This window comes from Eschrichtius robustus, chromosome 8 (assembly GCF_028021215.1).
Source record: "Eschrichtius robustus isolate mEscRob2 chromosome 8, mEscRob2.pri, whole genome shotgun sequence".
NCBI lineage: Eukaryota > Metazoa > Chordata > Mammalia > Artiodactyla > Eschrichtiidae > Eschrichtius > Eschrichtius robustus.
Genome location: NC_090831.1, coordinates 123,261,659 through 123,313,555, shown reverse-complemented (window position 1 = coordinate 123,313,555; position 51,897 = coordinate 123,261,659). Strand labels below are relative to the sequence as shown.

General features: G+C 42.4%; 2 protein-coding genes across 3 annotated transcripts; both read left to right on the top strand.

Moving 5' to 3' along the window:
- Positions 1 to 7,656: 7,656 nt before the first annotated feature.
- On the top strand, positions 7,657 to 22,122 carry ZNF425 (zinc finger protein 425). 2 transcript variants are annotated; one of them, XR_011074768.1, is made up of 5 exons: positions 7,657 to 7,741; positions 11,349 to 11,475; positions 14,648 to 14,758; positions 17,005 to 19,093; positions 22,055 to 22,122. XR_011074768.1 is itself a non-coding variant. In XM_068550152.1 (4 exons), exons 1-4 carry the CDS (start codon positions 7,724 to 7,726, stop codon positions 18,879 to 18,881), a joined length of 2,133 nt encoding a protein of 710 aa, XP_068406253.1. In that variant the 5' UTR covers positions 7,657 to 7,723; the 3' UTR covers positions 18,882 to 19,156. The 2 variants fall into 2 exon arrangements, 1 of the variants encoding a protein (XP_068406253.1); XM_068550152.1 differs by lacking the exon at positions 22,055 to 22,122 and having other exon boundaries at positions 17,005 to 19,156.
- Positions 22,123 to 27,377: 5,255 nt separating this feature from the next.
- On the top strand, positions 27,378 to 44,281 carry ZNF786 (zinc finger protein 786). The gene is made up of 4 exons (XM_068549624.1): positions 27,378 to 27,516; positions 36,142 to 36,268; positions 40,311 to 40,463; positions 41,809 to 44,281. Exons 1-4 carry the CDS (start codon positions 27,499 to 27,501, stop codon positions 43,629 to 43,631), a joined length of 2,121 nt encoding a protein of 706 aa, XP_068405725.1. The 5' UTR covers positions 27,378 to 27,498; the 3' UTR covers positions 43,632 to 44,281.
- The last annotated feature ends 7,616 nt before the right edge of the window (positions 44,282 to 51,897 follow it).

Here is a 51,897-nt window from a genome sequence, read left to right as displayed (position 1 = left end):
ACAACAGATATAAACATGAAATAAAAGCAGCTATAGTAAGTAGCATATAGGAAAGAAACTTTTTCTGTGTCCTGGGAGTTTCAGGGAAGGTTTCCTGGAGAAGTTGACATGATAGCTGAGTCTTGAAGGAAAATAGAAGTTGTCAGCTGTCCCGGGAATGGGAGATGGTCATTCCAATCAGAGTGAAGAGCCCTGCAAAGTCCCAGAGGTGTGCTCAGCATGGGATATTCAGAAAAGTACATGAGGGGCAGTGCTGTTGGATCTTAAAATGTGGTGACGTGGGGAGCAGAGCGCAGATGCAGAAAGTTAGAGAGGTTGGCAAGCTGAATGAAATCATAAAAGAAGCAAAAAATTTAAAACAGCAATTAGGTAAGGAAACTGAAAATGAACTAGTGATTATTATTTGTTTGCACAACCATCCAGTTTAATCCTTACATCAACCATATGACATACATGTTTTTTACTCCATAGTTTATGTGAATTTTTGGTGGGCAATTCTCCATGGTGTTTCTACATGTCTTGCAATAGTTTTTATCCTGGACTGGCATTTCAAGGGAAATGCAAACAACCTCGGAGGACAGAGACCATGTCTCCCCCTGGGGGAGAAGGCAGATTTTTTTCTTGACAAAGATAGTAAAGATATTGTCTTCCTCCAGGTCAGAGGTTGGACAAGTCGACTAACATCCCCCTTACAAGATTAACATAGGATTGCTAGATTAAATATAAGAGGCCCAGTTAAATTTGAATTTCAAATAAACCACACGTAATTTTTAGTGTCAATGTACCCTGTGCAACATTTATATTAAAAATTATTTGGGGGGACTTCCCTGGTGGCTCAGTGGTTAAGAATCTGCCTGCCAATGCAGGGGACACTGGTTCGAGCCCTGGTCCGGGAAGATCCCACATGCCACGGAGCAACTAAGCCCATGTGCCACCACTACAAAGCCTGAGCTCTAGAGCCCATGAGCCACAACTACTGAGCTCGTGTGCCTAGAGACTGTGCTCTGCAACAAGTGAAGCCACTGCAGTGAGAAGCCCGCACACCGCAACGAAGAGTAGCCCCCGCTCGCCGCAACTAGAGAAAGCCCGTGCACAGCAACGAAGACCCAACACAGCCAAAAATAAATTAAAAAAAAATTATTTGTTGTTTATTTGAAACTCAAATTTAACTGGACATCTGTGTTTTTACTTGCTAAATCTGGCAGCCCCAGCTGGGGGCTCCTAGGCTCGCTGTTCCTTGGCACAGGTCCATTGTGTGTGCCTTAGCCACCTGGGCCATATTGTGTCACCCCCAGGAGTGAATTGACCGGAACACGAAGCTCACGCTGCCCCCTGCTCTGTGAGTAACAAAGTCCTTTGTCTCTGACCCAGGAATCTCCTGTCTTGTCCAGCATCCGTGGAAACTATGGCAGGCTAACTTGGGAACTTGCAAATAGGGTAAAACCCTGTGTAGTTCCTTACTTGACACCAATCCCCTATTGAGGCACACAGATTATTTCTAGTCTAAATAGATAATATTGCTTTTCTAAGCAATATAGTAACAGATATCCTGGAACATAATTCTCTGTGCATAGGTACAAAACCATCTGTTGGAAAAATTCCTAGAAGTGGAATTGCTGGGTTAAAAGGTGTGTACATTTACAATGTTGAAGTAGGGACTTCCCTGGCGGTCCAGTGGTTAAGACTCTGCACTTCCAATGCAGGGGGCGCTGGTTCGATCCCTGGTTGGGGAACTAAGAGCCCAAGTGCTGCACGGTGCAGCCAAAAAAAATAAAAAAATAAAATAAAATGTTGAAGTCTATCAATAAATTGTCCTTCATAGAGGTCATGTTCACAAACTCTCACCAAGATGTATGAGAGAGCTTTTTTTCTTCCATATTTGCAGCCCAATGTATTATGAACTTTTTTGATCTTTGCCAACCTAAGTAAAAAGTGGAATCTCATTTAATTTAACTTTGTATTTCTCTTATTATGAGTAAAGTTGAACATCTTAAGCTTAAAAGCCTTGTGAATTTCCTTTTCTGTGAACTGTTCACATTTAAAATATCATTTTTCTGTTGAGTTGCTGATGTTTTCTTGTTGAGTTGCACAAACTCTTTATATAACACAGAAATTTTTTATATGTTATATATACTTTCCCTAGTTTGACATCTGCCATTTGGCGTCTTGCAAAACAGAAATTTTTTATTTTCATGTAATTGACATTTTCAGTCTTTTATGATTTTGGGGTTTGGTACCTTGCTTAGGAAGGCCCTCCCCCCTCTTGAGTTTTTTCTTTCTTTTTTTTTTTTTAATCCCTCACATTTTTGGAAGAAGTCTTCATGAAAGAAACAATAACTCAGGGACTTCCCTGGTGGTCCAGTGGGTAAGAGTCCACGCCTCCAATACAGGGGGCCAGTGTTCAATCCCTGGTCGGGGAACTAGATCCCACATGCATGCCACAACTAAGAGTCCAAATGCTGCAACTAAGACCTGGAGCAGCCTAAATAAATAAATAGATGTTAAAAAATAAATAAATAAATAATAACTCAAAACTTCAGCCTCACTATCTGTGCATTTTGCTATCATCTCTGGGGGACTTTTGGTTCATTGACACTTTCTTTTTTTTTTTTTTTACCTGGGTGGTATGACTTTATTTTCTTTATACTTTTGCATTTATTTACAGAGACCTTCTTTTTTATGATAAAAAATATTTTTGTTTGTGTGGGATATACAGAGTTTTCTGACACACAAAAAACTTTCCTTCTTATATTGTTCCCAAGCAAATTTGCAGACAATTGTAATGCTCTCGGATTAAAGCTTTTGGTAAAACTCATTATGGAAAGTGTCAGTGATGATCCAGATCCCAAGTCATTTAAAGAGAAGAGTTTTACTTATTCTTTCTAGTCTTGCTTAAAGTAGCAACATATTTTGATTTTAATATTCTTTCATACAACAAAGATGTGTGTACCTACTCTGTATCAGGTTTTGTACCCTGGCAATACAGCAGGGAACAAAACAAATTCCTGTCCCTATGGAGAAGGACATCTACATTGATCTCTCTCTCTTTTTTTTTAATTGGGGTATAGTTGTTTTACAATGTTGTGTTAGTTTCTACTGTATAGCGAAGTGAAGTAGCGTTCCCTGTGCTATACAGCAGGTTGACACTTTCACAGCACAGAGCACTTACTAACTTGGCACACTTGTGGGATTCCTCAGCATGGACACTGCAGAGACTACTTTGAGATGCATCAGAGGAAACTCTTGACATATGTCTGGGGTGCTGCAAGTCCCAGGGGAGCTCACTCTATCATTTCCAAAGTGAGACTATGACACTGGATTTCTCCAGGTTTCATTCCCGAAGAGATAGAAATGGTCACCATCACCAAAACACAGTATAACTGCAACCACAGAACATTTAATTTTGACAAGACAATGAGTAAGCAACAGGGTCCCAAGCTTCCCCATGGCTAGTTCCCCTGAATCCACATTTTATAAATTTATAGATGCCTCCTGGGGATTTATTTCAGGAACTCCCCATCTGTGTCATTGTGTGTCATTACACTTTCTCCAGCTGTTATGGGGGTAGAGAGCCTCGAACATATATTTTTTCCTCAGTTCACTACAGCTCGTAGAAACGTTTCCTCAATGTAAGACTAGGAGGGCCAGATCTTTAGAATGGAAAGGGTGGACTTCCCTGGTGGCACAGTGGTTAAGAATCCGCCTGCCAATGCAGGGCACATGGGTTCGAGCCCTGGTCTGGGAAGATCCCACATGCCATGGAGCAACTAAGCCCGTGTGCCACACCTACTGAGCCTGCGCTCTGGAGCCCGTGAACCACAACTACTGAGCTCACGTGCTACAACTACTGGAGCCTGCGCCCCTAGAGCCCACGCTCCGCAACAAGAGAAGCCACTGCAATGAGAAGCCTGTGCACTGCAAAGAACAGTAGCCCCTGCTCGCCGCAACCAGAAAAAAGCCCGCGTGCAGCAACAAAGACCCAATGCAGCCAAAAATAAAATAAATAAAATAAAATAAATAAATTTTTTAAAAAAAGAAGGGAAAGGGTAATCTGTTAGGTGATGTATTTTGCCCCATACGGCAGGTGGGAGTGGCTAATATGATTCCTAAACAAAATTCTATGCCAGGCATCTGTTAATATGCAGCTGGGGACCAGACTGCCACATTCTCCCGGAATTCCTAGATTCAATACAGCCTCCCCCATTCATTCTTGCTTGAAAAACAAGATTTTTTTCTCCTGCTTATTAAGGAGGAAACATCAGCGTTTGCTTGTAAATAGTGATTCAAATCAGAGTTCAAACTTGACAAATGCAACTTTACAATCTAAGCTGCAGGTTAGGATATGGTTTCTCTTTGGGGGTTGACAGGCACCTTCCTCCTCATTTCCAGCACCGTACCAGAAAAAGAACAGTGAACAGTGAATCCCGGTAATTTAAACAGATCCTGGCTTAGCCCCAGAAAAGAAAAAGTAAAAATAAAACAGAATATTATAGGTAATGTTCTTCCTGTGTGTGTGTGTGTGTGTGATTTTTCAGAATCTTGGTTTTCTCTAACCAGATATTTTAAAAGAACTGGTTCATATATTTTCATTTAAGTGTATATGATGTTTCTCAGTGAAATGAGAAAGGCAGTTTTCCATCTGGTTCTGGGATTTTTAGATATTTTATCTGCTCCTTTTAAAGAAGGTAATAAAAACAGCTGACTTATGCTGAGTGCTTACTATACACCAAGCGCTGCTGGAATAAGCACATTGTAGCTTTTAGTCCTCATAGCGCCCCCATGTGGCAGATACTTCACATCTTGTGTGCCTCCAGTATGTGCTTAGTGGAATGATGGCACTCAAGAAGTCTATTGACTGTGGAAAGGTTATAGAGGTTTAATATTAAAGAGGACTAGAGGAGTCCCAACAGTCATGCAGCAATGCTTTCCATTTCCCCACTCGTTCCTTCTCCATCTCCAGAGATTTGATGATTATCTCAGAGGCAGGATGGTTTGAATGTGCAGACATCTATAACTGGACTTTCCTTTCCTTCCTGCCTCTGGTCTAAGTCACTGGTTCTGAAACATTAGTGTGTATAAGAACTGCTGTACAGAGTTGTATAAAACCATGTGTACAACAATTAGGAGCAAATTGGAAGATGTTTGGGGTAATTTTGACTATATCTGATTTTTGCCTAATATGCTGGCTTTTATGCTGAATTGTTAGCAGGGAAATAACACAGGACTGGGAGATTCAGGCTAGGAGAGAAAAATAAGACTCGAGAGAAGAGAGCCAAGGAGACTTCCAGGTAGGGTGAAGGATGTGCCTCTCCGCATACCAGACAATCTGAGGCCGAGGGAAGTGGGAGAGGGGCGAGGCCAGGAGGAATGAATGCCAGGTACTGTGGTAAAACTGCTTTATTTATGTTCTCTCACTTAGTTTTTTTTTTTTCCATTTTTATTTTTTAATTTTTTGCTTACATATATTTTATTTATTTATTTTTTATTGAAGTATAGTTGATTTACAATGTTGTGTTAGTTTCAGGGGTACAGCAAAGAGATTCAGTTATACATATACATATATTCATTCTTTTTCAGATTCTTCTCCCATATAGGTTATTACAGAATATTGAGTAAAGTTCCCTGTGCTATACAGTACTTCCTTGTTGGTTACCTATTTTATATATAGTAATGTGTGTATGTTAATCCCAAACTCATAATTTATCCCTATCCAACCCCCCCCCCCAACATTGCCCCTTTGGTAACCATAAGTTTGTTTTTGAAATCTGTGAGTCTGTTTCTGTTTTGTAAATAAGTTCATTTATATCATTTTAAAAATTGGATTCCACATATGAGTGATATCATATGATATTTGTCTTTCTCTGACTTACTTTACTTAGTATGGTAATCTTGAGGTCCATCCATGTTGCTGCAAATGGCATTATTTTGTTCTTTTTTTTTTATGGCTGAGTAATATTCGATTTTATGTATGTACCACATTTTCTTTATTCATTCCTCTGTCAATGAACATTTAAGTTGCTTCCCACTTAATTATTACAGCAACCCTTCAGATATGGAAACTAAGGTTCCAAGTGTCAAGTGACTTCCTTGGTGTCACAAAGATGGCGGACGGTATAGCCTATATCCAAAGCCAGGTCTTTCTCACTTTAAACTCAAGCTCCTTCCACCATAGCTGGCTTCCTTGTGGAATAGGACTCCCTAAAGTCAGCCAGAAAGAACTCTGGGGAAAATGGAGATGTGCAAAGTTGGTTTGGGATGGCCTAAATCTTGGGGCAGGATTCTTGTGAGGCCATGTATGGAAATACCTTCCTCATTCATGGAGAACAGAAGGGCTGACCTGGTACCGATGGTTTAGGAAGCTAAGCAGAATTTTACAAAAATAGCTGTATTCATGCCTATTTGTGATTTCTTTCCTTCCGTGTAAGAGACATCCAGAGACTGGGCTGCCATTTACACACTAAGTGTGTAATAGATGGGGGTGTCCTTCAGGTGCTCACCTTTCTGGTCTCCTGGGAATATCATTTGAATGTCCCAGTAAAAGACATTGTAAGCCCAGAAACTTAATTAGGCTGAAAACTGGAATCACTTGAGGAAAATCCATACCCCCAACTTTGAGGCCCCAGCAGCAGCTTTAGGAGAAATAATCACTGGCTACCACCACAACAGTGATGTGCTCATTGGCAGCAGCAGAGGGACAACAGTGGAGACACTATAAGAGTCACTAAGGAAGTTTGTGAGCCCTCCAGACACACATAAAGAGGAAGGGGTTCCAGTGGCTTTGAAGTCTCAGGAACACTACTAGTTAAGGGCATAAAGCAAATTTCACTGTGATAGAGCAAAGGCTGTCCAAGTAGTACAGATGGATATTAGAATAATAAGAACTACTTTAGATCCATATCTAACACCATAAACTGGATAGTTTTACATAGTTAAAGGGTTTATCAAAATAAATTTGTATTTACTACTCACTGTATATACAGAGAAATTCTAAATACTGAAGTATCAGATTGCATCAAAGACAAAAATAAGTGAATTTGAAAATATACATTTGAAAAATCTGATAAGTCAAGCTACTGAATAAGAAATGTATGAGAAACATCACTGGATTATGTGATGTGACCGTGATGTGATATGGAATTTATATAAATATGTAAGATCATTTTCTAGGATCAAATAGGGAATGAAGAAAGCGTTACAAAGGAGGAAAAACAAATTAATGCATAGAAAAGCCTATAGCATCATGGAACTAACTACCCACACACACAAATTAATAGAAGTGAAACATGGGACCTCTCTGCATTATTTCTTATAACTGCATATACAACTACAATTATTTCAATAAATTTTTCAATTAAAAAAAGTCTATAGCGTCAATAGTAATTAAAGAAATGTAAATCAGAACAAAGTTAAAATAAGACTATTTGACGTGAAGAGATATTTCACCGAAGAGGGTCTGTGGGTGAAAATGAGGCACACGAAAATGTGCTCGAGGTCCACTGCTGCGGCCGGCACAGCGCGGGCGGCTCCCGCGGCCGGCGTTCGCTCCTCCCAGCCGCAGGGGGCGCTGTGGGGGCGGGGCGGCCGCCAGTCCCAGCGTGCACCGCGCCCGGGCCGGGCCGGCTGGTCTGGGCGGAGCGCGGGACTGCCGTAGGGGAGGTGCCGCGGCGTCGCCTGGATACCGGGGTGGCTGGGGGGCCGGGGTCGGGCGGGACCGCGAGCGGACATGGCCGAGCCGGCTCCGGTAAGAGGGGCCGTGGAAGATGCGGGCCCCTTTGCGATCTGGAGTGGGCTCCTGGTTCAGGGAGCGAGGCGGTGGGAGCCCCGGCCGGGGATTGTCTGTAAGCAGGACTGCGCTCCGACCCCGGGCCGGAGAAGGCTCGGTCTAGGTGCTCGAGTTGTTGTGAGGTTGATCTGGGAGAAAGGGGCCCCGTGGAGAAACCCAGGGTCTCGCTCGTGGTCCGTTCAGTTCCCCTGCTGTTCCCGTCCTGTGCGGGGGTCTCTGAAAGTCCTGGTTTCTCTTGGGCTCACATTCCGAGCTCTGCTGACAAATGGAGTTTCAGAGAAGCACATCTTCATCAGCAAATGAGGAAAAGTTGGAAGAAGACTGGAGACTGCTTCCTCTAGGAAAAGACGGAAAACTTAACCAGTTTGGGTGGTTATCCTAATTCGGATTTACCACGAATACTCTAGTGATTTAATAGAAAATTTGAACACTGGCTTAGAGTTTGAAAGACATATCCCAAGCCTAATCCAGGAAACTCTACATTCAATTAAGTATAACCTGCCTAAGTATGCAAGTTCTCCTTGTATCTCCACTGAGATTTCCTACCTAATAATCTCACTAATGTAATGCATTTTCTTTCCTTCTGCTTCTCACCCCTCTCCCCCAGCATTCCTTGGCAGGTACCAATTCTGTTCAGATTTCTTCAGGCCGCCTCTCTTCAACGTCCTGGAATATCTCTCTCTGTTCTATGAAACTTGGTGGTTTGTAATAGTTCTTCTTTGGCTATAAGTTTGAGTCCACAGAGAAAGCTCAAGTGATGTCAGCTTCTTGGCTGTTGTATTATTGGGGGTAGGCAGGGAGAAATCAGCATTTTCTGGTTGATTTTCCTTTTCACTGGAGCACTTCAGTGCTAATTGTGAGAATGCTCACAGAAAAGTCTTTTGTAAGTGGAAAGCACGTGGGTGAGTTGCAAGTAAACAGTAGAGGAATTTCTTTGAAAGTCCCACCTTAAATGCAACACCAAGTTTAAACTTGTTTGTTATACTAGCTGATACTTCAGCTTTGGGCGCCTGTAATAGTTTTGATGATGGAATTTTATCTCTGCAACTCTTCTCTTCAGAAAGTGTCAAGTGGCCCTGGTTGTGGAGTTTCCTAGATTCCTTTATTGGGAGAGGTTACTTTGTAGCATTTGGGACCAACATTTTTCATATGCTTGCGAAGAGCCCGAGCTGTCTTGTGAGTTGCCCGGCACTTGCCTTGGTAGGCTCTCATCTACACTTGTAGCACAGAATTTGAAAGGAGTGAAATGGAATCTTCACAAGCTAAATTATGTATCTTCTCTTCCTTCCCTGTCGTCACAGTGCATCTGTCCTTCGAACCTCCAGGAAGAGCGGTCCTGGTTAGTCAGTCCATACCAGAGGTTGTAGATTAAACGTCCATGAACAAATTGTGGCGCACAGCTGTGTGTTTTGGGTGTCTGTTTGTTTGTTTTTAACCATTCCTTGTTAAAATTGTGAATTTTAGTTGCCAAAATGTCAAAATCAGGGGAGTTCACATAAAACTGTCACATCCAGGGACTTCCCTGGTGGCAGTGGTTAAGACTCTACACTCCCAATGCAGGGGGCCCGGGTTTGATCCCTGGTCAGGGAACTAGATCCCACATGCATGCCGCAACTAAGAGTTTGCATGACACAACGAAGGAGCCCACGTGCCGCAACTAAGGAGCCCTCAAGCCACAACGAAGGAGACTTCGAGCCGCAACTAAAGGAGACTGTTTGCCGCAACTAAGACCCAGCGCAACCAAAATAAAAAAAAAAAAAAAAAAAAATATATATATATATATATATATATATGAACTGTCACACCCAAATGTAAAATGTTAAGCTCTAAGATGACATTGGAGAAAACCTTTGGGACCTAGGGCTTGGTGAAAAGTTCATAGATGTGGCACCAAAAGCACAATCTATAAAAGAAAAAAATGATGAGTTGGATGTCATCAAAATTAAAAACTTTTGCTCTGGGAAAAATTCTGTTAAGAGGGGGAAAAGACAAGCTATGGATGGAGGAGGGCATATTTGCAAACCACATATCTGACAAAGGACTTATATCTAGAATATATAAAGAACTCTCAAAATTCAACAACAACAACAACAACAAAAAAGTCCAATTAGAAAATGGGCGAAAGACAGGAAGAGACAGTTCACCAAAGAGGATATGTGGATGAGAAATAAGCACATGAAAAGATGCTCATCATCATTATTCATTAGAGAAGTGCAAACTCAAATCACGATGAGATCACTGCACAGCTATTAGAATAATGAAAATAAAAAATAGCAACATTGGGACTTCCCTGGCGGTCCAGTGGCTAAGACTCCACCCTTCCAAGGCAGAGGGTGCAGGTTCGATCCCTGGTCAGGGAACTAAGACCCCACATGCTGCACAGTGCGGCCAAAAAAAAAAAAAAGCAACATTACCAAATGCTGGTGAGGATGCTGAGAAATGATCTCTCGTGCATTGCTGGTAGGAATGTAAAAGGGTTCAGCCACTCTGGAAAACAGTTGCTTAGAAAACTAAACATATACTTTCCATATGACCCTGCAGTTGTAGACCTCGGCACTTATCCCAGAAAAATGGAATGTATCCCCACCAAAAACTTGTACATGATTATTTATAGCAGTTTTTTTGGTAATAGCCCAAAACTAGAAACAACTACATTGTCCCTCAATAGGTAAGTGGTTAACCAAACTGTGGTATACCCATACCATTGACTACTGCTCAGCAATAGAAGGAAATGAAATATTGATAAACAATAAACACAACTTGGATGGATCTCAAGAGCATTATGATGGCTGAAAAATGTCAATTTCAAAAAGTTGCATACTATGACTTTTTTTTTTTTTTTTTTTTTGGCCACGTTACATGGCATGCAGTATCCCAGTTCCCTGACCAGGAATTGAACCCGTGCCCCCTGCAGTGGATGCACGGAGTCCTAACCACTGGACTGCCAGTGAATTCCCTGACTTCATTTTTGTAACAGTCTTGAAATGACAAAGTTACAGAGATGGATAATAGATTAGTGGGTGTGATTATGAAGGGGTAGCCCAAAGGAGATCTCTGGTCATGGAATAGTTTTGTTCATGATTGCAGGGTGGTTATATGAATCAGCACATGTGATGAAATCACGTAGAGTTATACACACACTACCAATGTCAGTTTCATGGTTTTGACGGTGTACTATAATAATGTACCATGTGACCATTGGGGTAAACTGGAGGGTACAGGGAACCCTTCTGTACTACCTTTGAATCTATAATCGTTTCAAAATTAAAAAGTTACTTTAAAAATTGACATATCTGGCAACACTGGCCCAGTCTTACGTTGCAGTAATTGTTTGCTGCTATGTTAAGTATCCTCCTTTAGATGGTACATGTGCTCAAAGGCCTGCTATTCATTCATTCACTTTACTTAGTTCCAATAGACCTCTGTGACCCCTTTATTATGTTCATGGCACCATCCAGAGATAACTACTTTAATACTGTTCCTTCCTGTCTCTTAAAGACATGGATGTTGAAAAACACAGTAGCCTTGAAATGAAAATATATGTACGTACTGTTTATGATTTCAGTTACCCATGACATTTGATGATGTGGCCTTATACTTTTTGGAGCAAGAGTGGGAAATCCTGGAGAAGTGGCAGAAGGAAATGTATCAGCAAGAAATGAAGACCAATTATGAGACCCTTGATTCCCTGGGTAAGATGGGTTTCTAAGGAATCGCTTTTTGGGACCCAACCTAATACTAATAGGCTTTTTTCCCTTTATTGGCTGTTGGCTGGTTGAATATGATACTGTGCCCAATTCACATTCAGAATGTCTCTTTAACTTCCTGTAATGGCCTGGGAATTTTGTCCCTTTTTATCCAGTGATATCTGTGCCCCTCAGCCTTGTTAACACTCTGAATTCTCTATCTCCCACTCCAACCCTCCCCCATTTCTCCCACAGTTAGAATTACAAAATAATCTAATTGCCTCTCTCTTTTTTAAGTGTGTTGTTTTATTTCTTTAACTGATACTTTAGTGCCTGCTTATGTTGCCTGAATGAGATGCATCCTTATAAGAACTAAGGCTCTCATGAAGGGGACATAGTTATTATATTAGAATAAGCTGAGGACCCAACACATTGCAGAACGTGGATACAACAGGGAAGAAAGTTTCCCTGGTAAAGGGAGAGAGAAGAGAGCAGGGGGATGGGATACTTAGATATCTCCAGGGAAGTACTCAGGAAGTGGATTGGAAGAGAAATTTGGGGAGATTGGGCCTCACTGCTTACTCATCTTGCTCTAACTCAGTCTTGTATCATTAAGAATATTTCTCCTCTTATCAATTTAATAGGTGATCTCAGTATACCTGAAGAATTCTTTCTGTCTTTGGGGGTTTATAACTTATTCTGTCTGAGATATGAATGACAAGAGCGAGTCAACCATGTGAAATCAGGGGGAAGAAAATTCTAAGCAGAGAAAGAACTAGTGCAAAGGCCCAAAGGTTGGAGTGAATGAGCTCAGTACATTGTGGGAACCTCAGTGAGGCTGTTGTGGCATATGCACGGAGAGTTAGCACAAGAGTGATGGGAGAAGAGGACAGCAAGGGCAGCGATGCCGAATTGTGAAGGGCCCCTAGGCTGAGCTGCAGGGTTGGATTTTATTCTAAAGATAAAGGAAAGATGATAGGGGGATTTTTTTTTTTCTGCCGCACCACGCAGCTTGTGGGCTTTTAGTTCCCTCACCAGGGATTGAACCTGCGCCCTCGGCAGTGAAAGCACAGAGTCCTAACCACTGGGCCACCAGGGAATTCCCATAGGGGGATTTAAATAGAGAAGTAATATGATACCTTTTTTTTTTTTTAATGATTACTTGGGTTGCTATGTGGAAAATAAATTGTAGTGCGTAGAAATAAAGGAGAAAGACCAACCAGGAGCCTTGGCAGTACTGGTGAATCTTTGTGGCAGCTGAACCAGGTATGTAGTAATGAAGACAGAGAGCAGGAGGCAGTCTCCAGATATGTTTTGGAGGTAGCAGCCCAGATTTTGCCAGTCGCTTGCAGTGGAGTCGGGTGAAAGAAGAACCAACTTCTAGATTTTTGGCTTGAGTATCTTGATGGCAGTGTTTTATGTTTTGTTTTAAAGAGCAATGCCTTTTTTTTTAAATTTATTTAATTTAATTTATTTATTTTTGGCTGCATTGGGTCTTTGTTGCTGCACACAGGCTTTCTCTAGTTGCGGTGAGCGGGGGCTACTCTTTGTTGCGATGCGCAGGCTTCTTATTGCGGTGGCTTCTGTTGTTGCAGAGCATGGGCTCTAGGCACGTGGGCTTCAGTAGTTGTGGCACGCGGGCTCAGTAGTTGTGGCTCACGGGCTCTAGAGCACAGGCTCAGTTGCTCCACGGCATGTGGGATCTTCCTGGAACAGGGCTTGAACCCATGTCCCCGGCATTAGCAATGCTGATTCCCAACCACTGCACCACCAGGGAAGCCCCGATGGCAGTGGTTTTATTCACTGACATGAGGAAGGCTTGGGAGAGAGCAGGTTTTGGCCACATTAAGTGTGAGATGCTTATTAAACATTTATATGGAAATATAAAGTAGATAATTGTGTATGCGAGACTGGAATTCCAGTGAAGATCAGGACTGGATTCATACATTTGGGGTCATTGTATAAATGACATTTAAACCACAGGGCTAGTTGGGATCATCTAGGGAGAATATGTCAATAGGACAGGACACCCCAGCTGTCCCCAGGACACCCCAACAGTTAGGGTCAAGCTAAGGAGACTGAGGCCAGTAGGGTAGGAGAAAGTACAGCCCTGTGCTGATCCAGTGTTGAGTTTTGAGTTATCACAATCCTTGGGCTTGGAGAATCCAGTCTGATTTTCCCAAATTTTAAAAACCAAACAGTATTATTTGCAAATGATTTTCTTTACAGGATGTCCAGATCCTAACTCCAGAGATTAGGATTTAGCAGGTCCAGGCTCAGGCCCAGGAATCTACGTTTTTAGCAAGTACTTCAGGTGCTGCTAATGCTGGTGGTAACTAGGACACTTCGAGAAACACTGATCCAAGGGCTGAGCCATAGGTGACACCACTGCAGGGTATCTGATGCATCTTCTAAAATCCCTCCACTACTTTGTAACAACCCCTCTTCCCTTCAGGCTGATGTCATTAGACACATTACTCTCCACCTCTTCATAATCACTGTCATTTAACAGCCTCCTGGTTCCTTCATTACATTGATCAAGAAAGAATGTGGGCGGGACTTCCCTGGTGGCACAGTGGTAAAGAATCCTCCTTCCAGTGCAGGGGGCCCGGGTTCGATCCCTGGTCAGGGAACTAGATCCCACATGCATGCTGCAATTAAGAGTTCGAATGCCACAACTAAGGAACTGGTGAGCCACAACTAAGGAGCCCGCAAGCTGCGACTAAGGAATCCGCCTGCTGCAACTAAGATGTGTCACAACCAAATAAATAAAATATTAGAAGGAATGTGGGCACCTCAGTAATTAGTTCCTTAGATGTGCAGAGTCTAATCAGAAAAGTTTAGTCATCTGGGTTCCCTTCTTGACCCCCTCTGACTGCTTTTTATTCTACTCACATTGTTCTCATAATGATCCCTTTTGAATACTTTCTGCCTGGATCCTCATCATCCCCAACCTCTCTGTTTCCTTTAATTTTGTGAAATATTGTCGGGAACATTTAACAGTTATTCATGTAAGTTCAAGGGTTTCCATTTTTTTTTAACGTAACATTGATCTCATGTCTCCAGGAATCAAGGTCAGCCATGAAACTAAAATTAAAATTAAAAATTAAAAACTGAAATTGTTTTTAGTCAAGTACTCAGGAAACCCAGACTGAGTCTGTGTGGACTCTCTCTGCAGGCTGTATTTCTTCAAAGCCAGATTTGATCACCTGGATGGAACAAGGAAGAATGCTGTTAATCAGAGACCAAGGACACTTAGAGAAAACACAAATGACACTTAGCCTTTCTGGTGAGTAGATGGATTTGAGGGCCTGGCTCATTTATTCTCCTAGCCTTGTTTGCTAATCTTTCTGCAGAGTCAGCAGGACGTAGTGAATAAGAAATATTATTTTGATGGAGAATGTTATTTTTTTTCACTCAAGTTGGTAGCAAATTTAAGAATGTCTTACTTTTATAAAGAAGGAAGTTGTATATATTTCATTAAAAAAAAAAAACAACAGAAAATGAGAACTCCCTTTAAGAGAACAGTGAAGGATCCACTTGTCCAGTCCTGAGGAAAAACTGTCTTCCCCATCACATCATCATGTCCATTTGTGTACAGAGAAATGAGAAGCCTTCCAATTTTGTACAATATATTTTTTTATTGTACAGATTTTTAGAACTTGGGATTTTTTTATTCCTTTTGAAGGATTACTTTTTAATTCCTTGTATCATAAGGAAAACATTTTAAATATATTAATACTTTAAGTATTTAAGAGAACGTGCCATTTTTTAGAGTATGTTAATGCTTTACTAAATGGAGATCTACTAAGTCTCTGGGTATCAAGGACTCTCCTGAAAAAGAGGGAATTTAAACCCAGGGAGTGTGTGACTAGCTCCATCAGAGGATAAAAGAATTCCCCAGGGCTTCATTTCACTGCTACCGTCTATTAATTCACTCATCTAATCAGTATTGTCCCTACCATGTTCATAGGACTATGTCACATATTACTTAGGCCAGGGGTTGGGAGAAATATATATATATATATTTTTTCCCACTCTAAGAGTTTATTGTCTGTCTTACTGACCTACTGACATGGCAGTTAGGTTAGTCAATTATATTGAACTATTGGATTAGTCAACTATAAAATAAGACTGTATACAACTTATAAATAGTAAGTGGCAATGATAATAAAGCGCTATAGGGATTTAGAGGAGAAAGCAGAGGAGAGACAGCAATATCCCAGGAGGACTTCTAAAGGAATTAGGATTTAAATAGCATAGAATCGGCATATTTGGTAAGGCAAAGAAGATTCAACAGGGGTCATACATGAGCTGAGGCTTAGAGGTGGGAACAAGCCTGTTATATTTAGAAAATGGAAGGCGCTGAGTATAGCTGAATGTTATTTGTGGGACATAGTGGAAGATGGGGGGGTGGCAGTGGTGGCACATAATTGGTATCAGAGACCAAAAATGCCATGGTGGGAGTTTAATTTCATCCTTTAGAAAGGGCCTGGAAAGGTTTTTGAGTACCAAAGAATGAACGACGTTGGTGGCTGTCCCTAAAATCAAATGTTTCCTTTGTACCAGGTGGTACTCACCCAGTAACACAACTACTCCCCTGCCTGGGATAAACAGTAAGTGATGAGAAATAGGATTCAAGGAGACAGGCAAGTATGTTTTTCTCATGGTCCAGGCAAAAGCTGTGGGTGCTAACTTAGTAAATGATGTCATCTAGTTGGAAGCACCATCTGTGTTGTTGTTGAGATGACCTCAGAGCAGAATCAGAGTCCTGCTCTGGGGCAAGCCTGATAGGTGAGGCTTGCTCCCAGGTTAAGAAATTTTAAAAAGGAGAGCTATGTGACCCACTGCAACAGGATGAGGGAGAAAAAGATGTTCTGGAAGATAGCAGCTCAGGTGATTGTCGGGAATTGTCCTCTCCAGGTGTGGTGGGTGAGAATAAGGTGCCAAGTCAGCTCCCTCTGTTCCCTGCCATCATGGCTTTTACTTTGGGAACAGCAGTGACTTTCTTATAATTCGGAGTTCCTTGGGAAAGGGAATTATTTCCACAGTGTTTTTTGTGAATTCAGTAAATTGCCATTTGACATTCCTAAGAAAGATACTTCCTATTAGCATTTCTTCAGAAAACTTTTCCTGAAATCTGTGGTGGAAGGGTGCAAGAATATGACCCGAAGCCTTCCTACTTAAATATTGTGCTATTTATTTCACAGATTTAAAGAAATATTATAATGAAATGGTCAGATTCTCAGAGTAACTCATTTTTATTTTCTTCCAAGTTCTGCTTAGCCTCTGAGGGTCCTCATAGGCTCACAAAATGTATTTGCCTGCCATTTTTTTCACGCTAAGCCTTTTGTTAACAAATGATGAAAGGATTTGCACATCCAAGTTAAACTTCAATATAATTCACCTGTGGCAGGCAGATTCACAAAGTCATGGGGACAACAGGAGTCTCTTTCCACATTGTCAGTGATGTGAAGACAGTCCCTGACCCCGCAGACCGATCACTGATGAGGGTGGGCCTTTTTGTCTCTCCAGGTGACCAGGGAACTCTCCGGGCAAAAGAGGAGGAATGCCATTTAAATGGTCTCCAAGAGCAGGGCTTCTGTGCTCCCTTATCAAAGGAGGAAAGAAAGATTTTATCAGATCCAAGAGCCGCCTTACAACACCCAAGTCTCCAAGAAACAGAGATTCTAGATAAAAACCTCGACATCACAGCATCTAATCAGGACAAGAATGATCCATGGCATAAGCCAATGGGAACCCCAGATCACCTGGAAATTCCACCAGGGCTGAGACTTTATTCCTGCTTTGTCTGTAGGAAGGTCTTCCAGATAAAGAGAGACTTTGTGAAGCACAAAAGGAACCACCGCGAGAGCCAGTCCTGTCAATATCCGAAGCACAAAAACAAGTCCAGGGGGAAGGCGGAGCTCAGGTGGCCCCGGCCGGTCCCGTGTAAGCAGCAGCCTTTCCGGCGCGGCGCGCGCGAGCAAAGCGGCTGTGTCAGGGGCAGCCTGGCCCCACACCAGGTGGCTCGGCCGGGCCCCGAGTGTGGCAGGCCCTTCCGGTCCAAAGCCACCCTGAACAAGCATGTGTGTTCGCCCAGAGGGGAGAGGCCGTTTTCCTGCCGGGAGTGTGGCCGGGGGTTCACCCAGCAGGACGAGCTGGCCGAGCACCTGCGGGTGCACAGCGGGAGGACACCCTTCCAGGGTCCGCAGGGCGGCAGAGGCCCCTCGGGGGAGGCGGCCGCGAGGGCCCACGAGCGGGCACACCACGGAGAGAAGCCGTTCTCCTGTGACGACTGTGACCGGAAGTTCACCCACCAGAGCAAGCTCACCGAACACGTCCGAGTTCACACGGGGGAGAAGCCCTTCCGGTGTCCCGAGTGCCAGAGAAGCTTCCGCCTCAAGAGCAGCCTGCGGGCCCATCTCTGTCGGCACAGCGGCAGGAAGCCCTTCCGGTGCCCCGAGTGCGGCCGGAGCTTCTGCTGGAGGAACGCCATGAAGGCGCACCAGCGTCTGCACAGCCAGGAGAAGCCCTTCTCTTGCGGGCAGTGCGGCCGGGGGTTCACCCGGCCCTCGAAGCTCGCGCGCCACCGCCGCGTCCACGCCAGGCAGAAGGCGTTCCCCTGCGAGCGGTGCGGGAGGACCTTCCCCCGGCGCTCGGGGCTCACGCGGCACCTCCAGGTCCACACCGAGGAGAAGCCCTTCTCCTGCGCCCAGTGCGGCCGGGGCTTCCGCCGCCGCGCGCACCTCGCCGAGCATCGGCGACTCCACGGAGGGGCCGAGCCCTTCCGGTGCCTCGAGTGCAGCCGGAGCTTCTCCTGGAAGGCCTCCCTGAAGCTGCACCGGCGGCGGCACGCGGGCGAGCGGCCCTTCGCGTGCGGCGAGTGCGGCAAGGCCTACGCTCAGCCGTCCCAGCTCGCCGAGCACGCGAGGGTCCACAGCGGGGAGAAGCCCTTCCGATGCCCCGAGTGCGACAGGGGCTTCCGGCTCAGAGGGAACCTGAAGAGCCACCTGCTCCAGCACAGCGGCCGGAAGCCCTTCCCCTGTGCGACGTGTGGCCGAAGCTTCGCTCAGCGGTACAGGCTCACGGAGCACGTGCGCGTCCACAGCGGCGAGAAGCCCTTCCGGTGCCCTGAGTGCGGCAAGAGCTACTGCCTCCGGGGAAGCTTGAAGGCGCACCTGCACACGCACAGTGGCGAGAAGCCCTTCGGGTGTCCCGAGTGCGGCAAGAGCTTCCTCCAGAAGAGAAGTCTGGAGACCCATCTGCACCGTCACCGCGGGGAGAGGCCTTTTTCTTGTGCTGAGTGTGGAAGGGGCTTCACCTACCTGGGGGCGCTCAACACCCACATTGCCGTGCACGCCAGGGAGCAGCCCTTCAGTCTCGAGGTCACTCCACTCCAAAAGCAGTGACAGCTCTGCGGTGGGGCCAGTGGTTCTGTTGGCTCTAGCTGAGGCAGGACGAAAAATTCACCCAACATGCTTCAGCCACACTGGCCAGCACGGAGCAGGCGGTCGTGAGGGCTCCTTGACGAAGGTTCCAGATAATCCAGGCACAGCGTCTAGAGACTGGAGGAAAGCAGGCTTTTTGTGAAAGGCGCTAGTCATCCTGATGTGAGAGTCAGGTTAGAGCTCCTCTTTTAGCCCTTTTTCCATCTTTTTTTGTAATAAAGTTTCTTGTGACAAAAGTTCCTTACATTATGGGTGTTTTAGTCTGCTGGGGCTGCCATAGGAAAATGCCACAGACTGGGTGGCTTAAACCACAGAAATTTATTTTCTTGTAGTTCTAGAGGCTGGAAGTCCAAGATCAAGGTGCCAGCAAGGTTGGTGTCTGGTGAGGGCCTCTTTTCCTGGCTTGCAGATGTCACTTTCCCCCTGTGTCCTCACGTGGCTTTTTTCTGGGTGGGGGTGGGGTATCTCTGGTATTTCTTCCTTTAATAAGGACACCAGTCCTATTGGATTAGTACCCCAACCCTGTGACCTCATTTAACCATAATGAATTAATTTTGGAGAACCTGACCGTATAGCCCTAGACCTGAACAAAGTGCATGAGGAGGCAGAGACTAGGAATGATGCGCTGGTGGAGCCTCCTCTAAATGGAAAGAAATGCCAAGAATGGGGAAGAAGCGTGCCCCCCACCAAATCCAACAGCCAGCTGTACCTGTCCATTCGCCTGTCTGTCTGGCTCTCCTGAGCCACACCTTGTGCAGCAGTTTCCTCTGTTCTCTGTGAGGTGCTGATGACTTTTAAATCTATAAATCCATGTTCACATTTCCAGCTTCCTCCTGATTATTTCTGACTTCCACAGACATCTCAAACACAAAATGCCCAGAATAAGACTCCTCATCAGTACCAGCCCTCACTCTATACCTCTTTTCTTTACACTCCCCTGTTTTTCTCACCTCAAAATTATAACTAATCTCCAGAGCTGTAAACTTGATAATGATCCTAGATTTTCCTACACCCAATCTACTAAATTTCTCCCAAATAAAAGCCCTTCTCTATCTCTGCTGCCACCATTTAAACTCACTTTTGAAAAACTTTTTTTTTTCAAGTGTTTTTCCTAACAGATTTCCCTGCCTCTGGCTTTTTCCAGTAATACATTATCACTCTTGTGACAAATCGGTTTTTCTAAAATGCAACTCTAATGTTATTCTCAAAAGATATTTTTAAGAAGTTTCCAATTTTGTTATAAGTGAAAACTCATTTCTCCAAAGAAGACATGAGAATGGCACATGAAAAGATGCTCAACATTGCTAATTATTAAGAGAAATGCACATCAAAACTACAATGAGGTACCACCTCACACCACTCAGAATGGCCATAATCAAAAAGTCTACAAATAAATGCTGGAGAGGGTGTGGAGAAAAAGAAACCTTCCTACACTGTTGGTGGGAATGTAAATTGGTGCAGCCATTACAGAGAACAGTATAGAAGTTCCTTAAAGAACTAAAAATAGAGTTATGTGATCCAGGGATCCCACTCCTGGGCATATATCCAGAGAAAACTGTAATTTGAAAAGATACACGCACCCCAGTGTTCATAGCAGCACTACTTACAATAGCCAAGACATGGAAGCCACCTAAGTGTACATCAACAGATGAATGGATAAAGAAGATGTGGTATATATACACAATGGACTGTTACTCAGCCATAAAAAAGAATGAAGTAATGCCATTTGCAACAAAATTGATGGACCTAGAGATTATCATGAAGTAAGTCAGACAGAGAAAGACAACATATGATATTGCTTATATGTGGAATCTAAAAAATGATACAAATGAACTTATTTAAAAAACAGAAATAGACGCACAGACATAGAAAACAAACTTACGCTTACCAAAGGGGGAGGATAAATTAGGAGTTTGGGATTCACATATAAAATAGATAACCAACAAGGACCTACTGTATAGCACAGGGAAGTACACTAAGTATCTTGTAATAACCTATAATGGAAAAGAATATTATATATTTATATTCAGATATATATATCTGAATCACTTTGCTGTACACCTGAAACTAACACAACATTGTAGATCAACTATATTTCAATAAAATTTTTTAAAAATTAAAAATAGATTAGGGACTTCCAGTGGTTGGGACTCTGCACTTCCACTGCTGGGGCGGGACATGGGTTCCATCCTTATTCGGGGAACTAGGATCCCACGTGACTCGCAGTGCAGCCAAAAAATAAATGAAAATTTAAAAATAAATGCAAACTCATTAACACGACATAAAAGAACCTCTGAGCTGAACTGGACCTGCCTTTTCAGCCTAATCTTGTTACCTATTCACAGTATGAATTTCACTCATACCAGATGACTTTCATCTTTCCCAAACGCATCATATCCTCATGACTGCTTCCTCTGGAATGCCTTTCCTCTCTTTTCTGAACTCCTTCATATCCACCATTCACTCTCAACACCAGGAACATTTTAGGCACGTGCTCATCTCTTCATAGCATCCTCTAAATACCTCTCTCTAATAGCACTCCCCACATTCAACTGAAACCTGCCTGCTTCCCCCACAGACTGAACCCCCGGAGGGCATGGATTTGATCTTGGTTTTGCATTTTCTCCAACCAAACCAAGACATTCTCTGGCTTAATACGTGGATCTGTGATATACCCAACAACACCGTGGCGGAGAAGCACTGAACCGCTGACAGTACTTGATTGTGGATTTGAGGGTCCCAGGAGAGGACACTGCAAAACAGCTGGACAGGAATAGTTAACTGTGCACACATCTCACACATACACGGAACTGACTCCCCCCATTCAAAATGATCCTGTAAACCAAAACTGCAAAGCCCATGAAGAGATCTAAGTTTGTACAAACCAACAGCAACCAAATCAAGAATTTACTCCAGATAAATTTAAAATAATAGAGAAGTCTGCAAAGTATCTTTAAAACAGTATTTTTTCATGTCCTTTTTATGTTTTAATTATAAAACACTGTCTTTTTAAAGTATAGTTGATTTACAATATTATATTAATTTCAGGTATACAACATGGTGTTTAAATATTTTTTTAAAAAATATTTTTGATTCACTACAATATAATGAATTGTAACATTTTAAAATATTAGGAAGGACCTCCCTGGCGGCACAGTGGTTAAGAATCCGCCTGCCAATGCAGGGGACATGGGTTGGATCCCTGGTCCGGGAAGATCCCACACAACAGCGGAGCAACTAAGCCTGTGCGCCACAACTACGGAGCCTGCGCTCTAGAGCCCAGGAGCCACAACTACTGAGACCGTGAGCCGCAAGTACTGAAGCCCGTGTGCTGCAACTACTGAAGCCTGTGCACCTAGAGCCCTTGCTCCGCAACAAGAGAAACCACCGCAATGGGAAGCCTGCCTGCCGCCACAAAGAGCAGACCCTGCTCGCCGCAACTAGAGAAAGCCTGCAGGCAGCAATGAAGACCCAACACAGCAAAAAAAAAAAAAAAAAAGGAAATCTTGGAAACTTTAAAAATATACTAAAGATCTCGATAGTTTGAAGAGAACTCACGATGCAATTTTAGAACTGAAAGGCATTGACATTTCTATATTTCAAATATGTGAGATGAAGTTAGAATGACAGAGATAAATCATATTATTTGTGTATATATGTATATTTTAAAATACATAGTGAAAAAATGAGATTCATGGTCAAAAAAAGCTAGGTCAAGGGGAGTTTTTCAGTGAACTTTTCCTCTAGAGATAGCTAGCCAATCCTGGCTCTGATGCGCCCATAGCATTTGTATTTTCCTCTGTTAATAGCAATTATCAAATATTATTTTGACATTGTTTCTGTTTACAAGCCTGTGTCCTCCCCGCAAGATAGCAAATAGTGATGACTTGATTAGTCTATTTAAATGTGTCTTGAAACATTCAAACTATTTAAAGGGTGTAAAGGATGTTCACCTGTGTGCCCTTGGCTCAACTTGAGTCGTAAGGCATTAGTAATACTGATGGAGCACCTGTGTGGCCAGCCCTATTTTCTGTCATCTCCTCTTCACCACTCCTCCCCCACCCCAGTTCCCAGTGGTCACCGCTATCCCAAGTTGGGTGTTTATTCCTGAACATTTCATTATCATTTTCCTGCATATGTATTACTACTAAATAATGTGTAGTGTTGTTTTATATGTCCTAAAGTTTCTATAAATGGTACCATACTGTGTGTAATCTGCAATATGCTTTTTCACTCAGCATTGTGTTAGTTCTATTCATTCATGCTGCTTTTAGCTCTAGTTCATTAATCTTTACTGCTAGTTTTCAGTGTATATGGAAAAAACCCACAAGATATCCATCCTCTGGGTGATTGGACATTTAAATTATTTTCCTGTTTTTACTTTTAAAACGGTGCTGCTTTAGAGATTCTAGGATATGGCTCTTTGATATGCAAAATAGCTCTGAGATAAGAATTGCTGGGTAATAGGGTATGCGCATCTTCATAAACAGATATTGCATTTGCCTGACTAACAATGAGATGGAACATTGTCGTGTGTTTATCGCCTATTCGGTTTTTTTTTCCCTTTATGTGAATTCATAATTTTGCACATTTTCCTCTAGGGTAGTCTATGATTTTTAGCAGTAATTTATGTTTATTTATATGCTATTCCTTGTTGTAAATATTTTTTCCCAATCTGTGACCTAGTTTTGGCTATTCTATCATGTCTTTTGATCTCAAGTTTTAAATCTTGTTGTTAAATTGAAGTACAGTTGATTTACAATATTATATTAGTTTCAGGTGCACAACATAGTGATTCAATATTTTTATAGGTTATACTCCATTTAAGGTTATTGCAAATTAATGGCTATATTTCCCTGTGCTTACAATATATACTTGTTGCTTATTTATTTTATACATAGTAGTTTGTACCTCTTAATCCCATTCCCTTATCGTGCCCCTCCCCTCTCCCCTCTTCACACTGGTAACCACTAGTTTGTTCCCTATATCTGTGAGTCCGTTTCTGTTTTGTTATATCGTTCACTTATTTTATTTTTTAGATTCCACATATGAGTGATAATATAGAGAGTATTCGTCTTTCTCTGTCTGACTTATTTCACTAAGCATAATACCCGCTAGGCCCATCCACATTGCTGCAAATGGCATATTTTCATTCTTTTTTCTGGCTGAGTAACATTACAGTGTGGGTGTGGGTGTGTATCACTTTTTTATCCATTTTTCTGTTGATGGACACTTACACTGCTTCCGTATCTTGGCTATTGTAAATAGTGCTGCTGTGAATATTGGGGTTCATGTATCTTCTCCAATTAGTGTTTTCATTTTCTTCAGATATATACCCAATAGTGGAACTGCTGGATCATATGGCAGCTCTATTTTTAGTTTTTTTGAGGGACCTCCATACTGTTTTCCACAGTGGCTGCACCGATTTCCATTCCTACCAACAGCGTAAAAGATTTTCCTTTTTTCCACATCCTCACCAACATTTGCTATTTGTAGACTTTTGGATGATAGCCATTCTGACAGGTGTGAGGTGATATCTCATTGTGGTTTTGATTTGCCTGTCTCTAATAATTAGCGATGTTGAGCATCTCCAGATTTTCTGTCTGGGTGATCTGTCCATTGATGCAAGTGGGGTGTTAAAATCCCCTACTATTATTGTATTACTGTCAATTTCTCCCTCTATGTCTGTTAATATTTGCTTTATATATTTAGGTGCTCCTGTATTGGGTGCATATATGTTAACAAGTATCATATCCTCTTCTTGTATTGATCCCTTTATCATTATATAATATCCTTCTTTGTCTTTTGTTACAGACTTTGTTTGAAAGTATATTTTTTCTGATATTGTTATTGCTACCCCTGCTTTCTTGTCATTTCCATTTGTTTAAAATATCTTTTTCCATCTCCTCACTTTCAGTCTGTGTGTTTCTTTAGCTTTGAGGTTAGTCTCTTGTAAGCAGCATATAGATGGGTCTTGTTTTTTTTGTCCAATCAGCTACCCGATGTCTTTTGATTGGAGCATTTAGTCCATTGACATTTAAAGTAATTATTGATAAGTATGTACTTATTGCCATTTGTTACTTGTTTTACAGTTGTTTCTGTAGTTCTTCTCTGTTCTTCCCTTCTCCTTTTAGTTTCTTCCCTTGTGGTTTGATGGTTTTCTTTAGTGGTATGCTTATGTTCCTTTCTCTCTCCTTTTTTGTGTATCGTAGGTTTTTGATTTGTGGTTACACAGGAGTCATATATGTTTACCTATAATAATATCTATTTGTTTTAACCAGGTAGTCGTTTAAGTTCAAACACGTTCTAAAAGATCTCCATTTTTCCTCCCCCCCCCCACATTGTGTGGTTTTGATGTCACCTTCTACATCTTCATGTTTACCCCTTTACTGATTATTGTAGTTATAGTCAATTTTACAATTTTTTGTCTTTTAATCTTCATACTAGCTTAAGTGGTTGATCCTCAGCCTGTACTATATATTTGTCTTTACTGGTGGGATTTTTCCTTTCCTCTAGATTCCTGCTTCTTGTTATAGACTCTTCTTTTCCACTTAAAGAGCACCCTTTAACATTTCTTTTAGGGTAGGTTTAGTACTGATGAACTCAGTTTTTGCTTGTCTGAGAAGTTCTTTAACTTTCTTTCAATTCTAAAGGATAATCTTGCTGGGTAGAGTATGCTAGGTTGCAGGTTTTTTCCCTTTCAGCAAAGTTTTAAATTTTAATCTAATTTAATGTATTGGTCTATCCTTTGCACTTTGTACTTTTTGTATCTTAAGACTGTGTGTATAAAAATATTCAAGCAATATTATTTACGGCCACAAAATTTTTTAACTGCCACTAAATACTTCACACTACCCTACCTGTTATGGGCTTAATTGTGTTTCCAAAAATTCTTTAAAAATTTTTTTTATTTATTTGACTGCACCAGTTCTTAGTTGCAGCATGCGGGATCTTTGCTGCAGCATGTGGGATCTTTTAGTTGTGGTATGAGGAATCTTTTTAGTTGTGGCACGTGGGATCTAGTTCCTTGACCAGGAATCAAGCCTGAGGCCCCCTGCGTTGGGAGCGCAGAGTCTTAGCCACTGGACCACCAGGGAAGTCCCCCAAAATTCATTTGTTGAAGTCCTGACCCCCCAGTACCTCGGAATGTGACTATAGAGATAGGGCCTTTAAAAAGGTAATTAAGGTAAAACGAGGTCTTACGGGTGAGCCCTAATCCAATGTGACAGGTGTCCTTATAAGAGGAGATTGGGACCGAGAACACCCAGACGGAGGGACAAACATGGGAGGACGCAGGGAGAAGCGCAGCCATCTGCAAGCCGAGGAGAGTCCTCAGAGGAAACAAACACTGCTGACACCTTGATCTTGGACTTCTGGCCTCCAGAACTGTGAGAAAATTAATTTCTGTTGTTTAACCTGCCCAGTCCGTGGTACTTTGGAATGGCAGCCCTAGCAGATTAATATACTACCTTAAATTGCAGCCATTTAAAAGTATAATTATGAGATTATGAGAAATATGGAAAACTTTGATATGGTAAGTGAAAGACAAAAGAAAAAGACAAAAAATTATGTGTGTCTCCGAACCATATAAAAAGAACATGTCTGTGGACAGAGACGAAGTCTATATGAAACAAAATCGAGCATTTACATTAGAATACCAGAATTATGGACAACTTTCACTTCTTTTAAAATTTGCTTTATTGTTGCTAAACTGTATATATACAATATTGTTCGTTAAAAAAACCTTTAAGGGATAGCAATTACATATATCTAAGCAGTTCAACCATACTGGCTGCTTAAGAGTGAAAGGCAGAGTAAATTTAAGATCCATTTCATATTTAGGTTATAGACCATTTCTTGAATTTTATAGACTATGAGTCATGTTCCTAATGTAAGTCCATGGGGCCAGCGATGTCATGACTCTGCCTGACTTCCTGAGGATGAATACCCAGCCTCCTCACCCTTGGCAGGACCATTCTGAGGGATGATCTGCACCCTCTGAGTCCCCAGCAGAATGGACTCCCAGTTGCCGACGGGGGGACCTGCTCGTTAATGCTTAATGCGCCTTGATTTCTCACCTCCCTCACTTGGTTCCTGAGATCACCTCACAGATGACCCCTTGAACCTAATCCTTGACTGGGGTTGGCTTTGGGGAGGAATCAAACCCCTGCACTCCCTCTCATTGTTTCTATCTCAGTAAATAGCGAGTATCCTATCCATCCATTTGCAGTTGACGCTGCATTTCTCCCCTCTTTCCGTCTGCATCTCCGTCTCCCTCTTCTGGGTCCCCCAAGAGAGTGCGAGGATCGGTCACCCCCGGGCGGCTGCGCCTTGCGACTGACGCCGGTCTGCAAGGCGCGGGCTGCCCCGGCGGACAGCGCTCGCTCCTCCCGGCCGCAGGGGGCGCTGTGGGGCGGAGCGGCCGCGAGTCCCAGCGTGCACCGCGCCTGGGCTGGGCCTGCAGGTCGGCGGGGAGCGAGAGGTGGGGAGCTGCCGCCGCAGGGAAGGTGCCGCGGGCAGCCGGGACGCCTGGCTTGGCCGTAACCCGGTCCGGGGCCGGGTGGGACCGTGAGGGCCCATGGCCGAGCCGGCTCCGGTAAGAGGGGCTCCCCGCGCGGACGTCCGGCTCGGGGATCTGGGCGGGTCCTCGGGTTCCGGCTCGGCGGGCCGGCATCCTGGGGTCCTCCCGGGGCGGAGGCGAACGGGTGGGGCGGGGTCTGAGGGTCGCGCTGAGCGCCTGGTGTGGGGTCTGGACCCTGGACGGAGCCGGTGACCGCCGCCCCTGGGGCTCGTCCGTGTCCAAAGCCCTAAACAAAGCCGAGCGTGGAACTGGCGGAGTCTGGGCCGCGGGCGCCTGTGCGTGAGGCGGGCGGATGAGGGAAAGGATCGAAATGGGTCTGGGGCCGGCAATGCGTGTTAACTAGTTCAGCTAGTTTTACATTATAGTTACTGAATTTAGAACAAGTGTTTTAAAAGATTCAAGATTCTGAATTGTTGAAATGATGGTTGGCAGGGACTTAAATGGCAGAATTTAACGCTAACGTGTTGAAGTTTGTATTGAGTGGGAGGACACGTTGGAAGGAAGGGGGTATAAAAACCTAAGTGGGGTACACATTTGATTTTTTAGTGTTTTGTTGAAATTGAGGTTTTATGTTTTTCTCTATTTTATAAGCTTACATATTGAGCACTTTTTCAGATTACTAAGTGAATTCATGAGATCATTACTTTTAATATACCGTCAACAATCTCAACAAAAACCATAATTCCTAGGACTAAATATGTAAAAGATATGTAACACCTTTATAGCAAAAATTATAAATAACAGGCATACCTTGGGGATATTTTGGGTTTGGTTTCAGACTGCTGCAATAAAGCAAGTATCACCGTAAAGGAAGTCACGATTTTTTTGGTTTCTCAGTGCATATTAAAGTTATGTTTATACTGTACTGTAGCGTGTTAAGTGTGCAGTAGCATTATGTCTTAAAAAACAATGTACAAACCTTAATTAAAAATACTCTGGCTAAAAATGCTAATCATTGTCTGAGCCTGGAGCAAGTTGTAATCTTTTTGCTGGTGGAGGGTCTTGGCTCCTTGTTGATGGTTGCTGACTGATCAGGGTGGTGGTTACTGAAGATTGGCATGTGGCAATTTCTTAAAATAAGACAACAGTGCAGTTTGCTGCATCAGTTGACTCTTCAGGAGTTATTTCTCTGTAGCATGCAATGCTGTTTAATAGCATTTTACCCACAGTAGCACTTCTTTCAAAATTGGAGTCAGTCCTCTTGAACCCTGCCACTGCTTTATCAACCAAGTTTATGTAATATTCTAAATCCTTTGTTGTCATTTCAACAATCTAAATGGCATCAGCAGGAGTAGATTCCATCTGGAGAAACCACTGTCTTTGCTCATCCATAAGAAGCAACTCCTCATCTGTTAAAGTTTTATCATGGGGTTACAGCAATTCAATCACACCCTCAGGCTCCGCTTCGAATTCTAGTTCTCTTGCTGTTTCTACCACATCTGCAGTTACTTCCTCCACTGAAGTCTTGACCCCCTCAAAGTCATCCATGAAGGTTGGAATCAACTTCTTCCAAACTCCTGTTAACATTGATATTTCAGCTTCATCCCATGAATGATGAATGTTCTTCGTGGCATCTAGAAGGATAAATCCTTTCCAAAAGATTTCCAATTTACTTTGCCCAGATCCATCAGAGGAATCACTATGTATAGCAGCTATAGTCTTATGAAAGGTATTTCTTAAATAATAAGACTTAAAAGTCGAAATTACTTCTTGGTCCATAGGCTGCAAAATGGATATTGTGTTAGCAGGCATGAAAACAACATTAATCTTGTACATCTCCTTCAGAGCTCTTGGGTGGTCAAGTGCATCGTCAATGAGCAGTAATATTTTGAAAGGAATCTTTTTTTCTGAGCAGTAGGTCTCAAGAGTGGGCTTAAAATATTTGGTAAATCATGTTGTAAACAGCTGTGCTGTCACCCAGGCTTTGTTGTTCCATTTCTAGAGCACAGGCAGAGTTGATTTAGCGTAATTGTTAAGGGCCCTAGGATTTTTGGAATGGTAAATGAACAGGGGTTTCAACTTACAGTCACCAGCTGCATTTAGCTCCCAGCAGAGACTCAGCTTGTCCTTTGAAACTTTGAAGCCAGCCATTGATTTTCCTCTCTAGCTATGAAAGTCCTAGAAGATATCTTTCTCCAATATTAGGCTGTTTTGTCTATATTGAAAATCTGTTGTTTAGTATAGCCACCTTCATTAATTATCTTAGCTAGGTCTGGAGAACTTGCTGCAGCTTCTACACCATCACTTGCTGATGCACCTTGCACATTTATGTTTAGGAGACGGCTTCTTTCCTTCAGCCTCATAAACTGTGCTCTGCTGGCTTCACACTTCTTCCGCAGCTTCCTCACACCTCTCAGGCTTCATAGCATTGAAAAGAGTTAGGACCTTGCTCTGCATTAGGCTTTGGCTTAGGGCGATGTTGTGGCTGGTTTAATCTTCTCTCTAGACCACTAAAACTTGTTTTGTATCAGCAGTAAGGCTGTTTCGCTTATCATTTGTGTGCTCACCGGAGTAGCACTTTAATTTCCTTCAAGAACTTTTCCTTTGCATTCACAACTTGGCTAACTGACACGAGGGGCTTAGCTTTTCAGCCTGTTTCAGCTTTCCACGTGCCTTCCTCACTAAGCTTAATCATTTCTAGCTTTTGATTTAAAGTGAGAAATGTGTGACTCTTCCTTTCACTTGAACACTTAGAGGCCATTAAGTGTTCACTTGAACACTTAATAATGTAGGGTTATTAAGCGGCCTAATTTCAATATTGTTCTGTCTCAGGGAATAAGGAGGCCCGAGGAGAGGGAGAGAGATGGGCCAGTCCGTGGGGCAGTCAGAACACACATTTTTTTTTAATAACTTTTTAAAAAATAAATGTATTTATTTTTGGCTGTGTTGGGTCTTTGTTGCTGCGCGCAGGCTTTCTCTAGTTGCAGCGAGCGGGGGCTACTCTTGGTTGCAGTGCGTGGGCTTCTCATTAAGGTGGCTTCTCTTCTTGCGGAGCACGGGCTCTAGGTGCGTGGGCTTCAGTAGTTGCAGCACACGGGCTCAGTAGTTGTGGCTCATGGGCTCTAGAGCACAGGCTCAGTAGTTGTGGCGCACGGGCTTAGTTGCTCCACAGCATGTGGGATCTTCCCGGACCAGGGCTTGAACCTATGTCCCCTGCATTGGCAGGCGGATTCTTATCCACTGCACCACCAGGGAAGTCCCAGAACACATACATGGATTGATTAAGTTTGCCATCTTACATGGGCATGGCTCATGGCGCCCAAACACAATTAAAATGGTAACATCAGGGCTTCCCTGGTAGCGCAGTGGTTAAGAATCCGCCTGCCAATGCAGGGGACACGGGTTCGAGCCCTGGTCTGGGAAGATACCACATGCCGTCGAGCAGCTAAGCCCGTGCACCATAACTACGGAGCCTGCGCTCTAGAGCCCGCGAGCCACAACCACTGAGCCCACGTGCCACAACTACTGAAGCCTGCGCACCTAGAGCCCGTGCTCCGCAACAAGAGAGGCCACCACAATGAGAGGCCCACACACTGCAACGAAGAGTAGCCCCCGCTCGCCACAACTAGAGAAAGCCTGCACGCAGCAACGAAGACCCAACACAGTCAAAAATAAATAAATAAATAAATTTTTAAAAAATGGTAACATCAAAGATCACTGATCACAAATCACCATAACAAATACAATAATAATGAAAAAGTTTGAAATATTGTGAGAATTACCAAAAAGTGACACAGAGACATGAAGTGAGCAAATGCTGTTGGAAAAATGGCACCAATAGGCTTGTTCGACACAGGGCTGCCACAGACCTTCAGTTTGTAAAAAATGCAGTATCTGCATTTTTTACAAAGCACAAAGCACAGTAAGATGAGATATGCCTGTAAACAGGAGGTAAATCATGCCCATAAATGGGAAGACTAAATACAATAAAGATGATACTTTCCTTCCAAGTTAATATGTAAATTTACTGCAACTTCATCAAAATGGCAGTAAGTTTTTGTAAATTATATAAACGGATTCTAAATTTCGTTTGGAAAAATATAGGTCAAAATATGATGCTGAAAAAAAGAATAACAGGGGGACTTGCCCTAGCAGATAATAAAATTTACAGTAAATCCATAGAATTAATACAGTACTGTTTTGTGCAGGGGTAGACACATGGAGCAGAAGAAACCCAAAGAGGACCCCAGAGCAGACTGCTGAGTTGAATAGTGTCTCCCCCAATACATGTCCTTCCCAGAACCTCAGATTGTGACCTAAATAGGAGTAGGGTTGCTGCAGATGAAACTCGTTAAGATGAGATCATACTGGAGTAGGACAGGTTCTTAATCCATCATGAGTGGTGTCTTTATAAGAAGAGGAGCAGAGTCACAGAGACCCAGACACACAAAGGGAGAAGGCCCTGTGACAGTGGAGGCAGAGATGGAACTATGCAGCTTCAAGCTGAGAAATGCCAAGTATCAACAACCACCACCAGAAGCGATGGGAAAGGCATGGAACAGATTCTCCCCTAAAGGCTTCAGAGAGAGCATAGCTCTGCTGACACTTTGATTTCAGACTTCTAACTACCAGAACTATGAGAGAATAAATATTTATTGTTTTAAGCCGCCAAGTTTGTGGTACTTTGTGACAGCAGCCCTAGGAATCTAATTCGGAGAACTTCAGAAGTGGTGTTGGGACAACTGACTTTTCCATTTGGAAAAAAACACAAAGGTAGATCATTGCTGTATACCATAAAAAAATTACGTTCCAGATAAATTAAAAATCTAAACATGAAAAGTAAAACTTCAGTCTTTTGGAAGGAAATATAGGATATCTTCATAATCTTAGTGTAGAAGAAAATTTCTTAAACCACAAAGGGCAAAATGAACTAAGAAAATATTGATATATTGCATTACAATTGAAAATTTATGTACAGTATAAGACAGCTTAAGTAAAAATAAAAGGTAAGAGATACACTAGGAGAAAGTATTTGTAAACTAATGTAGTCAATAGTTAATACACAAATTATATAAAGAAATCTTAGAAATGAAAGGACAAACAACCCAGTAAAAATACAGGCAAAGGATATGAACAGGCAGTTCACAACAGAACTAAAAGCAAATGGTCAATGGATAAAAGAATGAATTAAAAATTGTGACATTCAGACAATGGAACACTATACAAAATTAAATCAGTTCTATGTATATCAAGATGGACAGATCTCAAAATGTTGCATGAAAAATGCAAGTTGCAGTACAATAAAGCATTTGCGTATAAAAGACAAAGCAATACTATATTATTCATAGATACATATGTGTATTAAAAAAACTAAAAACATGAGCTGAAAACTTACCACATGCATCATCATGTTTGTGTGTCAGAAGGGAGGTGAATAGGACTGAGTGTAAGAATAAGATTGAAGTGGGGACCAAGGGGGCTTTGAGTTTTATCTGTCAAATTCTATTTCTTTAGAAGGAAATCTGAAGAAAAAATGTTAAATTTGTTATATCAGTGGTAAATACTCAGATGGTTGTTATAATGTACTCTGTAATTTTCTGGCTCTTTCAAACTCCTGATGATTAAAGAAATAAACAATGAAGGCTTTTTGAGCATTTTTGGAAAACATTTTAAAAGTAATGAATTTAATCAGGAGAGGACAATAAGTATATTTAACACGGAAATTAAAACATGCATTCAGTTCTGCCATCATACATCATATGCATTTCTAAGAATCACAGTGCAATGCAAAATCATGCAGTAAAAACCACAGAGCTTATGGGAGAAATGGGGTTAGGTACACAACACTCAAAAAGTTTGTCAGTGACAAGTTAAAAAGAAAAGATAGAAACATAATAAAAACAGCTCAGTTTTATGCATGTTAAATGATTAAGAAATAATTACCTTAAAAACAATCTGAAATTTGCTTGTGGAAGTGGGTGTAGGAAGGGATGGAGCTTTTGAGTTATTGTGAAGTAGTGGAAGGAACATCTGAAATTAGATGGAAAGTTGTAACACCAGGTGTGAATAGGTAGGGCTCACCACAGGGTAATCTGAGGCAGCTGGTGCTTGAAGGGTATGCATGTGTGTGCTTTGTATATTCCTATTCAGTTCAGTTCTCACAGTAGCAACCAGAACTCTAAAATCCCTAGGAATGAATCTGTCAAGAATTATATAAGATCTATATGAAGAAAACAAATTTTACTAAAGAAAATTTTAAAATCTAGATAAATAAAAGATACGTTTCTGGATGGGAAGATCCCATAATTCAGAGACCCACTTCTCTCAAAATTAATTCATATACTTAGTATATTCCTATCAGAATCCCAATAGAATTTATATAAATTTGACAAAATATTTTTCCTGTTTATTTAGAAGAGAAAATAGACAAGGAAGGTCAAGACAGTTTCCTTTAAAAAAATGATCAGTGTGGTGGTAGATGGCCATATCCTCTTAAATAGCAAATCATTTGATAAAACTTAAGAATTAAACAGTCCAGTATTGGAGCAAGAATAGACAAAATCACCAGTGGAACAAAAATATAACCAAGTATAAATGGAAAACTAGTTTATGAAAAAGCGAATAAATTTTGTGATAATTTAATATCTCTTTGGAAAAAGAATTATGTCCCTTATTGTTATAATATACCAGAATCTTTTATAATTTTAGAATAGGGAAAGTCTTCCAAATCAAGGTACTAAACCCTGAAGCCACAAAAGAGGTTCTAGTAAGTGCAACACTATGAGATAAAAGCAGTGTACGTACTTTGAAAAGAGATGGGGAAATTATCTGAGAATTATGATTGTTTCCACCAAAAACTTAATACTATTAGAATTGATAAACAAATATGGTACATTAATTGGATATAAGATAAGTTTACAAAAATCACTTTTAAAAAAATACTAGTAGGAATGATTTGAAGTGGCAGAGGTGGTCCCATTTGTAATTGTTGGGAAAACTACACAATACCAGAAATAAAGTTCATAAAAAAGATTCAGAACATTTATGAAGAAAATCATTAAGTTTATTAAAGGATAGGAAGCAAGATCAAATAAATGGAGTGGTAGAACATGTTCCTAGATTAGCTCAATCTTTCCTAAATACACATATAAATTTAATTAAAATTGAATCCCAATGTACTTTTTTTTTTAACTGGACAAGATTATTTTAGAATTTGTAAGGAAGAATAAATATTCCAGAAATTAACAGCAGTAGCTTGACAAAGAATGGGTGTGGGGGGGGGGGCATTTATAACATTGCATAGGTACTGTAATCAGATAGGTACAGATAGTATAACAATATATAGATTCACATACGTATGAAAATCTAATATATGCAAAGGTGAAGGTCAGGATTTCAATCTAAGGAGAAAGAGTGGTGCATTTATTAGTGTTCTGTGATTGGCTGTCCATATGTACATAAATAAAGATACCAATATCATCTGTAGAATTAAGCTGCAAATCTAATTGTGAAAAATTCAGTAGAATATTTGTATAATTTTTTGATTGTGACAGATACAAAAAATGAAAGTAAAAGCTGGAAACAATATGGAAAAGACTCAAGTTTTAACTAAATAAAAGGGTCAAAATGTTCTCTTTGGCAGAAGAGAAAGTCAAAATACAAATGATAAACTAGAAGAAAATGTTTGTTAACTAGTCAAAGGATTATTAACCCTAATGTAAGAAAGTTAATTCAAATTATAGGAGCCCACTAAAACGTTGAACAAAGGATGTGAACAGGCATGCACGAAGATAAGTGGAACCCCCCCTCCCCGCCAAATATGAAAATGTTACTAAGCCTCACAAATGAATGCAAATTAAAATAAGTACAGGGGACTTCCCTGGCGGTCCAGTGGTTAAGACTCCGCGTTCCCAACGCAGGGGGCACAGGTTCAATCCCTGGCGGGGGAACTAAGATCCCGCATGGCTCACAGAGAAGCTTAAAAATAAATAAATAAGTAAAACAATGAAATAGAATTTTTTACCTATCGTGTTGGCCAATAAACAAACAAATAAATAAGGTTTCAGAACATCCTGTGCTGGCAAAGGTGTAAAGAAATGTCTCTTCTTACTAGCAAGGGTAAAAGTGCTGGATTCTTTTTGGAAGGCAATCTAGTGGTATCTCGTGAACTGAAGATGTTTCTATCCTTTGATTTAGTAGTTCTCCTTTTTAGCCTTTTCCTGCAGAAGTAAAACCACTAATATATAAGGAAGCATATCAGAGCATTGTTGGTAGTTTATAAAGGAAATGGAAACAATGTATGTGTCATCAGTGGAGTATGTGTACCCATGGAATATAATGCAGTTAAGAAAGAAACGATTTTGCCTACGTAAATTGACCTGGAAAGATGACATGTTAAGTGAAAGAAGTTACACAGTGATTTGTTCCCATTTTTGTTTAAAAAAAGAAGGAGAAGAATGAAAGCGTTCCATGCTATACATATGCATATGTAGTTGGAACAGGCATAGAGAAACAAGTGGAAGGGGGTGGTCGTGGTCACCAACAGAACCACGTGACGGGAGTCAGGGAAGGAGCAGTTCCCAAGGAAGAAGCTGCCTAACGGACAAAAACACTGTCCACTGCAAAACTCTTAAATTGATGGAAAGGAACTGGAGTTTTGAAGCCGTCATAACTGTATATGTATTATGCCTATAATTTCAGTTACCTCTGACTTTTGAGGATGTGGCCGTTTATTTCTCCGAGCAAGAATGGCGGAATCTAGAGGCATGGCAGAAGGAGCTTTACAAGCAAGTAATGAGAACCAATTATGAGATTCTTGTTTCTCTAGGTAAGAAGTGTTTAACTGTGGCTGGGGCATGGAACTGGGTCCTGTTAGGGGTTTCAGTCACTCCATACTCCTGTTTGTCAGGTAGCCAGATTTCTCAGAAATTAACTCAGAAAGGCATTTTTATGCAGAGTCTTTTGTTAATATCTGTAAGCACTGCTAATCCTTACTCAAGGGTAGACGTTGCTACATAAGAATATTTGTGACAGCATGTAATGTAACGTGGTCCGAGATGACTAAATATACGTCAGGGCTTTTAATCACTGTATACTTACTCACAGGTTGCCATGATGTTTCAACATGGATACATACCTTGCCCATATCCATAAAGTACCCTGTATCTTTAACCTAGGATGTTCCTACCGGTCAACTTTTACAGTGGTGTCCGTATACCTCAAAAAAGCTAATGTTATTTTTCCCTGCAATGAGATTTCGGAAGGCTATACACAGGTGTTTAACCGCAGTTGTTTCTGCATGGTTACGGTAATGGTGTTCTTTTTAGTCGTTTTGCTTACTTAGTCTTTGTATTTTACTATTGAATATGATTTTTTAAAAATCAGTCTGTTTGGAGAAGCATCAGAATGAATGATAAAAGTCTCTTGCCTCACCCCTCACTCAGTTAATTCCCCAAAGGCAACCATGTTAATCATTTCTGTTTTAGTTTTACTGCAGTTTACTTCAGTCTATTGTGCTTACGCCTATATTTCTTGGTTTATCGAGTTTAACTCCTTACTGTGAAAAATGAGGGTTTCACTCACTTATACTATCCCTCTTCTATCTCCTTTTTCCCCCTTCTTCCGAAATTTTGATAGTTTTTTAAAAATTTTTTTAACTTTAAAAAAAAAGTTTTATTATCTGTTACAAATATTTCTTTCCAACTCGTTCCATACACACACACACACACACACACACACACACACACACACACACACATATATTTGTTGTTGTTGTTGTATCTTTTGGCCACACTGCGTGGCTTGTGGGATCCCAGTTCCCCGACCAGGGATCAAATGCATGCCCCCTGCATTGGCAGTGTGGAGTCTTAACCACTGGACCGCCAGGGAAGCCCCTGATAGTTTTTTAATGCCTCTGTTGGCCACCTTTATAATTTAAATAATAAACTTCTAGATCATGTTTCATGAACTTTATATTATATCTCTTTATTCTTTCAGTCTATGAAGGTAATTAGTTCTCCCATATTCCCTCCACTTCTCTTGCCAGCGTCTGACAGCCAAACCACTTCTTTTATATTGCAATGTTTCTAATAATTATGTTCTGTTCCATTACCATAATTAAGATTTCCAGTTTCTATACAGTGTTTCTAAAATATTAATACAAGATATTACATTTTTTTCATTGTTAGCGAAGAACCAATTAAAGTAATTGAATCTATAGAGAAAAGAAAAATAATCTTGTGTCATGAACCCTGTGCCACCCAAAAAGAATGTTCCAAGCATGAAGATCAAATGGATGTGGACTTCTATGGTGGCGCAGTGGTTAAGATTCTGCCTGCCAGTGCAGGGGCCATGGGTTTGATCCCTGGTTCGGGAAGATCCCACATGTCGTGGAGCAACTAAGCCCGTGCTTCACAACTACTGAGCCTGCGCTCTAGAGCCCATGAGCCACAACTGTTGAGCCCGCGTGCCACAGCTACTGAAGCCCATGCTCCTAGAGCCCGTGCCCCACAACAAGAGAAGCCACTGCAATGAGAAGCCCGCACATCACAGTGAAGAGTAGCCCCTGCTCGACCCAACTAGAGAAAGCCCACGCACAGCAATGAAGACCCAACAAAAGATCAAATAGATGTGAAGTGGTGTATCAATGTGGGTTTGGTTTGCATTTCCTTAATGACTAATCATGTTGAGCATCTTTTCGTTTGTGTATCTTCTTTGGAGAAATGTCTATTCAAATACTTTGCCCATTTTTATAGTGGGCTATTTGTCTTTTTATTGTTGGGTTATAAGTGTTCTCTATTTGTTCTGAATACTGAACAAGGGTTCAGTATATCAGTATGTCAGATATATGATTTGCAGATATTTTCTCCGTTTCTTGGGTTACCTGTTCCCTTTTTGATGGAGTCCTTTGAAGCACAAAAGTTTTAAGTTTTGATGAATTCCAGTTTACTTTTTCTTTTGTTTCTTGAGCTTTTGGTGTCATATCTAAGAAGCCATTGCCTAATTCAGTGTCACAAAGATCCACTCCTATGTTTTCTTCTAAGAGTTTTATAGTTTTAGTGCGTATATTTAGGTCTTTGATCCTTTTTTTTCCTTCTTTGATCCATTTTGAGTTAATTTTTTCACACTGTGTGATATAGGGATCCAGCCTCTTTTGCATATGGATATCCAGTTGTCCCTACACCATTTGTTGAAAAGACTATTCTTTCCCCCATTGAATTATCTTGGCACCCTTTTGGAAAACCAATTAACCGTAAATGTCGGAGTTTATTTCTGGATTCTCGAGTCTGTTTCATGGATCTATATGTCTAGTCTTACGCCAGTACCACACTGTTTTAATTACCATTGCTTTAGGGTCAGTTTGTCAATTTCTGCCAAAAAAAAAAAAAAAGGCAGATGGGGTTTGGGGAATATTGTCATCTTAACAGTACTAAGTCTTCCAATTCATGAACATGGGATATCATTTCATTTATTTAGTACTTTTTTTTTAGGACTTCTAAAATTACTTTCAACAACATTTTATGATTTGTGTTGTGCAAGTCTTATGTTTCTTTTATTAAATTTATTCCTAAGTATTTTACTCTTTTTGATGTTCTTGTAAATGGACTTGTTTTCTTAATTTTTTTTTGAAAAATAGTTTTATTTTAAAAGATGCTGAGAGTTCAACCCAGATGAAGACTGAGAATAGGTGTATGGATTTATTTTTTTAATTAATTTTTATTGGAGTATAGTTGCTTTACAATGTTGTGTTAGTTTCTGCTGTACAGCAAAGTGAATCAGTTATACGTATACATATATCCCCTCTTTTTTAGATTTCCTTCCCATTTAGGTCACCACAGAGCACTGAGTAGAGTTCCCTGTGTTATACAGTAGGTTCTCATTAGTTATCTATTTTATATATAGTAGTGTATATATGTCAATCCCAATATCCCAATTCATCTCACCCCCCCTTCCCCCCTTGGTATCCACATGTTTGTTCTCTACATTTGTGTCTCTATTTCTGCTTTGCAAGTAAGTTCATCTGTACCTTTTTTCTAGATTCCACATATAAGCGATATTATATGATATTTGTTTTAGGTGTATGGATTTAAATAAAAGATAGTGATTCCTTTTTTCATGAGAGCAGGCTTGGAATTCTTTTGGGGTTGAAGTCAGATTTCAGAGGGCTAATGTACTATGTCACTCTGACATTTTATCCCTAAAATCCCTCAGCATTGCCCAGCTTATCCTCTTTCTCTGATTTGGACCATCTGCTAGTCTCCCTCTAGCAATCCATGAAGCATACTTTTGGTTCTTTTAAATATATATATTACTGAAAGAAAGTTTTACTTGAAAATACACAGAGTAAACATTTTTTACAGGGAAATGGGAATCTTGTAATATTTTAATTTGTTCATTTCATTCATTGCAACCCCCTTCTATTCTAGCAGAACTCAACTGTGTTTTAGGTTGTGATTAGCACTGTCACTGGAAGTACTTCTCAGAATATTTTAGCTGAAGCTCCAGTTCTTATTTTCATATACCCCCTATTCCCAAGATATCTCCAGTTGTCTCAGGGGTTGTCCCACGATTCTCAAAGCACAATACTGGTGAGTTTTAAGAAACCTATGACAAAATGCAGCATTGCTAGATATATTGGGACCAAGACAAAATCAAACACAGAGTCATCTAACAGGTCCAGGTAGATTAGGAACCACTGTTATAATATGTGGGCAGTTCTGCTTTTCTTTGTGTAAACCTATAATCTATTTAAAAAAATCTCTTCTCATACATTTTCCCAGGAGTAAATTTGAGAATTTAAAAACAGCTCATTGTGCTTTAAATTCAGTGCTCAAGGAAACCAAACTACCCTGTTTGACTTCTCTGTACAGATGATGGACTTCCCAAACCAGAACTAATATCCTGGCTTGAACAGGGGAGAGAACTCTTCAGGAACTGGGGAGAATCACAGAAATCAGGAAACATAATTTGCTCCTCTGCTGATTTGCATTTGGATCCAGTTATTGAGGGACAACTGTTTGGGGGTGAGTATTAAGAAATCAGTGCCCTGTCCTTAAGACATCCCATTCAGGTTTCTTAGTTCCAGTTCTCTGACCTTGACTTCCTGTTTGACTGGACTGAGGCTTAACACCTGGTATATTCTAGAGAAAGGCAGTAAAGCATAGTAGTTAAGGTTGTGGGTTCTGGATCCTGAGTCTGGATCTTGCCTTTTCCAGGTGACCTTGGGCAAGTTATTCAACCTCATAGTATTTCAATTTCCTGACCTATAAAATGAAGATAATAAAAGTACCTAAATTATAGGATTAAATGGGTTAATGTATGTAAACTGTTACAAAGATACCTGGCAACACAGTAGGAGTTCAGCAAATATGAAGTATTCTCAGTAGTGGGGGGGGGTGGGAGGAATAGAGACTCCTCTTTTGTTTCTTGTCATGATGGGAGAGTCTGAGATTTTTGGATTCTTAAGGGTCAGTATTAAAGTATGAAAAAAAGTCAAATGGGAGCATCATTCCAAGAAATGTTGTCAGTAGTTTATTTAATTTTTAGCTGCTTCTTTCAGGAGAGAAAGAGTTTTTCTTCACAAATTATTTCACTTTTTCTGTCTGTTAGCAATTCTTCCAAGAAACCTTTTTACAACGTTGGTAGGAATAGAGACGAGGAGGGAGGAACATCTGGTCTTAGGACAGCTCCTGGAGTATATGGAATCATAGTGTTAGCCAGGGCCTGTCAGTAACACTGCCATCATTATTTTATTTTATCTTTTTTAAAGTCTTTATTGAATTTGTTACATTATTGCTTCTGTTTTATGTTTTGGTTTTTTGGTGAGGAGGCATGTGAGATCTTAGCTCCCTGACCAGGGATTGAACCCACACCCCCTGCATTGGAAGGTGAAGTCTTAACCACTGGACCACCAGGGAAGTCCCTGTCATTATTTTTTGACTCCAGGAATGTCTGCGCATCCAAATGGGACAAGTCTGGTGGCCCTGTTAACTCATACAGTTCTCACAACAATCTTATGTACTGTTTCCATTTGTACAGGAGAAGGAACTGAAGCCAGAGATGAGTTTGACAAAGTTTGCACAGTGGACAAATGGGATTCGAACCCAGTCTGATTCCAAAGCTTAGGCCCTACATTTGTGACTTACATGTTCTCTTTTCAGTATTATTCTAAGATAGGTCTGTTCAGTTTAGTTTCAGCAGACTCTCACCAAACTCCTGGTCATGAAACTGACCCCCACTGAAAGGAGCTGCCGGTTTAGTTCAGCGGAAGCTGGGCTTCCAGGCCACCTCAGGTCACTGCTACGGCCACATAAGCCTTGGTCATGTCATAGGCTGGGATACTGACTGAAGTTTTCTTTTCAATTTCAGGAAGCCAGCAAGCTGTGAAACCAGGAGAAGCCCACTGCCATTTCCAAGTAGATCCTCTTCAGAGCCAGCGTTCCTCTGAACCCTTTTTAGGAAAAAGTGAAGATGTTTCCTTCAGGCCTGACCAAGTCGTCGCCCTCCTGAACCCACACAGACATGATACTCGGGCTCTAGGTCCACTAGTCCACAGCTCCAGGGAACCCACCCGAAGAGACAGAATCGTAAGGCCCAGGACCCTCGGTCTCCCAGGCTTCCAGGAAACCTCCGGGGAGGGCCCCCAGCACCCTTGCCCCGTCTGTGGGGAAGGCTTTTGGAAGAACCTCTCAGAGCAGCACCAGGGGAGCCACTCGAAGGACCCGCCACACAGGGCCTGGAATCAATTCCGCAACCAAACCGAGGTACAACAGCCCCTGAGCATCCCTCGGGGACAGAGGCACTTCCGCTGTCCAGAATGTGGGCGGGGCTTCCCCCGGAAGTCGTGTTTGCTTAGACCCCTGGCAATCCACCCCGAGGAGAGCCAGCTGCTGGGCAGCGAGTGTGAAATGTACGCCCACCACCTGCGCGCGGGGCCGAGGCCTTCCCAGTGCCCCGGCTGCGACGAGAGAGGCCCCCGGGGCCCTCCCGGCGCGGAGAGGCCAGGCTCCCGGAGAGAGGGCGCCAGGGCCGCCTCCGAGCAGGCTGAGCTCCCGCGCTCGGGAGAGAAGCGAGGCCTGAGCCCGGCTGGCGAGGAGCGCCCGGAATCTCTCGAGCCCGGCCCCGGCGCGGAGAGGCCGGCCTCCTGCGGCCCGTGCAGCCGGCACTCCTCCCCGCAGTGCGGGCTTCCAGACCACACCCACGTGCACAGCGCAGAGCGGCCCTTCCGGTGCGCCGAGTGCGGCCGGGCCTCCCGCCAGCGCGGGCGGCTGCGGCTCCACCGGCGGCTGCATTCAGACGAGCAGCCTTTCGCGTGCTCGGAGTGCGGCCTGGGCTTCCGGCTGAGGAGGCACGGCGGCGAGAGGCCGCTCTCCTGCGGCGAGTGCGGCCGCGGCTTCGCCCACCCGTGCAAGCTGCGCGAGCACCTGCGGGTGCACAGCGGAGAGCGGCCCTTCGGCTGTCCCGAGTGCGGCAAGAGCTTCCGCCTGAAGGGCATCCTGAAGGCGCATGAGCGCACGCACAGCCGCGAGCGGCCCTTCCAGTGCGCGGAGTGCGGCAAGGGCTTCACGCGGCCATCCAAGCTGGCCGAGCACTTCCGCGTGCACAGCGGCGAGCGGCCCTTCGGCTGCCCCGACTGCAGCCGCCGCTTCCGTCTCAAGGGGCAGCTGCGGAGCCACCAGCGCCTGCACACGGGCGAGAGGCCCTTCCCGTGCCCCGACTGCGGCAAGAGCTACCGCGTGAAGGCCGACATGAAGGCGCACCGGCTGCTGCACGGCGGCCGGATGCCCTTCTCCTGCGAGTGTGGCAAAGGCTTCGCTAAGCAGTCCAAGCTCGTGGAGCACATCAGGACGCACACGGGCGAGAAGCCCTTTCAGTGTCCCCAGTGCGACAAGAGCTTCCGCTTGAAGGCGCAGCTGCTCAGCCACCAGGGCCTGCACACCGGTGAGAGGCCTTTCCGCTGCCCCGAGTGCAATAAAAACTTCCGGGAGAGGGGCCACATGCTTCGGCACCAGCGCATCCACAGGCCCGATAGGCCGTTCGCCTGTGCAGACTGCGGCAAGGGCTTCATTTATAAGTCGAAACTCGCCGAACACATCAGAGTGCACACAAAGTCCTGTCGTGCCCCCAGTGAGCCTGACATTAAGCAAAGGCTAAGCCAACTGTTTGCAATGATCGAGGCCGACTGGAGTTGAGACCGAGTAGGGCGCCCAAAGCGGTCAGCAGAGTCGGTATTGCCAGGGAGTCCACAGCCAGCGCAGCCAAACCCAAAATCTGGTAAGACAGATGGAAGGAACAGGGGCCCTTTTTTGAGCAAGAATGTAATACAAGTTAGGAATATGAGAAGCCACAAAGATTCTCATTTAAAACATCACCAGCTATGTTTTCTATCCATTGATAGAAAACAGTGGATAGAAACAATAGATAGGTTTGTTCTTCCCACCATCTAAACGGGTGATTTTCCCCAGCGTGCTAATAAGCTAACTCTGAAATCCCAGCTTGAATTTAGACAGCAGGAAATCCCTCCAGTACTGTTCTCAAAGCTAAAAGGATGGGGTGACTGTTAAATGTCAACTCTTCTTTTTTTCATAGTATGATGACAAGCAGGGGGTTTAACCCAGCGACTTTTGTTGCAGGCCTGATATGATAGGATTTGGTTTTGACTTATTTGAAGCTAATAGCAACAAAATGAGTTCTCCGACTCATGGTTTGTCTGTGTGAATGGTGAAGTTTCACAGCAGGTTTCATAGTGATTATGCATGGTTACCCTTAAGGAAAAGCTGATAATTCAAGCAAAATTTGATTAATCTGGGTTGAAGAAAATAAAACCGAAGGTGCTAAGTTGTATGGGACTAGAGTTTTGTTTTTTTAAATTGAAGTATAGTTGATTTACAATGTGTTAGTTTCAGGTGTACAGCAAAGTGATTCAGTTATACATACATATATACCTATTTTTTTTTCAGATTCTTTTCCCATACAGGTTATTAAATACTGAGTATAGTTCCTTATGCTATACAGTAGGTCCTTGTTGATTATCTATTTTATATATAGTGTCCCAAACTCCTAATTTATCCCACCCCACGGAGGGGGGTAGCTAGAGTTTAGATAAGAGATTGGGACAGGAGGTAGATTTGGGCGTTCCAGAACACAGGTGCTGTTTGCAACTGAGAGAGTGAATGAGATTCCCAAGAGTGACTTTCTAGGCAGATGACTAAAGTCTGAGTTAAGACAAAATAACAAAGCTAAACAGCTTTATTAGGGAGTCTGACAGGCAACAACAGTTTCGTGTAGAGAGTTTTCAAGCAAACGTTCAAAGTAAACATACAAATAGAAGTCAAGGAAAATACCTCATTTGTTACACTAGGTGAAGGCTGTGTGAGCACAGAATGTTTATACCCCAGGGACAGAGTTGTACTCCATCCAGAGAATTCCTGACTTTCAGAGGGTTTATGTTTCATTTAAAAGAATGGCTGACCTGAAATTCTAGGGATGATAGAAAATGAGATGTCAGTAAACTGTAATAGACATTACTATAAAGCAATAGTTCACAGATGATTTTCTCTGGAACACTAGCTTCAAATAAATAAGTTAAACAGTTCCCCCCCTACACACACACAGAGTCTATGACTCTCAAGAGGAAGACATAATGGTATATTCTGAATATACTTGACCTTTTTTGACCTTGGGATTCCTTTCTGTCTTTTCCACCCCCCCCCAAAAAAAACCACTATGATCTTGTGGACATCAATAGAGTTATACAGGACTCATTCTGGAAAATATTACTGAAGAATAGTCCTGGCTCCAGCCAAGTAGCCCTTAGTCTAAGACAATATCAGGGGATGAACGCCCTCAGTTTTAGGTGACAAAACAGAACTTTAAGTCAGAATAAATCTTTAATTGGTTTTAGAGCACCCCTTTTTCTCATGTGATAGGACACTAACAGAGGTGACTGATGATATTAAGAGGTGATATGATTTAGGCAGATGGTTAAATCACTAGACACACATGGTTATGTCTGCTGCGTTCACGAGGCAGCTGACTTCACAATGCATGAGGCAAGAAGGGGCAGCGGCCCCTGCTGCAGATGAGGGCCCGTGGTGAGGGAGCAGGAGGACGAGGAGGAGCTGGAGGAGAAGTGGGTCTGTGGTGGGGGAAGGGGAGGAGGAGGAGGTGGCAGTGAGTCATGTAGAGGCTTTGAGGGAGACTGAAGGCCAGGGCCTCTAGTTCGGTGTTCTCACATATTTCCTGTTATAATTGGAGGATCTCAGAGATAGTAAAAGATCCAGAGTGTTTGAATTTTGTTAGAAAGTGGAAGGGTTTTGGAGGAAGTTGAGAAAAAGGGCACGACCCAACTAAACCCCAGTACCCTAGGCTGCCCACACTACAAATGAAAAAGATACCAGAGTGGTGTTTAACAAGTAGAGGTATTTCTGGGAAAGAAGGTATTATAAGCACAGGTTCCTAAAACTTCTCTTCCTTTCCTGCCCAAAATTCCTAAAAAAAAAAAATATCACTGCTGAGATATCCTGGTGAAATCCCTGAACTTCCAAAAAAAAGAAGGAAAAAAAAATGTATCCTGTCACCTACAAAGGAATAAGAACTCTGATTGGTGCAACAATGAAGATCATATTAAAGGGACAGAATGGTTTAAAAAAGAAATCCATTTAAGTCAAGAAGACAAGGTCTCTGCTGAGCCATTATTTAACATTATAGAATACATCATATTACTGTGTACCTGGAACATCCAAGAGAATCAGCTAGGTAACTACTATGAGTAAGAAAAATGACCCTATTCACAAAAGTCCAGTTACTGTCTTGATTCAAGATAGGAATTAAGCACACTCTTATGTTTGTGTCTTCTGCCTCTCAGTATCCCATTGAAATTATAGTAAAGGGATTTTTCTTCAAAGGCTGTAAATCCACCACAAAGAACAGAATTCCGAGGAGACCATCACGAGATGAGAAATTTCAAGAGATTTCAGAAAGTTATTAAAGAATGGTATCTAATGAAGAGGATCAGAGGACTGAGCTGAGGGGACTATTGATTTGCTCAGAAGAAGCTCAACCTGGGGAGCCAGGCAGGATGGAGGCTGGAAACCAGGGCGTTAACTGAAAGTCTGTTACAGTGAATAGTCCAGCCCCACTCCATCCCTACCACTACCAACACCAGAAGCAGGAAGTATGTCTGGCAGCGAGGTATTTACCTTGTAAGGGAAAAAAGGAAATGAACAAAGCATCTGGGGATAACTAGAATATGGATGTTGTCTGAGATAAAAGCCCTCCTCATTCTAGCATGACTCCTAAGCAGTCAGTCACCTTGGAGTAAACTGTCATACAAGACCCACCCATGGACACAAAGATCCTAATTGACTTGTCTACTGTTGCAGTCTCAAATATGGACAGGCAAGATTATCAAACATTTGGAAAACACTTTTACATGAAAGAGAAAGACCAAGACAAGCAAGAAAAAAAGTACGTCAGACAAACCATAGCCAATTCAGGAAATAAAAGCTATATTTAAAAATCTCTAATAAAAATATTCAGAAAAATTGGAGAACACTTATTATAAAACAAGAACATAATGTTATGAAAAAGGAAGCATCTGAAAAACAAATTCTAGGAAGTTTAAAAAAAAGTGATTGCTAAAATAAAAAGATCTCAGGAATTCCCTGGCAGTCCTGTGGTTAGGACTCGGCACTTTCACTGCCAGGGCCCCGGGGTTCAATCCCTGGTCGGGGAATTAAGATCCCGCAAGCTGGGCAGCACAGCCAAAACAAAACCCAAAACAAAACAAAACAAAAAATCTCATAGTAGTATTAAAGAAATCTCAGAGAAAACAGAACCAAGTTTCAACAGATAGAAAATAAGAGTAATGGGAGAAAATGAATTGTGCAAATACTAGCCTCTGCCCATTTTTCTATAGAAGAAAATGCATATCTATACATATTATCTTAATCATATATACATATATGACACAGAGGTAGGAGGGGAAGAGAGTGGGAGAAAGAAGCAAATAAAGGGGGGAAAGTACACCAAAAAGCCCCTCATGTGTGATTATCTTCATGCATCTATATAAAAATGTACGTGATTACAAGGAAACTTCGAAATTTTAAAAAGTAGTAATATAAAAATAAAATATAAAACTCAGTCCTAAAGGAGGGCTGGACACTCCTTTTAATTCTTTTTAGAATTTTAGAGTTTTAAATTTCCAATCTCTAATATTACAGGGAAGGAAACCAAAGCCACAGTAAGTGTCTAATCCACAATCTCATACCTTTTTAGTGGCAGGGCTGAGACCTTGTGGGTCTCTTGAGTCCAGGGCAGGGATCCTTCCACCACACTTAATTGGAAATCCAGGAAATGCATGTTCTGTGGATAAGAAATACTAACTGCTTAAACAAACAAACCCAGCACAGTTACCTAAAACAGGGAAGGAAGATTACAGAGAAAGAGAACAGAGAAAAACCACAGGTATTCAGTGTAAAAAATCACATAGGCAAAGGGAGATTATTAGCAGCATCTTGGAAAAGACCAAAAGATTAATGAAAGGGATTCTTTTTTTAAATAGGGAAGAAAAGCCATCGGAATGAATGGAAGCCCTTTATGATTTTAGGGACAAAGAGATTATTTAGGAATAAAATAGAATCTTCTTTCTGACTGAACGTAATTCACTACTTCACTCTTGACCAAGATAGTTCTGGGGGGAGGTTTCCATCAACCTAAAATGTGAAGCTTGGAGTTATTAAATAACTAAAAATCCAGAAACTTTTATTTATAATTGACAAAATAAAGGGGAGTTTGTCATCAGAAGTTTTAAAATAAGTTAGGAACAAACCAATCACTCTCATGGAAACTAGAGGGCTTTTTAACTGTGACCCCACTCTATAACCTCCCCCCCACCTGGAAACCAGTGTGATTATATCCTGATGAGAGTCACCTGGTAAAAAGTACAGAAAAGGATGCGCTCACCGAACACTTAAGTTGTTGAGGGAGAGGCAACAGTTTCTATTATGCCTGTGTGGTGTATCAAGGGAATAAAAGGATAGCTTCTCACGACATCCACTTGGATGTCTAAAAGACTTCTCAAATTCGACATTTCCAAAACCAAACGTCTAATTTTCCTCCCTTATCCTGTTCCTTCTGTAGTCCTTTCCATCTCAGTAAATGGAAACTCCACCTTCTAGTTTCTTAGGTAAAAAATCTTGATATTGTCTTTGACTTCTCTCTCTCAAAAATCTCACCTAATCCATCAACATGTCCTGAGAGTTCCATCTTCAAAGTAAATCTAGACTCTTAAGTCTTCTCACCACCTCCTCTAAGACAACCTGGCTCAAGCTGCCATCACCTGGTGCCTGATTATTTCAATAGCCTCCTCACTGATCTTCCTGTTTCCACCATTGCCTGCCCAGTCTGTTCTCCAGAGAGCAGCCAGAGTGATCCTTTAAAAATAAAAGTCAGATCATGTCATTCTCCTGGTTAAAACCCCCAATAATTTGAGGGTCAACAGATTTGAAGAAGCAAAAGAGACCAAAAAGGAGAGAACAGTGAGGTGAGAGGGATCCCATGAGAACATGGTGTCTCACTAGCCAAGCAAGGAGAGTATTCCAAGAAGCAGGTCTGCTGCTAAGGAGTACAATGAGAACAGGGAAATGGCCAGTAGAATTGGCAACATTGAGATAAATGTTGACCTAATCAAGAACAGTTTCATTGGGAGCTGTTGGGGCAGAAAGGCAAAACTTGGTTGATTGGTGCAGGAGTGTGAATAAGGAATTGGAGACAGGCTACACAGAAAACTCAAGTTTGAAAGAAGTTTGGTCATGAAGGGGAAAAGAGAATTTGGCAGTAGCGGGAAAAGTTATTGATACTGGAGCATGTTTGCATGCTAATGGAGGAGGATTCTGAAAGAGGAGGAAATTGATGTCGAGGGGAAAGATAATAGAGGAAGTGGAGGAATTGGCTCTTGATGAGGGAGGGACATTTTCCCCACAGTAACTGGAGGATAGGAAAAGAGGAGGAGAGGGACTCTGTCCCTTTGAACCACTACCGTCTCCCTTTTAGTGTGCATTGTGCATCTGCATTACATATACATTAACTATATCCTCTTAGAAGACACAGGAATGCCTACTCGCCAAAAAAAAAAAAACCTCACCCAATTTCCTCCTGGCACCAGCAGGGTAACTCCTTAGAAGTTAATATTCCTTTCTCAATCCTGTAAGAGGTCACAATAACCCACTACTTGCCTCGTTGGACTATGTAAACTGTTAATACAGTACTTTGATGTATAACCCTTTGTCTCAAAAATCTATATAACTGTGCTTTGCCTTCTGATAGGTGGAACAATCTTCAGAGCTTTCTGCAAGACTGTCTCCCCTGTAATAATCCTCAGGTTGGCTCAAATAACAATTTCCATATCTTTATGAGACTGACTATTAATTTTTTTCACTGTCGAGGAGAAGTTTGGTGTACCAAAAATTCAGGCAAAAAAAGGCAACCTTACACATGATCCAATTCCCTGATTTATATGCCCATCAATTTTAGGTCCAACCTTGTGTAACCCCCAAAAGAGGAAGGGGCGGGACTTCCCTGGTGGTCCAGCGGTAAGGAATCCGCCTTCCAATGCAGGGGACTCGGGTTCGATCCCTGGTCGGGGAACTGGGATCCCACATGCCACGGGGCAACTAATCCTCCGCACCACAACTACTGAGCTCGCATGCCTCAACTAGAGAGCCCGCGTGCCACAACTACAGAGCCCACACGCCCTGGAGCCAGCGTGCCACAACTAGAGAAGAGAAAACCCACAGGCCACAACTGGAGAGGAGACTGCGCACCACAACGAAGAGCCCACGTGCCTCAACGAGAGGCCACATGCCCCAACAAAGATCCCGTGTGCCACAAGTAAGATGTGACGTAGCCATTAAAAAAAAACGGTGGGGGGGGGGCAGAGTTTAAATTCCAGTCCTCTCAGAGCCTGGGAGATATGGACCGGATGCGCAGCGCTACGACCTGCCTCTGGAGACTCTTGGCTCCTCCTGCCTGCAGGCGGCGCCGTAGGAGCCCAGTCCCCGCGCCAGAAAGGCAACGTTCCCAGGATGACTTGCGTGTCCCCATGGCAACGGCCCCCGCTGAGCGGGGCTGACGGGCGCAGGCCCCATCCCTGAGCGGCCAGTAAGATTGTCTGGTCGTCCGCCGCGCCACCAGCGGGGCATTTGAAAAGGGTACCCCGCGCCCAACCGAGGCCTGGAATCCGGCCGGGGACCATCCCGGGGGTGGGCTCAGCGGCCGCGCCCCGGGTCTCGGGCTACGCAGACTCTGCAAGTGTCAGCGGTGACCTCTCGGCCCGGCAGAGGGGGCGGTCCGCGATGGCATGAAGAAAAGCCTGCTCGGGCGGTAGCCGGGCCTGGAGGTGGCGCGGTCCGGGATGCTCGGACTGACTGTGAAATCTGCAGCCCTAGCCCAGCAGTCTAACCCGAGCTCGCGCGTTGGAGTCCAGAGGGGGCCGTGCAGGGAAATCGTGCTCTCAGCCGTGGATACTAAGTTCCTCGAAGCAGTGACTGATGTTTTTCTTAATCTTTGTTACCCATGCAGAGTGTTTCCCCAGTGGGCGCTCTACAAACACTTGTTGAATCAGTGAATTAACGAATGAAAGAGATCTACACATAGCCACTGATTTTACAGTCAGCCCAGGGCTTTCTGAGTGTTCCTGTTTCTTTGAAGCTCAGCTTGTGTGCTGGGAGTACTGTTAGTAAGGTACAGAGTGGGAGAAAGAACAGGGAATTACGGCTGAGAAAAGGAAAGGAGTCCCATAGGGGAACATAGAGTATAATACTAAATTACAATGATAGGGACTGTCACTTTAACATGTAGTTCTTTAGAAAATGATAATGACGGTTGCAACTCATTTTAGTTTCATGTCTTTCAGAGATTCTCAGGGGTGACAGTAACTCAGTTTCCTGATACTTAGCTTAAATTGAAACAATGTTTCCCAAGAAACATGACAATTAATTTCTTACTGCCTTTTCCCTAACACACTCACACAAAATGGTATTCAGAATAGAATCTTTAGGGGTCATAATCCAACTCCCTCACTTTACAGATGAGTAAAGTGAGTTACAGAGAGGTTGAAGTGACTTGCTCTAGGTCATATAGCTAGTGACTGAGAATACAGCCTAGGTTTCTTGAGTTCCAGTTCTATGCTCTCCCTCCTTCCTTTCAACACATATTTATTGGAACTTCTTCAATAAATATTAATACAGTATTGTTTCTCTTGGGTTGTGGCTGCTTAGTCAAGCTTCTGTTCTACATATTCCAAGTTATCAGGAAGCTATAGGGCATTTTCCTTATTCCCCTTTGTCATCTTCTACAGAAAGTGGTTTGTTTTTCTGGTGCAAATGGTCTTGAAAAAGATCACTGATGATTTATCATTTCCGACATTTGTAACATGATCTTGGGGCAAATAGTTTT

Excerpts from the sequence above, each read along its gene's own strand:
- ZNF786 (XM_068549624.1), top strand. Across the intron at positions 36,269-40,310 it reads TGAGATTCTTGTTTCTCTAG|ATGATGGACTTCCCAAACCA; the intron begins GTAAGAAGTGTT and ends TTCTCTGTACAG. Across the intron at positions 40,464-41,808 it reads TGAGGGACAACTGTTTGGGG|GAAGCCAGCAAGCTGTGAAA; the intron begins GTGAGTATTAAG and ends TTTCAATTTCAG.
- ZNF425 (XM_068550152.1), top strand. Across the intron at positions 11,476-14,647 it reads TGAGACCCTTGATTCCCTGG|GCTGTATTTCTTCAAAGCCA; the intron begins GTAAGATGGGTT and ends CTCTCTCTGCAG. Across the intron at positions 14,759-17,004 it reads AATGACACTTAGCCTTTCTG|GTGACCAGGGAACTCTCCGG; the intron begins GTGAGTAGATGG and ends TTGTCTCTCCAG.